This window comes from Aulonocara stuartgranti, assembly GCF_965226115.1.
Source record: "Aulonocara stuartgranti genome assembly, chromosome: 7".
Taxonomy (NCBI): domain Eukaryota; kingdom Metazoa; phylum Chordata; class Actinopteri; order Cichliformes; family Cichlidae; genus Aulonocara; species Aulonocara stuartgranti.
The window spans coordinates 30,887,551-30,959,639 of NC_138945.1; the positions used below are offsets into that span (position 1 = coordinate 30,887,551).

Below are 72,089 nucleotides of genomic sequence, written 5' to 3' on the forward strand. Positions count from 1 at the left end.
TATATCTAGTGAATAAAGGCTGCACCAACACTCCTTCTGCTACTGAGGAGCTGCAGCTGAGCCAAGCAGGGCTGGGAAAGAGATCCCTCATCTTGACTGATGATATGAGCCATACAATGGTAATGTAGTTAAACTTATATAAGAGAAATGCATTTACATAAAAAAAACATGTTCTATATCAAATCATAATGATAGACATTCAAATGATAGTTGGTTTGGGTCATATATTAGCACTGATAAAAATATTTCTTAATTGTGTAGTTTTACCAATTGTGTCCCCTTATGTACTGTTTTAGATTAATAAAATGATCACTGAAGAATATCCCAAAATGGATGGCGTGCAAGGATGATTGTTGCACAAGTCATCAGGTGCATAATTTTCCTCTTTGAAATTATTCTTTTTAGATGCTAGTGAAAGTTGAAAATTGTACAATGTTTTTTCTATCAATCTGTGTATTTAGGTGGTCAAGGTAGGAGGAAACTTGTAGCAATTCCTCCTGATGTAAATGGCTACACAGGAAGACTGATCCGCAATGTTTCCAGTGCAGGAAAGACCCTCTTGTATGTTGTTCCGCTGCAGCAGGACCTTGATCTTACTCCTCTTCCATCAGATGCAGCTGGATTTCAAACCATGCCAAAGGCTTCTTGCCAGGTGTGCAAGGAAAGTATGCCTCTGCATATCCTAGCACTCCATGTCAACAATTGTGTGAAGTCTCAGTCAACAGAAGAGGAAGATGAGGTGAATTTATGTTATATTGTGGAATATTGCCTTATCAACAGTCTATAAATATTTGGGATATTTGTGCACGTAATTATAGAAGGTTTTTTTGTGTTCTATTCTGTTTTTGTTAATGTACAATACATTGTAGTAATTACAATTGTACTTCATAGACTAATGTCCAGCTTCTGTCTGTCATGAATTCACGAAGTTTTTGTAGAGAGCCTCTTGACATGAAGCAGGTGATAATGTTCAATCCACATATTTACAAATCATTGTTTCTTTTATGTTTTAACAATATTTTTTTTCTCTAGGACATGAAAGAATGCCCAATTTGTCTTTGCTGCTTTCCAGTGAATGAGATTGCCCAGCATGCAAGCCTGTGTGGTGAAAGGTTCGTTCAAATTTATACATATTAAACACATTTTCCTATGTTTACATCGGATTCCTTTTTAAAATTTTTAAGCCATTACAGTTTTGAGCTCAGTATGTAGTTACAGTAAATACTTACTTGGTCCACATTTTAATGCTTACAGTATAATTGAAACACACAATGTAATCACCGTACCTATTAAGCTCAGGACGCAATTTAAATGCCAGTAAAATCAGTTAAAAGACATCATAAGTTACATCACATATATTTTTGCTATTGTTCATAATTTTTAGACCTGAGGACACTTCCACTCACATGACAGACGTTTATGCCAGTACTGACTCTGAGTGCAGTGTGCCAAGCAACAGAACAGATCCTTTGACTGATTTAGTCAGGTATGATTTATATTCTTTGCCCTTTCAGATTATCTGGTTTTGTTTATAATACATTTGCTTTCATTTTAAGAAACGATAATCATTTTATATATTTTTTTCTCAGTGAAGCAGATGTGCTACAGTGGCTTTCAAGTCAGGTGGATACCAGCAAAGACTTTAGGATTTGCATCACTCGCAATGATCTTGTTCAAAGAGGCTTCATTCAGTGGCAACGACAGAAGAAGGCTTCCCCTGTCAACAAACGCCACGTGATTTTTATCGGAGAAGCAGGAATTGATACTGGTGCATTAAGCAAAGAATTTTTGACTGATATAGCTATGTACATTGTACTTACAGTTCAGATATTGAATATGGCCAAATCAAATTAAGATACAGTATACCCTTTAAATTATTTTGTCTTTCTGTATCTCTATGTAGAAATGATGCATGGTATTGAGACTCGACTGAAGGCAGTGGCAAGAAGGGAAAGAGCCCTGTCATGATGTCACGAGCCCAGCGGCAGCAGCAAAGCTAGGCTAACACTAACTAGCTAGCAAGATTATAAACCTGGTGCTAAACTAAGAGAAGCCACAAAATCAGTTTGAATAAGAGTAAACATTTACTCACCAAGTCAGTGTATCAGGTAAAGATCCACAGCAATGACAATAATCTAATATTTAATATTTTTAATTAAACACAATATTACATTTTGAAATGTAATATTGTGTTTAATTAAAAATATTAAATAGGCTGAACTCAATTTTTTATCAATTTGTTATTAGAACTCGATTTAAATAAGTTACCAGTACTTTTGATGATCTCATGATGATCTCATGATGTCATCATCAGTGATTTAGAAAATAGTTTCTACAGGTTTGTCTGTTTTTATACATTTCCGAGGATTATGTAGCATATGAAGCATGTTAAATATTTCTTTGTATCTTGCAGAAGTGCAGGAGAAGTGTTTTCAGTGAGCCTTGCCCAGGGAGGTCCACCACCCTGCTTCCTGAGAAGCTGGTGTTATCAGTTTCTTGCAACAGGAAACTTCGATGTTCTTCAGCTGACCAAAGATGATGTGGATGACACTGAATATAGGTCTCTAATCGAAAAGGTGAGCTGTGTTTGTACAGACTAGTGAAAAAATGCTGATTGTTTGTGTGTGTATACAGTGTTGGGGAGTAACGTAAGACATGTACCGGCGTTGCGTATTTAAAATACAAAATATGAGTAACTGTATTCCGTTACAGTTACCATTTAAAAAGGTGGTATTTAGAATACAGTTACTTTGTTGAAATATATGAATTACACAGCGGCAGCGTTACGGTTGCTATGGTTACAGGGTGACGCGTGCTCTCTCTGCGACTGTGTGTTTCCTGGGTGAGAGAGCGCCTTTTTGTTGTTGTTGTTGTGCTAAGCTAATAGGCAGAGTGTTACAGTCATAGCCCTGAAGAATGTAGCCTCATGGGCAGTGTAGTCTGTGCTTCAGGGAGAATGGACTACCATACTCGTTATGTGTCTGTGAGAGTGAGGAGGGAGAAAAAAGGAGAGTGGAAAAGTACGAGTTATCATCAAGCAGAAATGGGAGCTGGAAGCATGTAAATATAATAATAACCACTGCAGCCAAAAAGAGTGCCTAACAAGCCCAGTTGTAAGTAAGCCATTAAGACACGACTGTACACTGTGTTCGTGTTTTCCTCCGAAACAATAAGTTCCTTTGCAGCAGCCTTTCAACGCCTCTCTCTGTCTCTCACTAGCAAATTTGACCCAGACAACAAAGTAAAGCTAGTTTTTGGCTACGAGCCCGACACGAACCCGACATATTAGCCAGAGATCCCTTTACTATGGTTCGGAGCCGCAGACCTTCAGTAATAGTAATAGTACATTCGTGTAGTTGTAAAAAGCATGATAATATATTAAGTACCGTATTTTCACGACCATAAGGCGCACTTAAAAGCCTTAGATTTTCTTCAAAAAGTGCGGCGCGCCCTATAGCGCGGTGCGCCCTATGTGTTGTAAGGAGAACGTAGTAGAGAACACCATGAGAACGTTAAAGGGTGAAGTGTGGGCGTTGATCGTATATACCGGGACAATCGCACATACCTGTATAAAAGAACAGGTATGTGCATTATGCAAGACATCGTTGTTTTAACAACCCTGAAAATGGCAAAGAGACACGCTTACAAAGCACAGTTTAAACTGAAGGCCATCAGCTACGCGGAGGAACATGGAAATCGAGCAGCGGCGAGAGAATTTAAGATTAACGAATCGATGGTTCGCAAATGGAGGAAGCTAGAAAACAAGCTCCGGCAGGTCAAGAAAACGCAGCTGAGTTTCCGCGGACATAAGGCGAGGTGGCTCGAGTTGGAGGAAAGACTCGAGCGGTGGATCATCGAGCAAAGAGCGAGCGGGAGAAGCGTTTCGACGGTCACCATTCGGCTAAAAGCAGTTTCACTTTCACTTTTTATGACACGGTGCCATTTTTCCATCCGGACCAGGACTACGGTAGCGCAGCAACTTCCAGCGGATTATAAGGAAAAGCTGGCCATCTTCCGCTCCTACTGCAGCAAACACATCGGCGACAAAAACATCCAGCCCAGCTACATCACAAACATGGACGAGGTCCCGCTCACTTTTGACATCCCGGTGAGTCACACTGTGGAGAAGAAGGGGACCAGCACGGTAGCGATACGCACAACGGGGTATGAAAAGTCTTCTTTTACTGTTGTGCTTGGCTGCCATGCTAATGGACAGAAACTGCCGCCTATGGTGATTTTTAAGCGAAAGACTTTGCCTAAAGAGAAGTTTACAGCAGGAATCATCATTAAGGCAAATGAAAAGGGATGGATGGATGAGGAAATGATGAAAGAGTGGCTGAGGGAGGTGTATGTAAGGAGACCAGGTGGTTTTTTCCACGCATCACCATCGCTGTTGATCTGTGACTCTATGCATCTCACAGCCGATGTGAAAAAACTAGTGCAACAAATGCACTGTGAGCTCGCTGTCATTCCGGGAGGCCTGACAAAGGAACTCCAACCGCTGGACATCGGTGTGAACCGCCCGTTCAAAGTAAGGCTGCGAGCGGCCTGGGAGCGATGGATGACCGGTGGAGACCACAGTTTCACTAAGAGTGGAAGGCAGCGCCGGGCGAGTTACGCCACAATTTGCCAATGGATTGTAGATGCTTGGGCTAACATGTCTGCTGGCACTGTTGTTCGAGCTTTCGCAAAAGCCGGCATCGTTTCCGAGGAGCCGCACGGCACGGAAAGTGACTCTGATGGTGAAGACAGTGAACCTGGCATGTTTGATGGAGATTTAGCGCAGCTGTTCAATTCAGACACAGAGGATGAGGATTTCCATGGGTTTGATTGATGATAAAAATGTGAGTACCAAACTCAGTTTTGCTCCTTCTTTATTTTTAAATATGCACACTTGTATGCTTGTGTGTTGTTGATGATGACGATTACCGGCAATAGAAATGTGAGTAAGGTACCGAATTCAGGTTTGCTCCCGCTTTATTTTTAAATACGCATACGGTACTTGTATGCGCCCTATGATCCAGTGCGCCTTATGTGTGTGTTAAATACAGTAATGGCACACATAACTGAGACTGCGCCTTTTAGCACAGTGCGCCTTATGGTCGTGAAAATACGGTAATCCAAAGTATTCAGAATACGTTACTCTCATTCAGTAACGTAACGGAATACGTTAAAAAATATAGTTTGGGGCATGTATTCTGTAGTGGAATACATTTTAAAAGTAACCTTCCCAATACTGTGTGTATAGTTACATAATTTCAAAAACTTGAAATTATTTATTGTTTTGTTTTTGTATGTTTTCAGGTGGAAGTGGCAGACAACCTGACAGACCTCACTGAAGACATTGTGAGCCGTGGTTACACAGGACTTGTGAAGTTGGACAAACGGGACAGTATAATAAGGTAGTATATTTTAATAGACAATATACCAACCAGAAACATTTGAAAGTAATATTTTGTAAGTTAAAACCCTGGTTTAGACCACCATACCCCATCAGTTTCACTAATGACTGTGTTTGCTTTTCTAAATAGATCAATTGTTGTGCATGCTACGGTGCGTCTGACTCCCAATGCTACAGCAAATCAGAAATGGCATGAAGATCTACAACCTTCTGGAGGTGATTGGAAGGCACGAAAGTCTCTGTTCAAACCTGTTTGTTCCCATAGATGAGAATGATGATACAGCGGTAAATATGTCTTCATTTATTTCAGTTTAGTTTTTACAACAGATTCTAAAAATACATGTGATGTAGTAATAGCCCTGTGAGGACTTTTTTGTTTCAGCCTTTATTTAGGTTGCTCAGATTAATGAGTATTGAAGAATATCTTTGTTATTGTTTATTTGAAATCACAACACGTGACACCCCCCCCCCCTCCCCCCCAAATCTCTTTAGCCGGATGCTGATTACATAATGAGCATCCTTGAGCCTGAGCTGAGTGAGAGGGGAAGTCCAAGGCATGCCAAAGAAAATGCCATCATCAACTTCTTCCAAGACTTCCTGGAGAACCTTGAAAGCTCAGGTTTGTGCCGTCGGCCAGTTACTGGTATTATCATCAAAACAACATTAACACAACAGCTGTTACAAATACAGTGTTGTAACATTTCTTTCAAATGTACTATACTCTGCAAAATTGTCATCACAAACGATAACAGTCTAGAGGAACTGAAATCTCTGTAAAGATTTGTTTATATGTTTTGATGTTTTATACAATCTACCACATGTCTAAATGACAAAATTGGTTTTGCATATTAATAAATTTTGTGGTATGACAGTTAAAGATTTAAAGTAAGTCGAATCTGCTTCTTTAGATCAGGATAAAGACAAAAAGAGCTGTGAGTATGGGATCCAAGTCCTACAGGACCAGGAAGAATACTGGATTTCCAAACACCAACCACCGAGAATGTCTGTCCCAGCGATTATGCAGTGGTTAACTGGACAAAGACACAAGCCATGCCTTCCTTCAGAAAGGGCAAATTTTAAAATACATGTAAGATTTGAGCATCAATACAAAGATACAATGCCTGAACACTACATATGTTACCCACTTGTAAGTGCCTGCACAAACACAATCATCTTTCCTGTGACACACATAAACTCATACACAGAGTTCACAGACGTTATGACAACAGCTGTCACAATGGGGAGAGATTTCAGCCGTGTGTAGTTGACACTCATAGCATGCCATCACAAGTTATGCAGTATTGCACTGTATTTCTACTATTTGTCTAACCCTTTAAACCTATTTCAGTTCTTGGAACACAGAGTAAAAAAGGAAAAAATATTTACAGTTAGATTATTTTTCCACGTTGTTTCACTTACTTTTTGTTCTTATAATGTTAAAAACTATGTTGACAAAACAGAGGAACTCAGAAGACTGCATTCATAAAAACTTCTAAAAAGTCTAAGATTCAACTTGTTCGCAAATTAAATTCTGTAAGTCTGAAGAAGTTTAACTGAATTTTGTTTAAATATATTTTCTGCATATAAAGCATGTAGTACTATTTTGTTACTGAAATGTTTTCCACTGTGAATTGTAAATTTAGTGATATCCCAACTGTTTTGCTGAAAATAAATATTCTTACACTTGATGAATTGTTTTTTTCAGTCATTAAAATGATATCATTTAATTGTTTAGAGTATTTATTGACATGACATGTTAAACAAATTTAATCAACCCAGTTACAAAATCATCAGACAGTAGGCTCATTACCTCAGTCAATGCACTCTGGACTCATAACATTTATTCTTAAAACTGGGAAAGACCCTTTAGACCCAAGTGGTTACCGCCCTATATCTTTGCTGAATTCTGACCAAAAAATCTTGGCAAAGGTCTTAGCGGGCCGATTAAAAGCAGTAAAGGCGAAAATAATTCATGCAGACCAATCTGGTTTTGTTCCAAACCGCTATGGTTCAGATAATATTAGGCGGTTGGTTAATTTGCAAAATTATGTATATGATTCAGTATATCCAACAGTGGCCCTATCGCTGGATGCTGCAAAAGCTTTTGATTGTGTTGAGAGGGATTATCTGTTTAAGACATTAGAAAAGTTCGGTTTTGGTGATAATTTTATTAGGTGGATAAAGATATTATATGATTCGCCTTCAGCGCGAGTATTGACGAATGGGTTCATATCAGACCTATTCCTTTTACAGAGATCCACAAGACAGGGTTGTCCCCTTAGGTCTCTTTGTAATTGCTATAGAGCCTCTGGCACAAAAACTGAGAAATAATGTAAATATATTTGGAATTTCGATGGGTAATAGTCAACATAAGCTTCTATTATATGCAGATGATATGTTGTTACTTATGACCCAGCCTGGGAAGTCAATTCCAGCCCTATTAGAATGTATAGAAAGCTTTACGCTGCTTTCAGGGTATCGTGTCAACTGGGATAAATCAGAGGCAATGCCTATGTCAGGACACTGCCCCCATACTTTATTTAAACAGTGGGAGTTTCGGTGGTCCGTGAATGGTTTGAGGTATTTGAGGATACAAATTACCTCGGATTACACTAAGATGGTTCAAGCAAATATGGAGCCAATGATTGAAAGAATAAAAATGGAATTTGGTAGATGGTCCAGAGTGCGTCCCACAATATGGGGTAAAATTAGTTGTATTAAGATGATGACTGCACCCATGATCTTTTATATTTTATCTAATATTCCATTACACATTCCAGATAAGTATTTCAACGATCTAGACTTTTTGATCCGGCAGTTTCTTTGGGGTAGTTCACCACATCCTTTAAGTATTAGGAAACTTCAAGCGAGTGCAAAACAAGGAGGTTTTTCATTGCCTAATTTCCAATGGTATTATTGGGTGATGAACGTGAAACAACTTAGAGCTTGGTTACCTACTGCACCAGTTAAACCCATCTGGTCCCATATAGAGACGGAAGTTAATGGCGGTATTTCTCCTTGGAGGGAGCTGTTTGATACCAGTCATAAAACTACCCATCCTATAATTGCAAACGCGAAGACATTGTGGTGTAAATTACATAGGGCAGGTCGCTGGGACTTTATTAAATCCCCTTCGGCAACCTTATGGGGGAATAAAAGAATTTTAATTGGAGGGACATCGGTTGACTGGCTACAGTGGCGTAAAGCAGGCATCCTTAATGTATCAGATTTATTTGACCGGTTGACTGGCTACAGTGGCGTAAAGCAGGCATCCTTAATGTATCAGATTTATTTGACTGTGGGACTAAATGTTTTTTAAGCTTTGATAAAATTGTGGAGTTATATAAGTTGAAGCGTAATCAATTCTGGAGATATGTCCAAATACATAGTTCATTATCGAAGTGGCTGGGAACCCCCTTGAGTTGTCCTGTGGGCAGCCCTGTGGAAGTCCTGCTCTCAAGATCACCCTTGGGTAAAGGCATTACCTCTAAGATTTATCACTTATTGCAAGAACGGTCAGCTGACCCTCTCCTTAAAGTTAAGGGCTACTGGGCCCAGGACATGGCATTGGACATATCTTCAGTTGAATGGGATTCATGTTTTCAAAGTGTTAATACTATGTATAAAGAAACAGGCAGTAGATTTATTCAACTTAAGATAATCCATAGGTGGCATCGAACACCGCAACAATTGTATAAATGGAACCTGGCCTCTACGGATGAATGTTGGAGATGTGATGGTCAAAATGCCTCGATTTTACATATCTTATGGAGCTGTTCGGCACTTCGAGATTGGTGGGAAAATATAATGGAGGTAATTTTCAGTGTTTTAAAAAGGAGATTTGGTATCTCACCAAAACTGTCCATACTTGGTATAACCACAGAACTTTCTAATGGAGATTTTTCTAGTTATACAAAAAGATGGATTATTCTGGCTCTTACTACGGCCAAACGGGTCCTACTAAGACATTGGCGGAAAAAGACCCCCCCCCATGAAGAGTGGCTAAAGACAATGGCTAAGTTGGCGTCTTATGAAAGTGACTTATGGTTTATTAGATAAATTGCATCAATATGACTGTATTTGGTCCCCCTTTACAAGCTGGCTTTCTGTAACTTGAAGAACAGAAGAGTAATGATAGAGTGGTGGTGTGGGGATTGGTGTGCGAAGAAAGAATAGGATAACTTTCCTTTGTTTTTGTTTTTTTGTTTCTGTTGTTGTGTTTTGTTGTTGTTTGTTTTTGTTTGTTTGTTTTTTAAACTATTTATTTATGTAGTTATTCTTAAGTTCTGTTATTGAAGTTTAAAATGAAATAAATAAAAATTGTTGATGACACAAAATCATCAGACATGAGATGCTTAACTGAATGTGGCTACTTTAAACATTAAGTTATAAAAGGTAAAAACAGTATTTGATGCAATTAAAAAAGATACATTCATCAAATAATCTGAAAATACATCCTAAGATTGATTGATTTGCTATTCTATCATTACAATACAAATAATGTGGTCAAATCCTATGAGAAAGGCTAACTGAGTGGGTTCTGTTGTGTTACTGAATGAACTATGATGTAGTTCAGCACTCTCTCATAAAGGTCTCTTCCGTTGTCAAAGGAGGGACTAAGAGGATGAATGGCTGCCCTCAGTCCTGCCATCTCCTCAGGCCCCAAAGGACACTGTATTGGTGGAAGAACTACACCACCACTCTCTGGTCTCGAATAGTCAAGGTCCAAAGAGAAATGTTCTTGAATGTCCTGAAAATTCACTTGCTTTTGTTATGAACAGTATAACTATAGTTTGCAGCAATTACAAAGTTATGTTAAAGTCTTTAAAAACAAAGACAGGTGCACATGTTAAATATATGCATGTCATGAATTTCAAGGTACAAAAACATAAGCGTTATAAAACATCTGTAATAGCACATTTTATAGTCGTACCTCAGTGTTTTCTGGTGCAGCCACAGGATTTTGACCCATGTATTTAGAAATAAATAAATAAATACATATTGAATTTGTGATGATTGATTTGGGTTTACAAGATATATATATATTAGGGGTGCAACGATACACAAAATTCACGGTTCGGTTCGGTTCGATACTTTGGTGTCACGGTTCGATATTTTTTCGATACAAAAAAAATGTTCATGCCTTTTTAATTTGTCATTTATTAAAATTATAAATATATATTTTAACTCAAAAGTACAGTTTTTAAATTTAACCCTAACCCTTGTGCGTGTTTTTTATTTTGACAGCGAATGCGCACCTGCGGACCACTTATGTGCAGCCCTGGTTATTTAGCTCGTCATATTGCAGCCACAGAAATTCTTTTGTCCATGAAACCATAAAGCTGCACTTTCTTTTTGCCTTATAGTCTGATTTGTCATAACTTCTCCGTTTTGTGGTAAGCTTTTCTTTGGCTGTCACTTCTTCACCCTGACCTGTCTTATTTGGCTCAGCAGAACTGAAATATATATCGTGCTGCTTTTACACACGCACTCACATAAGCTCAGCGATTCTCTGCGCGATCAACCTCTCACATGTTTAAGCTTGCTGCGGGAGATTTCACTTGTCATGTTTGCATAGTAAGCTAACGATTAATAAGACGATGTCAGAGGAATTGGTGCGCAAATTATCATCACTCACAGATCAGTGCTGTCGCTCTCTATACACAGTTCGCATGATTGCAAAGTGAAAGCAAAAAAAACAAGCGCAAATTCAAACGCGATTTCAATATGTCACATATTGACAGTGGCTCACCGATGCCAATGACATAATTACCCAGCTACATTTTTGAAAGAATGCAGAAGCATTGACATATATTTTTCCTTCCTACAATAGCCCGACGGGCAGGGAAGAGATTGATTTTGGTAGCCCGACTGAAAAAAATCGCTAGCCCCGGGACGTCGGGCTAGCGATATTGCGAGCCCTGTATCTGATTGAGGAATCACTCATCTTTGGAAAAGAGAGTTTATTACAGAGAAATGTCTCTTTCCAAAATAAAAGCTATACTATCCGCTTCTTCTGGGCTATATTCTCAGCAGCATAAGGAGAATCATGTGCTAACAGCTGTCTAAATGACTCGGCTAAAGTTAGTAGCATGCTTGTTGTTTTTGTCTTTGCACTAGGATGATGTCGGCGTAAATGTTCAGTCATATTCGTTGTGTTCCCACTAGTGCTTTCAGGTTAATCTCGTTGAAATGACCTTAACGCCACAACACGGCAAATCTCCGTTAACGAGCTACCGCCGATCGCCCCGTGCATGGGGCTAGACGGCCAACACGTTAACGAGCTAACTGCGCTAACACACTAGCTCCCACCCATGTAATTGAGCATTGCATGGCACATCCAACATACTGTTTTACTTTAGTCCATGACTCACTTACCTTCAGGGTCATACGTCACATGAAAACCAAAATAATTCCAAACGCCAGATCTGAATGAGGGTGGGGGAGGTCCATGTTGCAAGGAGAGCTTAACTTCTGTCTTGCTAGCTTGCCCTGCGCTCTTCCTTCTGACGATGCTGTCTGTGTTGAGCGCTCAGTGGATCTGCGCTCGACAGTGCAGCCTAGGCGGAGTAGTCGAACGCAGATTCACTGAGCGCTCAACACAGACAGCATCGTCAGAAGGAAAGTTGATAAAATAAATTACAAATGTTGTATTGTTCGATACATATGCGTACCGAACCGAAAGTAGTGTATCGAACGGTTCAATATCGATACGAATATCGTTGCACCCCTAATATATATATATATGCTAAGTCCTATATATAACTTACCTTTGATTGTGAACACTTTTTCCTGAAATGTAGCTTGCTCTGCCACAACCACGAACAGTAAACTGTTAGGAGGTGGTGGGTAGGTGTATTGTTGTTGTTTGGGTTTTGTTTTCCTTTTCGTTATAGGTAGGCGAGGCGGGGCTTGATGGCATTCCGACACACCTGCGACGCATCGGACGTCATCAGTGAGCGCTTTTAGGGAGCAGAGTCACGGACGTCTGGTGTCGGAGTATTTTCGCTGTCACAAGTGGTAACGAGGTAGCACAGGCTGAATCTGTTGATTCTACGCTGTGGAGCTGTATGTTTTAGGGATCCACGTTTTGACTGCTTCTCTTTTGTCTTAGCCTGTTCCATTGCCTGCCTGCCTACCTAGGATTTTGTGTTGGCTATTGTGGATCCGTGACGGAGTGCTACGTTCCATCAGGCTGCGGTCACTGCAGCAGCTGTGGTTTGTGTGTCAAGTAAGCTCTCCAACTCTCTCCGTCCACTTGTGTTTAACGCTCGGCTATCAACGGTACGCCGTAAACTCTGTTTTGTTCCTTGTTGTCAGGTAGCTCCGGTGCGTCACCTGCCTACCTGCATACCTCGGCTCCGTCTCATCTCCTCGGTGTTAATCTCCTGGCACATTTTTATCTATCACTGTATATAGCCCCTTCCCTTGTAAATATTCCCTACTCGTGTATATAAACTTGCATCACAAACTATTTGGTGTCCGTGTGTGTTTCTGCCACATAATCCATCCGTGTCAGTTTACCTAACATAAACATGCAATGAGCAATGCAAACATTTTCGACACCCTGGTCTCCTCTAACTCTGCATGACGAAATAGAATACAAACAAGTTTTCAGAAGGTTGACTAATAATATAGCATGTATCAAGGTTGTACATTACCTTAAAGGAAAGCCAAACTGTTCAACAGAGCTCACAAAGAAGCCTAATGCAGTTGATGCCTTGTTATTATTTCCAGCACCAAGGTAAATTATCTGGAAAATAATTTATGAATAAATGATTTTGTTTTGAAGAAACAAACACAATATCTAACAAACTAAGAACACCTGACAGTTATATACTTTGTTAAAGTAAAATAAAGACAACTCAACACTAATGAACGTAAATTTCTTGTCAAAGGAGTGGAAGAAGAATACGCCACTTTCTCTCTATGGGGTAGTTAATTAATTTTGAGAAAAAAAATTGTGATTGCAATGGAATATTGTTTACCTTTCGCAAATAGCGATCAATCCCAGCAAATATAACTATGCCAAAAAAACAAAAGCAAAATATGAAACACACGTCCAAGTATAACATTTGTCCACAAATCATAATTTATCAACTTGTTTGTTTCTTTGCTTACTAAACAGGATTTTTTTTTTACTTTGTAGAAATAGAAATTTACCTGGATCCTCTAACTGTTAACGTAAAATGCCTTATGCTCAAATCAGAAATGAAAATAGTTACAGTGTATCCAGAGTACTGAACATACAAACACGTACTGTATACAAACCTGATGAGTTTGTGGTTTGTATCTACATGGGCCAATGAGAGGGGACCTTTTACAGAGTACACTCTTCTTGCAACACAGCCGACAGATGCCATCCTTTCTAGGATTCCTGCAGCATCTACCCTATGCATCGATACAGACACTTGCTCCCATTTGACACGGTATCCCATGGCCTGCAGTTCCCCCATCATCATTCGATAGCCGATGTGTGGCAGTCTCATTTTAACTGATCTAACAAGGCTGTCCAGCTCATCATCTGTGACACCCAGAAGCCGATCTATACTGGGAATGGAAATTTTCATTTTGATGAGGCTTTGCAAACATTCTTCTGATATGCTAAGTTTACATTGTCCTCTCGCTGTGTATACAACATCAACAAGAGAAGAATGTGGGTGTCTCTCTCCGTCTTGAAAATTTATCAGTCTCAAAAGATTGGATAAGGCATTAAGAATATCTTGTGGTACTGCTAAATTTACCAAATGACCGTATAAGTCTCAATTCATGACTGATGACATAATGCAAATAGTCCATATCTACAGGTCTGCGTTGTAGAGCTCCATGAAGCTTTGTTAGCAATCTTTCATAGAACTGCTTCCTTATTAATGTACCTGGAACAGAAATTGATACATTTGCTAAATGTGCACTAATGACATATTAATCTATGCATATGTACATGAACACAACAGGAAGATAAACAAATTAAATCATTTACATAAACAAGTACGTCCATTTCATAAGACTTTTAATGAATTTTAGTTTGAAATACATTTATGATTTAAAAATACTTAAAAATGCAAAATATGTGAAAACTTTTTGTCCAGATTGGAGCAGAATATTCATATTTAAAATTAATTTAGTTACAAATGGCTTGGCAAAGCACCCTTTTTCCACTGACAGACAGGCAACTATTTTGTTTTAACCCTTTAAAACCGGACAGAGCGGGCACGCTCCGTTTTGCGCAAACACTTTTAAATCCCGGTAGCACTGCAACCAGGTGAGCTAGCGCAATAATTTTTTTTGCATATGAAACCTGAGGAGTTGTACTTACATCTTATGCCATCAGCTTGTCCTAGGTCACAGTTTTCTTCCACATATAGCTTTGCAAAAACTGCATAAAAAGCACTTGCAGCAACAAAAACATAATATCCCAGAAACACGCTTTGCCGATCCGATCAGCTGTTCGTAACACTTCCTACGTTGGATTAGACGTCAGCACGAACTATTGCATGTCCGCCTTGACCTGCCCGAAACCGGAAGTGATGTCATTTTCGCGGAAATGTAGTTTTTTACCATCCGGGCCTCATGAGCCTATACTGGTGTTTTTAAAAGTTAAGTTTGACTTTATGACTTTCTGTGTCATTTCTGGGATGCTTAGGACTCATATTGCACTGCTGGAAATAGTTCATTTTGATGCATATGCTGCTTTTTTGCAAATTTGCATTATAATACTTATTTTCGTTTTTCCTGCAGTGTATAAAAATTGGTGTATTTCAAAAATAAAACTATGAAGGCACTCAAAATAAATTCCCTGTGGTGGGAAACTATTTTGTGCAACTTTTTTGTATTTACAGTTTTGAGGGATAAGCCTCTTAACCCTTTACAGCCGATCGGAGCGGGCACGCTCTGTTTTGCGTAACTATTTTAAAATCCCAGTAGCACTGCAACCACGTAAGCTAGCGCAATAATTTTTTTTGCATATGAAACTGGAGAAGTTGTACTTACATCTTATGCCATTAGCTTGCCCTAGGTCACGGTTTCCTTCCACATAAAGCTTTGCAAAAACTGCATAAAAAGTGCTTGATGGAACAAAAACATAATATTCCAGAAACACGCTTTACCGATTCGATCAGCTGTTCATAACACTTCCTACGTTGGAACAGACGTCAGCGCGAACTTTTGCATTTCCGCCATTACCTGCCCGGAACCGGAAGTGACGTCATTTTCGCGGAAATGTAGTCTTTTTTTACTATCAGGGCCTCAGGGCCTATACTCGTCTTTTTAAAAGTTATCTTTGACTTTATGACTTTCTGTGTCATTTCTGGGATGCTTAGGACTCATATTGCACTGCTGGAGCGGTGCCTGAGGAAAGCGGGGAGGATCATCAAGGACTCCAGTCACCCCAGCCATAAACTGTTCAGACTGCTTCCATCAGGAAGGAGGTTCTGCAGCATCCGGTCCCGTTGGTGTATTTCAAAAATAAAACTATGAAGACACTCAAAATAAATTTCCTGTGGTGGGAAACTATTTTGTGCAACTTTTTTGTATTTACAGTTTTGAGGGATAAGCCTCTTAAATTTCTCTAACTACAAGTATATGTTAAAAAAGCAAAAACGATTTTCAATTTTTTTGTAGTTTATTGCACTTTTTTGCAATTTATGTAATTACTATGCACTTAATGAATACATATTATTAAAATCTGGGCTATAATGGTCGTATTGATGTATAGCAACTTGAAATGCTCCCAAAAATGGCTCCACAGCAGGTAAAAATATAATATAAGCTCTGGTGGACTTGGTTCTATGGTAGGTCTTAAAGGGTTAAATTTCTCTAACTAGAAATATATGTTAAAAAAACAAAAACAATTTTCAATTTTTTTGTAATTTTTTGCAATTTATGTAAGTACTATGCACTTCATGCATACATATTATTACAATTTAGGCTGTAATGGTTATATTGATGTATAGCAACTTGAAATGCTCCCAAAAATGGCACTACAACATGTAAAAATGTAATATAAGCTCTGGCGGACTTGGTTCTATGGTAGGTCTTAAAGGGTTAAAGAGTACGGCATACAAAGATGTATAAAAAAAACAGGTGACCTGCAAGACATTACTTCCAACCCTACACTTGTCTCACTGTTATGTGCCTGGAATCTGCCATTGCTTAATATGTTATCATCACCACTGGCCATCAGGAGTAAGGCTCTGGCATCCTTGTAGATACTTTTGCAGTTTGAACCTCAAAAACCTCCATTTCAAAGTTAAAGTGTTTGTTTATTCACAAAAGAGACAGGGGCATCACTGAATTTAGCAAATTTTAGCTGCCAGCTAGCTTGCTACAACGAATAGGCTAATGTTGGCATTTTACCACAACTTCACCAGATTTAGCTAATAAAAACTACACCTATGTCCAGTCGAGTGAAATAGCAAAGAAAGACGATGGAAAATGATTACTTACCTGCAGTTTAGAGGGTCCACTTGAACTTGATGCAGCCATTATTGAAAGAGGCAAAAAGAGAAAAATGGCAGCTTGGTCAGCACGAGCAAGGACTCTATAATGTATGCAAATTCGGAATCCCCGCCCCCTCAAGCGCACCTCCGGACGCCAAAACAGTCCCAGCAGATTGAAACTGAAAAATGGTTTGAAACCGTAAAATGGATTGAAACCGAAAACTGGATTGAAACCGTAAAATGGACTGAAACCGAAAACTGGATTGAAACCGAAACATGGATTGAAACTGAAAAAAAAAAAAAAGTAAGCGAAAACAAAATAATTACAGTTTCAATTAATTGTTTTTCACTGTCGTATTTTTTTCGGTTTCAATATTTTTTTTGGTTTCGTTTCAAGGTGGCTGATTCCATAGCATGCGGAGTGAAGCGGAAAAAAGTGCAAGAGAAAGGTTTTAAAAAAAAAGACAAAAAAAAACCACGGCTCGCAATAAGGAGCTGGCTCGCGTCGTTCACGTCAAAGATCCGGCCCTAAGAGCCATTTCGTTTGCGACCGACACGTCACTATAAGACATCGAGGTAAGGAAGATTCTACTGCCACAACCCTCTTTCCTCAAACAGATCCATACAAAATAAATTCTGATTCCATACATGCGAGCCCTGTGCTTCACGCTGGGATGAGGGGGGAGGGGCGGTAGTTACATTAGGGACATCAGGAAAGGTATAGTAATCATTCACAACTATATTCAGTTGCAGATGATAAAGGATTCAGAAAGTTTATTCATGCAGGCCCATAGGACAGAGAATATGCATCTTTTTTTTCATATTTTAATTTATATTTAATTGTGTTGTGGTTTGCAGTGTTTTGTGTTGTTTCACTTTATATTTGTAAAAGGGAAAAGCTGAAAATTTAAATAGTTAAAAGTTGAAATGTGAATAGTTGGTTTTTGTATTATATGATTTATTTATTACATTTTATGTGGAGTGAATAAATAAAAGTATATTTACGGTGGCCCCTAGAGACAAAGCACGTACAAACTTCAAAACACGTAAAAACTCAGAAGCACATAAAAACTCAAAACACATACAAAACACAACAGAAGTGCTCCAGGGTGCTGGGCGCAGTGTTGAGCTTTTGTTACACAGGGTTTAATATGATACTATAACGTATTGGCCATTCTTCCAGAAATGCATTTGTGAGGTCAGACATTGTTAGATGAAAAGGCCTGGCTCACAGTCTCCACTCTAACTGACCCCAATAATGTACTTTTAGGTTGAGGTCAGGACTCTATGTAGGCCAGTCAAGTTCTTTCACACCAAACTCACCAATCCATTTTGTTATGGACTTTCTGCACTGGTGAGCCAAACTGTTCCCACAAATTTGGGAGCATGAAATTGTACATAATATCTTGGTATGGTGAAGCATTAAGAGTTCCTTTCACTGAAACTAAGGGCTTAGTCCAGCTCCTCAAGATCAGGCAATACCATAATTCCCTTTCAAACAAACTTTACACTTTGAACATTGCAATCAGACAAGTACCGTTCTACTGGCAACCACCAAACACAGACTCATCTATCTGATTGCCAGATAGAGAAGCATGACTTGTCACTGCAGAGAGCATGTCTGAACTGGTCTAGAGTCCAGTGGTGGTGTGCTTTACACCACTGCTTTGCCTTGCACTTGTAAGGTTGAATACAGGTGTTCAGTCATGGAAACCCATTCCATGAAGCTCTCTATGTACTGTTCTTGAGATAATTTGAAGGTCACATGAAGTATGTGGGCATGTTTGAGGTATGTAGAGATTGACTCTGCAGAAAGTTGGTGACTCCTATCTACTATTCTTCACTCAGTGATTTTACGTGGCTTACCACTTTGTGGGTGAGTTGCTGTTGTCCCTAATCACTTCCTCTTTGTTATACGATCACTAACAGGTACAATATTTAGAGAATGTTTATATTTCATGACTGGACTTGTTGACAGGTGGTATACTATCACGTTGGAATTCAATGAACTTCTGAGGGCAAACCATTATTTCACAAATGTTTGTAGAATCAGTCTGCATGCCTAGGTTTTGATTTTATGTGACCATGAAAATGACTGCAACACCTGAATGCAATGATTTGGATGGGTGAGTCTGTGTGCTGAGAGTTAGTGGAGACAACATGGTTGCATTCTAAAATGTCTGTGTGCGTGTGACAAGCATGTGTTTCCTTATCTGCAGGTGTGTTTATCTGGCCATTAATCATTGTAGCACCAAAGCACAGGAGATATGGATGGCTACCTTCTTTAGCCAGTCCTTGCTCCGATAACATTTTAATGTAGTAATCAGTGCAATCCATTTTTTCCAGTCCATGTGACTTACATGACTGACAACACTCATTGTATTTAGACATTCCAAGCAATCCAGTTAGAAGGATCATATACATAAATACTCAGTCTCTGGTAAATTTTACCTAACTTGTTACCAGTAGTGCTCAAGGTCAAGGAGAGTGCACACACAGCTGAATCCCATTCTCTAGTTTATTTTTTATTTTAATATAGTGTGAAAGCAACAGTTATCAGTGAAAGTATACTCTCTTTGGCCAAAGTTTAGAACACAGCAAAAACAAGCAACGATTATAAGAGCAGTTACGTATTTGCGCAAAAGTCCACTAAACACACAGAACCGAGCCACAAACCCTCCCAACCCAGACTCTGGATAGTCACATTTTGGGGGATTTGATGAATTTGGACAGATTTCTAGAAATGAGAGCTGCTCCATCCAAAGTGGGATGGATGCCATCTCTCCTAACAAGACCAAGTTTCCTCCAGAAACTTTCCCAATTATCTATAAAGCCCACATTGTTTTTTTGGACACGACTCGGACAGCCAGTAATTTAAAGAGAACATGCGGCTCAAAATGTCACTAATGGTCCAATTGGGAAGGAGACCAGAGAAAACGACAGAGTCCAACTGTCAGGATTTGAAGGCGCCCTGACCGGTCGACCTGCCAGTGTGTATATTTGTGTGCGTGTGTATGTGTGTCTCTCCTATCGCCCTGTCTTCCCTTCCGGCTCCGCTGTCATGTGTTAGGAGGTAACTTAGCAACAGGCTATCTCCGACCCGGAAGTGCTGTCACCCGGAGCTACCGCACCTGCAATCAATCCACCAGCTGCTGCCAATCAACTACCATCTTCGGCAGGGCTACTTAATGGTGTGGCTGAGCGACAGACAGCGCTGGAGTATTGCACTAAGCCTGGTAGTGTTTTCGAACCGCTAGCGTTATTGAAGTATTGTCTGATCTACGTACTCATCTTGTTGTGTGTGTGTTCACCCAGGGATTGACGGAGGATTCACAGACACAAAGGAAGCACTTGGAGGAGAGACGGGCATTCACTACCACGCACGGGCTTACACAGAAGGAAGGACGCACTATCACCATTGTTGCACATTTGAACTGTTGTCACCTTGCTGCACTGTAAATAAACGCACTGTCTTCATTTCTGAGCTCCGCGGCTGAGTCCACTCATTAACAACCATGACAGAATACTCCAGCCAGCCATGGACTCAGCGGACTCAAACCCAGTTCAGCGAGAGCTCTCTGTTCAGGGCAAAGTTTTGGACCACCATGAGAGCATGATGAAACACATTATGACGGAACAAACGGCGATGCGACAGGTGCTTGCAAACATTCAAGGTATGTTACTCACTGCTCCTGGCACCTCAGCTAAGAATCCACAACCCACTCCGTCAGTAAGTGTGGCTGCAGCTTGCCCACTACCTCCTTCACCTCCACCACCTCCACCTAGGCGAGAACATACATTACCGGTTCCGGAGATGTTTGATGGAGATATAACAAAGAGTCGAGGCTTTCTGATGCAGTGTTCATTAATTTTCAGACAACAGACACAGGCTTACGGCTCAGATTGCGCGAAGATAACGCTTATGGTGGAATTAATGACTGGCCGAGTGCTGCAATGGGCACAAGTCGTTTTAAATGTTCAACCGAATATCTCCTACCAAGATTTTCTGACCAAGTTCCGATGTGTTTGATAAAGGAACAGATGCAGATGGCGCAGCTAATGGCGCAGCTAATCGTTTGTTTACCCTGAAGCAGGGATGTAAGAGTGTCGCGGATTTCTTCATTGACTTTTGGATCCTGGCTGAGGAGACGGGCTGGGTAGAAAACGCACTCCGGGGAGCCTTCCTGAACTGCCTAAACGAAGAAATCAAGCGTAAGTTAGCTACAAAAGAGCTACCTAAGTCTCTTAGCGCTTTAATTAATATGTGCATTCAACTAGATAATCATATGAAAGAGTTTGGGAGACAGGCAGGAGAAGGACGACGACCGGCAGGTGGTGCCAATATGCCTACCAGATTGCTTCCTTCTCAATGGAGAGAGGAAGAAGAAGACCCAGCGGAGGATGAGGAACAGCCGATGCAGCTGGGCCGGGCTCGGTTCGGTGCTTCCCATCGGAGGAGAAGACAGAGTGCTTCGTGTGTGGAAGAAGGGGACACTGGGCCGATAGCGAAGCGAGTAAAAGAATCCGCCCGCCAGTAGCTGTGGGAATACTGGCGGGTACTACAGCTAACTCTGTTCCCCATCTCAGTTGTCCGGCCAAGCTGATTTTTCATTCCCTAACTCACCCGTGTAGCGCGCTAATTGACTCTGGAGCTGAGCAGAGTTTGTTGGATGAATCGCTAGCTCATAAATTAGCCAAGAGCACCTGGCTGCAGCCACTGTGGAGCTCCACACTAACCGGATACACGTGACCTCCACACTAACCGGATACACGTGACCTCCACACTAACCGGAAACACGTGACCTCCACAGTAACCGGAAACACGTAACTTCAGTTAAATCGAAAACTAAATTGTTTTTTTGTTACTATTGATGCTGCTGAGAAATAAAAATGGTTTTAAGTGGGGGTTTTTAACACTCTGGGTTTGTTCAAAAAAATTCACCATCCCCTAAATTGTTCGTGGCCAAAAGTGTACAGTGGTCCCTCGCGGCGCGGCGCACCTTCCGCGACACTTGCTGTTTCGCTGATTTTTTTTTTTTTTTTACAGTACATTGTGTTGTGCGTTCTGATTGCTGTAGACCATTGTCAATCAATCTAGTCCAGTGTCTCCTGTACAGGAGTGGTCCCTAATAGGCCCACGGACCGGTACCGGTCCGTGAGTCCTTTGGTACCGTTCCGCGACAGTTGATCCTCCGGTGTGAAATGTATGGTTGTAGTTGTGTGTCTTATTTTGAAAGAACTATTTACGCGTTACCATAGCGACCAGAGAGCATTAAGAAGCAGAGAGGAGGATGTCGCTGTCATTGTTGTTGGCGCACAGCTCAAGTCACGTTTATTATTATATTTACAAAATACCACAGTTTCTTTTTTTTATTCTTTTGTTGTATTTATCCGCGACACCTTAAAGGTCATTCCCTGAAAATATTGTCTGACATTAAAGTGGTCTGTGGTGCAAAAAAGGTTGGGGACTCCTGCTGTACAGTACAGAATGCGTTTAGCTTGTCGAATTTACATAAATCTTCGATCGCTAGCAGTGTAATTCTGAAGTGCTGTACTGTATGTTTGTAAGTTTTTTCCCAAACAAACACAACAATGCCGACGAAACGTTTTGCATCCTCAAATGCACCTTTTGGTTTCATTCCATAATACTGGACTTACGTTTTCTACGAAGGTTTGAACTCGAGTGTTTAAACAAAAGAGAAAAGTGTGAAAATGTTCATGCCTGTCTGAGAAAAGTGTATAAAGCATGTAGTGAGGGGTTTTACAGTCTTAGCATCTATAATAATTGTAAAAAAAATTAAGTTGGCTACTTCATGGATTTCACCTACCGCGGGTTATTTTTAGAACGTAACACCAGCGATAAACGAGCGACTGCTGTATTATTAATAGTAGTGGGACATCTAATTGATTAACATCAACATTGATTATTATGCACTATTATTTTTGTTCAAGGAGAGCAAAAAATATAAAACTCTCTCTCAGCTTGTTTGTTGCCAAAAATGGCCACTTTTTGTGTATGTTCACAAAATGCTATAAAATATATATTTCTTAGAATCAGAATCAGAATGATTTCTGATTCTGATTCTAATGTTTTCATGAAACTTCCTTTTTTTTCCCCATCTGAGCATCGGGGAAAAGGGTGTCTTGCAATTGTTGAGGTCACTAGTGTGTGCCTCATTTCTTCCAGGATCACTCTCTTTATATGTTTTAGTGGACTCCTAGTACTGCGAAGTGGTTTCATGGTACAAAGCGATTGTATTTCAAGATCTGGGAGACTGTAGAAATGAGCAGTGATGCCCTTCCTACCATCTTTCCAGAAAAATAAGTGATCTGGAAGCTGTTAGGCTTACTTACAGCAGCAGCACTAAACTCCAGGACACATTTACTAACGGTGTTTGTTGCTGTATGTGCTGCAGCTTTGAATTTTTTAATAATATATATTTTGTTAATATTTTGGCTATGATGTCTTGTTATGAAATGTACAAGAGTAAAAGTGTTTTTAGCATGTGCTTCAAAGCTAAGTTTGACTGGGAAACTCAAAGCTCAATAGTCTGTATCAACAGAAATTCACTGCAGCCTATGTAATATTTCATGCGTCATAATTTATTCTACTCGATCTTGCAAATACATATTTGTGTGGCAATGTCATGCACAACACACACAACTATTAGATCCTTAAGATCAAACCCGTGTCATTCTTTTGGTCCACTGCAGTGCAGTAGTCAAAAAAAAGAATAAGTGAAGTGTCCACAAATGGCCAGGATAGAGCCCAGAGTGTTAATGTTTAAAATGTATAAAAATATTATTGATTACAATTCTTTACTGTTAATATCAACAATAAGCTTTTTATTTTGAAATTACAAGTTAAAAAAAAAATGCTGTTACATTTACATTTAATGCTGTTACACTGTAATCCTTTATTATAAGTATGGACATAGAATCAAGTGAACAACATTTTGAAATAAGTTTAATTGGAATTTTGTACTATGCAAAAAAACAAAACAAAAAACAACAACAACGACATATTAAACAAACAAACAAACAGCCAGTGCCTTCATTTGTCCATTACATGTCAAACATAGCACTGACCCTTAGTCCCTGCTCATCAGCACATGCTTTCAAAAAGAGCTCCATGTCCTCTGCAAACTGAAAAACAAAGAGGAACAAGTCCCTTGCTCCAGTGTCTTCTTCCTCTGACATGTCTCTTAAGACCCTCTGCTGGTCCCCTTGATTTAAGGACAGATATTTTGGCATTGTTACGTGTGCCTTATTTTGGACAACCCACTGCACAGCAGGACGCAGATCTTCAACAACTGCTGGCTCCTGTGTCAGGCAAATGGGGATAAAAACATAGTTATTTCTCTGTTGCAGAACAGTTTTTTAACAGTTATTCAAATGTCACTAAACATGTAATTACACTACTGTTTAAAGTGAATACTGACCTGACTGACTTCCTGGAACTTGCGCTTTTTCAGTCTGAAAATGGGCACGTGTTGTCCTTCAAGCACAGCTTTGGCTTCCTCTCTCCAGTGTGCAAATAGCTTGCCAGAGCTTAACAGAAAATGTTGATATTGTTAAGGTGTGTAAACTTTGACACAACATAGAACAGAAGTCAAAATATAAATACCTCCTGAGATCAAAGTTCTCCATCAACAGCAAGCACCACCATTTACGCAAGTAGGGCATGTCTGACTGTAAAATATTAATATGAAACATATTTAACAACTTTCAAAAGATTCAAGACTCCATTGCTGTGAAAGTAAATAGAATACTTACTATAGTATAGTCAAATGAAGCATCCAGTGCCACGTACAGAGCAGACTATTTGGAAGAAAAAATAAAAATGTCATTTTTTTAGAAGCTTAAATTAGCTTCTGTATGAATCTCAAGAAGAGAAGAGAAAAATTACCATCAGCATGAAGATCCCACAGTCAACTCCATAGTCTTGGCTTGGAAAACCCTGTATTACATTGAAAATAAAGGCTCGTTAATAAAATCCCTTAAAAGAAGACTAGTGTAATTCATATTATTCACCATACACTTAAACTAGCACATACCTTCAAGTCAAAGCTCTTTTTTTCTGACCACTGCCCGGGAATGATCTTCACTGCAAGATTCCTTTTTTTTTTAAAGACAGTTACATTCACAAGTTAACAGATGTCATCATGATGGGTGTGAAATGTTTATTGCTAATAGCACCAACTGTAACTACAGGCCTTAGGAACACGACCTATACAAAACAGCATAACAAAATGAAAAAGTACAGTCACATGCTCACAGTTGGTCAAAATAAAGCATTTACAGCTTTAAGTTAAGGTTGGCATATTTTATAAACTAATTTTTATGATCATAATGTGAAGATGAGCCTATCCCAGCTGTCATAGGGCGACAGACTGGACAGGTCGCCAGTCTGTCGCAGGGCCAACACACCGGGACAGATAACCATTCGCACTCACATTCATTCACACTGTTACACCTAGTAGGAATTTGGATTATCCAATTAACCTATCCCCACAAGCTGCATGTCTTTGGACGGTGGGAGGAAGCCGGAGTACCCAGAGGGAACCCACGCAAACACGGGGAGAACATGCAAACTCCACACAGAAACTTGCTGATATAGTTTATAGAAAAACCATGTGAGTGTACTGTATGTGTGAACACTCAAGATCAGCAGAACATGATCTGGGATGCACTTAACCTGGAACGCTGAACAGGTTCCTGAAAACTCCGGAACAAACCAAAAATGCTTATAAAAATGTGACCTCAAAAGTGAAACATATTGTTGGCCACCAAATCCTGCCTTGGTGTATAATGGGTCAAGAAAGAGGATTTCTCTTTTAGGTGGCTTCAGTACCTAAAAGACAGTTAGCCATGACTTCAAACCTGCAAACAATGTCATTGCAAGCGATCACAATCAAAGACTTTTGAAACTGCGTCATAAAAGCTTGAATACATGTAACCCACATAAAAATAAAAAGAACTGCGTCTATAACTAAATTGGAATCTTAAATTCCAACTGGAGCGTGTCCGTGAAGGCATCGTGCGTCATGACGCACGCCACGCCGCGAGGCTGCACATGCCTGTTGTGACCAATCACATTCGCGAGGCACCGATATATGCCTTCCGGGTTGTCGCCTCGAAACGACGCGGGGGAGAGGCGTTAGCGGATGGAAGCAACAGGTACGTGGGGCGAGCGCTTTTCGCTGTTTACTATCTTGACTTGTTTTGAATTAATTGTGGATTGCGTTCAACAGTATTTTGATACCGCCGTGGGTAGATGCGTGGGGCTCGTATGTGACATCGCACGTAGTGAATGGTGAGTGAGTCTGAATGTTTGTTTGTATTTGTAACCTGTATCAGTATGCCAGTGCTATTAGCTGATGGGATGGCTGAGGCTTACTGCATTACTACTGCTCTCACTTTATGTGGCTGTAGTTTTGTTATTTGAGATTGTCATTTGTTTTAATTCATTACAATGGTTGGATATGTATTTGTTGTATTTTCTCATGGATTTTATGTGTACACTGGAACTAAAGCTAGCTTGGGAAGTTTAGATGAATTTTGCTAATAGTGGTTTTGTGATTATAGTGCAGGCTAGTGGTGCCCTGGAGAGACCACAGCGACACCACTACTTTGGATGGCGAGCTAGGCCCAACGAGCCAGAACCCCAGCTACAACTTCCTGCGGTCTGGTAGGAGGCTGCTGCGGCCTACACTCTCCCCTCTTGGTTTAGTCCCCTAAATCTCACTTCTGAGATTTCAGCTTTGGAATCTTAGTGCTGATCATCCTACTTCAAATTTCAACCTGTCTAGACTGTCATACGCGTTGGACTTATATCACTCATGAAATAAACTTTATGGACATTGTTGCCAGAGGTTGGACGAGGTTCCTGCACTGCCGTGCAGCGGATATTTTACAAGCTTGAATTGTTTTATTTTTTCCTTGTCTGCAGATTTTGTAAATATTGGTGTTTGGTAATTGCACTTTATTTTCACTATAAATAACAATTGTAATCACAATATCTGTGGTTGTACGTTTATTGTACTTCACTCACCTCCTAGAGCCGAATCTGATATCTTCTGAATTAGCCCAACTATTCATAACCAACTTAAATTATTTTAGCTTATGTACTTGCTACATAAGACAAATTAGTGGCGAGCCAGCCAGGAGGTTGTGTCAAGTATAATATTGTTGTGTACATTCAGTCTCACTATCTCACCATATTACTATGAACATGGACTTGTTGGAGTCATTAGGTGTTAAAATACCAAACGCGGTGTTGGTCAGTGGCGTCCCCGCATATGTGGTTGAGGAGGTTGAAGATTTTCTTCTCCAGTATGGTGCTATTGAACGCTCCGTGCCAATAAACTCACCCGGCTCTGAGTTTAATAATATGCTCGTTGTTGAGTTTAAAACGGGGTCTGCTTTTGATTTATTGGGTCCGATTCTGCCGTATACATTTAAGCCCTTAAATAATGAATATCATATAAAAAGCTTGTCTAAAATCTATGCGGCTACTGTCGGGTGCACAAAGACTAAGACTTATTTAGCTGACTTAAAACAAGTAGCAAAACTGTCTGGTCAGGATTTTGCTGAAGTTCTCCAAGAACTAATGACCCAAATAAATGGAGCTGTTTCAGAACTGCGCCCAGGAAAACCAGAAGGGCTCAAGCAGGAATGCACTGCCGCATCTGAACACAAAATGGCTGCCACTCCGGATCGACAAACCCACAACATGGCTAGCCCTGTCACTTCTTCAGCTGCCCTACATCCTACAACAACAGAAGGACATTCTATCAGTATGTCTGCGGCTGAGTTGAATCCACCTGAAGTACAGAGGTATGTTGTGGAGCATATAGTAAAGAGCGAAGATGTAAACATACGCTCATCCCATAAGCTGTGCATGTTTTCTGGGAGACTACCACACCCACAGCATGAGGTGGACTATGATACATGGCGCTCTGGAGTGGATCTCATCTTAAAGGATCCAGCCATTTCAGAACTGCGAAGATCCAGACACATCCTTGATAGTCTTTTACCACCTGCAGCGGACATAATCAAGCACCTTAACCCCGACCTACCAGCAGAGACTTATATTCAACATCTTGATTCTGCTTATGGAATTGTACAGGACGGGGAAGAACTTTATGCGAAGTTCATGGACACGCTGCAGAACTCGGGTGAGAAGCCATCCGGCTACTTACAGCGACTTCAGGTGGCCCTGAGTTTAGCTGTTAAGCGGGGAGGGGTCAAGCAGGGTGAAGTGAACAGGCACCTGCTCAGCCAATTCTGTAGGGGATGTTGGGATAGTAACCTTATCTCTGAGCTCCAGCTGAAGCAGAGAAAATCCAACCCACCTTCTTTTGCAGAACTGTTACTCCTATTAAGAACTGAAGAAGACAGAGAAGCTAGCAAAACTCTGAGGATGAAGCAACATTTGGGAACACCAAGACACAGAGTTGTAGCTCAAGCTCAGTTCGCAGTAGAAGAAGAAAAGGGGGTCTGTGCTGCGTTGTCCACTCTCACCCAGCAGATGGCGGAGATACAAAAGCAACTTGCCGCCTTAACTGCCTCCCAGTCTCACCAGTCCTGTACTCCTGTTCCAAAGCAGCACCCGAAGCAAAGGACGGATACACAGGGGAATATATCACCTAACCCCAAGCCTGGTTTCTGTTTCAGGTGTGGGGAAGATGGACACATTAGACCACAGTGTGAGAACAGACCCAATCCCGCATTGGTCAATGCAAAACGCAAACAGTTCAGTGAAAAGAAACCAAAATGGCAGAAGCGGAATTCATCAACTGGACATTTAAACTAGATACAGTTTCTGTAATGGGACGTACAGGAACTGTGCAGGACCCACATTGTCCCGCAAAGGAGGAAAGGAACAAGGAGGAAATTGTTCACTGTGTAGACCTACACACTTGTCCGAAGGCAACTACAATGTTACCTCATGGGTTAGTTGGGTCAAGATGCACAACAGAGGTGACCCTAGCAGGCCATCCACAGAAATGCCTGCTTGATACAGGATCACAGGTTACTACAATACCTGTATCCTTTTACAACAATCATCTTCATGACCAACAAATTCAACCACTCCATGATCTTCTCCAGGTGGAAGGTGCTGCGGGTCAAACCATTCCATATCTTGGATACATTGAGGTTTCCGTCAAGTTCCCCAGAGATTTTGTTGGTGAAGAATATGAAGTAACAACATTGGCTCTAGTTGTTCCGGACGTACACCCTGACGTCCCCGCTACTGTGCTAATTGGGATGAACACCCTGGAACCCCTGTATGAACAGCATCTTAACCAGCATCCGAGCTATCAGCCTAGCACTCATGGGTACAGAGCGGTGTTGAAAACACTACAGCTGTCACACAAGCAGAAGGAGAATGGCAGCATTGGGAATGTGAGGCTACTAAGCAAAGCTCCAGTGCGTGTTCCGGCCGGCCGCACTATTGTCATCCAGGGCTCTGCCAAAGTTTCCACCCCGTTGTTTAGCCAGAGTGTTCTTCTACAGCATCCTGCTTCCACCTTACCTGGGGGGTTGTGTGTCAGCAGTTGTCTCATCAACTTCCCAGCTCTTTCTCCATACAAGGTTCCTGTGGTTATTACAAATGAGTCGGAGCAAGATACCTTCATTCCACCTCACAGTGTCATTGCGGATTTGGAAACCTACCACTGCATCTTGTCTGAACATCGCGTGACCCATCTTCCAGTCAGGAACACTACCACCAGCCTGAACTTTGATTTTGGTGATTCTCCACTGTCACCTGAATGGAGGACGCGAGTCATAGGCAAGCTGAATGACATCTCGGAGGTCTTTTCGCATCATGACTTGGATTTTGGATGTACATCAGCTGTCAAACATCATATTCCACTCCATGACAATACACCATTCAAGCAACGTGCCCGGCCAATCCATCCACAAGATTTCGAAGCTGTCCGCCGTCACCTGCGTGAGCTCCTGGAAGCCGGCATTATAAGGGAATCATCGTCTCCTTTTGCTTCGCCTATCGTGGTGGTCAGGAAGAAGAACGGTGAGGTCCGGCTGTGCATAGACTACCGGAAACTAAACCTTCAAACCATCAAGGATGCATACCCCTTACCTAATTTGGAGGAATCCTTTTCAGCACTCACTGGTTCTAAGTGGTTTTCAGTGCTCGACCTGAAGTCCGGTTACTACCAGATCCAGATGGAGGAGGAAGACAAGGCAAAGACTGCTTTTGTGACTCCTCTTGGGTTCTGGGAGTTTAACCAAATGCCTCAAGGTGTTACCAACGCCCCAAGCACCTTTCAGCGCTTGATGGAGCGATGCATGGGGGACCTTCACCTAAAGGAAGTGCTCGTTTTCCTGGATGATTTAATCATCTATTCGGACACTCTTGAGGAACACGAACGAAGGCTGCTGAGAGTCCTGAACCGGTTGAAGGAATATGGGCTGAAACTGGCACCGGAGAAATGTCGATTCTTCCAAAAGTCTGTAAAGTACTTGGGTCATATTGTCTCTGAGGAAGGAGTTCAAACAGATCCTGAGAAGATAGAGACCATCAAGACATGGCCGGTTCCCCAGACTCTGAAACAATTAAGATCTTTTCTGGGTTTCGCTGGTTATTACCGCCGGTTTATAAAAGACTATTCCGTCATTGCCAAACCTCTCAATGACCTGACTCGTGGATATTCTCCAGTTCAAAGATCAAAGACCCTGAAAGCTCACAAGATACCCACCTACAGGCCAAACCAACCCTTCGGGGAGAGGTGGGATACCAAATGTCAAGTTGCATTTGAAACCTTGATTGAGAAGCTTACAACTGCTCCGGTTCTTGGGTTTGCGGACCCGTCTCGTTCATACATTCTGCACACCGATGCGAGTGTGACCGGACTTGGAGCAGTGTTGTATCAAGAGCAAGAGGAGAAACTCCGGGTCATAGCTTATGCTAGCCGCGGATTGTCGCAGAGTGAGAGCCGTTATGCAGCCCACAAGCTGGAATTCCTCGCCCTTAAGTGGAGTGTGACCGAGAAATTCCAAGATTACCTGTACGGGGCAGATTTTACAGTGGTGACGGACAGTAATCCACTGACCTACGTTTTGACAACAGCTAAACTGGACGCTACTGGACACCGTTGGTTGGCTGCATTGTCAACGTACTCCTTTAAACTTCTGTACAGAGCTGGCAAACAGAATTGTGACGCTGATGCGCTTTCGCGGCGACCTTACTCCTGCTCCAGTGATGAAGTTTCTAATGACCATGAACTCATTCGTCAGTTCATTTCTCAACACACAGCTGATTCTGATGTCCTTCCAGAAGAGACTGTGAGAGCAATCTGCCAAAGTCATTTGGTCAGAGCCACACGGCCGGGTGACTGCAGTGAGGTTGGCTTCACACTTGTCGAGTCTTTGTCAGTTCAAATGGATACCATCCCTGACAGTTACTGTTCCGAGGACTGTCATCAGCTGCCTGTCGGTTCTACTCTTAACATCAAAGAGAAACAACACTCAGATCCCTGCATTCGAGAGCTTATTCACCAGCTTGAGACGGGGAACAGGGTTCCACCAACAGCTAGAGCTGAGCTCCCTGAACTTCCGTTCCTGCTCAGAGAATGGTCCAGGTTGGAGCTGGTGGATGGAGTCCTGTACAGGAGGAGACGGGACAATGGAGACCTTTTATATCAGCTTGTCCTTCCAGAGGAGTTGCGGCCATCAGTCCTGAAAAGCCTCCATGAGGATATGGGCCATATGGGGATTGAACGTACACTTGACCTTGTCCGTACGAGATTCTACTGGCCTAAAATGGCAAAGGATGTTGAGCAGAAGATTAAGACTTGTGGCCGCTGTGTGCGCCGAAAAGCCCTGCCGGAAAAAGCTGCTCCACTTGTCAGCATAAAAACATCTCGACCCCTTGAGCTTTTGTGTATGGATTTTCTTGCTCTTGAGCCTGACACTAGTGGCACTCGTGATATCTTAGTCCTGACTGACCATTTCACTAAATTCGCTGTTGCCATTCCAACACCCAATCAAAAGGCAAGAACTGTGGCGAAGTGTTTATGGGAGAATTATATCATTTATTATGGCATTCCTGAGCGAATTCATACCGACCAAGGGCAAGATTTTGAGTCAAGACTAGTAAAAGAATTGTGTGAGTTTGCAGGCATTCAGAAGAGCCGTACAACCCCTTACCATCCGAGGGGAAATCCAGTGGAGCGATTTAACAGGACGTTGCTGGCAATGTTGGGGACCTTGGAGACAAAACAAAAAACAAGGTGGAAGGAGCATGTGAAACCGCTGGTTCACGCCTATAATTGTACCAGGAACGAGGTTACAGGGTTTACTCCTTACGAACTCATGTTCGGTAGAACACCTCGTCTACCTGTGGACCTGGCGTTCAATCTGCCACTGCGGGAATCCCAGCAAAAGAGTCACTCACAGTACATTAAGTCACTCAAATCGAGATTGGAGGAAAGTTTCAGTATTGCCTCCAGTAACGCTACAAAGGCTGCCGACCGAAATAAGAAACGCTTTGACAATCGTGTGATACCATCAGCATTGGAACCAGGTGATCGTGTGCTTGTGAGGAATGTCCGCCTTCGAGGGAAGCATAAACTTTCAGATAAATGGGAGGAAGAAGTTTATGTGGTTGTCCATCGGGCTGGGGACCTCCCGGTCTACAAGGTAAAACCTGAGAACAGCGATGGACCTATGCGGACCCTTCACCGCGACCTCCTCCTTCCATGCGGCCTCCTCACGGGCAGTGAGGTTAACTTGGAATCACCAGAGCAATCGCTTCCTCACAGGCCAAGAACTCGGCAGCAGAACCCGGATTTAAATTTCTTCACAGAACCTCTGGTTGAGGATGAGGATACAGGAAGCTTGGTTTCATTATATGTTAATCCTCCAACGTTGCACTTCACTGTGGAAAAACAGAATCATTTTCCAGATTCATCTGACGGTGGGAGCCTAGGACCACTGATTTTGGATCCTTCAGTTGAAGTGGAAGTGCAAGGAGAACCAGCCTCTGTGTCCAGTGTTCTTCCTCCAGCAGTGGAGTCTGGTGGTGGGCAATCTGACTCTGATGTGGAAGACATTTTGCTTGAACTTATTGAAAGTCACCCTGAAGATAGAAATAGCTTACCTGGAAGTGGAGACATACTTGTCAACATTCCTGTCGTTGCTGTTGAAGATTCTCCTGAAGAGTCTAGTGTTATTGAACAGGACACCGACATAGGTGACGGGCTAAGACGTTCACAACGACAAAGAGCACCACCTGATCGACTTCACTATTTCACTCGTGGTAATCCTCTGGTTTCCGTTGTCCAAACGATGTTGCATAGTCTTTCCAATGCATTGGGCCATAATGCTAGCCGTCCTTCGTCTGTTCACGTTGTCTAGCGTTTAACATGCGACGGGACGTGCATGGTTAAGGCGGGGAGGATGTAACCCACATAAAAATAAAAAGAACTGCGTCTATAGCTAAATTGGAATCTTAAATTCCAACCGGAGCGTGTCCGTGAAGGCATCGTGCGTCATGACGCACGCCACGCCGCGAGGCTGCACATGCCTGTTGTGACCAATCACATTCGCGAGGCACCGATATATGCCTTCCGGGTTGTCGCCTCGAAACGACGCGGGGGAGAGGCGTTAGCGGATGGAAGCAACAGGTACGTGGGGCGAGCGCTTTTCGCTGTTTACTATCTTGACTTGTTTTGAATTAATTGTGGATTGCGTTCAACAGTATTTTGATACCGCCGTGGGTAGATGCGTGGGGCTCGTATGTGACATCGCACGTAGTGAATGGTGAGTGAGTCTGAATGTTTGTTTGTATTTGTAACCTGTATCAGTATGCCAGTGCTATTAGCTGATGGGATGGCTGAGGCTTACTGCATTACTACTGCTCTCACTTTATGTGGCTGTAGTTTTGTTATTTGAGATTGTCATTTGTTTTAATTCATTACAATGGTTGGATATGTATTTGTTGTATTTTCTCATGGATTTTATGTGTACACTGGAACTAAAGCTAGCTTGGGAAGTTTAGATGAATTTTGCTAATAGTGGTTTTGTGATTATAGTGCAGGCTAGTGGTGCCCTGGAGAGACCACAGCGACACCACTACTTTGGATGGCGAGCTAGGCCCAACGAGCCAGAACCCCAGCTACAACTTCCTGTGGTCTGGTAGGAGGCTGCTGCGGCCTACACTCTCCCCTCTTGGTTTAGTCCCCTAAATCTCACTTCTGAGATTTCAGCTTTGGAATCTTAGTGCTGATCATCCTACTTCAAATTTCAACCTGTCTAGACTGTCATACGCGTTGGACTTATATCACTCATGAAATAAACTTTATGGACATTGTTGCCAGAGGTTGGACGAGGTTCCTGCACTGCCGTGCAGCGGATATTTTACAAGCTTGAATTGTTTTATTTTTTCCTTGTCTGCAGATTTTGTAAATATTGGTGTTTGGTAATTGCACTTTATTTTCACTATAAATAACAATTGTAATCACAATATCTGTGGTTGTACGTTTATTGTACTTCACTCACCTCCTAGAGCCGAATCTGATATCTTCTGAATTAGCCCAACTATTCATAACCAACTTAAATTATTTTAGCTTATGTACTTGCTACATACATCTCAGACACATAGCAAAATTCTAATAGTTTGTATGTGTCAAAAAACAAGACTTACACACAACTGGAAATGACTAGGTGTCCAGAGAGGGAGAACTATGATGTGCATCCTCTGAGCATCAGTCTGAAACAGAATTGTATTTTTAAGTATCCTGTATATGAACTCTCACCAAAGTTATAAAAAAAATCATTTTGATTACTTGCTTGTTTCTTTAAAGGACGGTACACTTACAGGAAAGGACTGCAATGGATCACAGCCATAGGGTGCAAGCCAAGTCCGGGTGACATACAGATTTTCTATGTAAATGCTTATCCCCTAGAATGTAAAAAAAAAAAAACATTTAAAACAACAACTCTTTAAATTAAAGCTTGACAATCATCATATACAACATACAGTACCTTTGACTGAACAATTTTGGTGATAAGCTCAAAACAGCCATTTCCAATCTAAAACAGAAAAAATCATGAAAAAAAATGAATGTACACTTTATTATTTCATATTCATAGGAGAAAAAAATACTTACAGTCAATTCCATTTGTTTGTTTAAACCCAGTGTCCAAAAATCTGCCCGTGTGAGGCATCCAGAAGACGTTTCAACAATCAGCTCATCTTTGGGTCTGCTGATGTCCAGAACATAGTTGAGCTAAAAAAAAACAGATGGTGTCATAGACTGTGGATGACAAAATCAGATAAGCACTAAAAGTTGCACTTTGCGACATCTGAAAACTTTAACATACAAGCTGTTGTTGGCCAGGGTGCGGTACAAAACACCATGATGAACGGCTGGCCAAAATGTTCTCAAGCTTTGTCAGAGCTTCGCACGGTGGTCCACACAGGTCAGGAAAAGTTGCATCTGTTGACCTTCTATTGGCTTTCTTGTTGTCAACTCTTTCCTGAGGTTCTATAGGGATTTTAACAGGTTTCAGACAAAACACTACATAGAATGCATATTAAATGCATACAAATGCAAGAAAAATAAGCACTATTTATAGAAGGAAATTCATTTGAAACAGCATGTAACAAATTCATTTATGAGCCATCAACTACAACAAGATAATGAATGCAAGATTATTATTTCACCTATATATGACAATCACTATTCAAATTAAGAAATTTTACCAGTGTCACCAGACATTGAAGGTGCTGGGTTCAACACCGTTTCTGTGATTTCTCTGGGTTTATTGCACACCTGTGGGGCTAGGTACACAAAGAAAAGAATATACACACACAGATAGGAACAAATCTAACATGTAAACAATGGTAGCGTTCTGGTCATGAGACAATGCATGTACTTACCTACAACAGCTTGACCCAGTGCCGACAATGAGATATTGATCTGTGTGTTTCTCTGCCATGGAGCACGATGAAAAAACATTAAAATAAGAAGGAATGTTGTTGTAACGCAAAAAAAGTGGCAACATGATCATTGTAAGAAAACTAGACGATTCCTAGAATTATGAAATCACTAACGGCAAATTTATTTAAGAAAGACTCTGTCCCAACCTTTGCGATCAACTTGCAAGACTTCCACGGTATCCATGTGTGTTTACGGCTACTGTGGAGGTCACGTGTTTCCGGTTACTGTGGAGGTCACGTGTTTCCGGTTACTGTGGAGGTCACGTGTTTCCGGTTAGTGTGGAGGTCACGTGTATCCGGTTACTGTGGAGCTCCACAGTGGCTGCAGCCAGACCCTTCTCAAATTAGCCGTACCCGTTGTTCCTCTCCCCGAACCTCTCCAGGTTTCGGCTCTTGACGGCAGCCCACTGATTACGGTGACTCACTGCACTCGAACCATCACACTCACCCTCTCTGGCAATCACTCGGAGCAGCTCAGTTTATTTCTTTTTAAATCTCCTGATGCTCCCCTTGTGTTGGGCTATCCCTGGCTGCCACAACGTAATCCGCAGATCGACTGGGCCAAGGGCCGTATTTCAGGGTGGAGCAGTCAGTGTCACGCTTTGTGCTTACGCTCCGCTACTCTGGGTGCGACGGTCTCAGGCCTGTTGCACCTCCTCATTTGTCTGGTGTTCCGCCTGAGTATCATGACCTGGCCCAGGTTTTTAGCAAAGACAAAGCCTCCTCGCTTCCGACCCATCGCCCGTATGACTGTGGCTTTGATTTGATTCCCGGCGCTCCCTTGCCCACCAGTCGGCTTTATAACATCTCCAAGCCCGAGCGGGAGTCGATGGAACATTAATGACTCCTTGCCAGCCAGCATCATTCGACCCTCCACTTCACCTTTGGGCGCGGGTTTTTCTTTGTGGCAAAGAAAGACAAGACGCTCCAGCCGTTTATTGATTTCCGGGGTTTGAATAAAATCACGATTAAGAACAAATACCCCTTGCCCTTGCTGGCGTCCACCTTTGAGCTCCTCCAGGGCGCCACAATTTTTTCCAAATTGGACCTCGGCAATGCTTACCACCTGGTGCGAATTCGTGAAGGGGATGTATGGAAGACAGCGTTCAATACTGACCTTGGGCATTTCGAATAACTGGTGATGCCTTTTGGGCTCACCAATGCCCCTGCTGTTTTCCAGGCTATGATTAATGATGTGCTGGGTGATCTCATTAACCACTGTGTCTTTGTCTACCTAGACGACGTCCTTGTGTTTTCCCAGAGCCCGGCGGAATATGTGGAGCATGTGAGGCTCGTACTGCAGCGCCTATTGGAGAATCGCCTGTTTGTGAAGGCTGAAAAATGTGAGTTCCATGTTCCGACTTTGTCTTTCCTGGGCTTTATATTGCAACACGGGCGGCTGCGTCCACTCTATAACAACCGTGACACCAACATTGTTTTGGCAACACACTATTACACACCTATTCAATATTGATTTTAGTGACCTCCGGTTGACGTGACCTCCGGTTTTTCAAGGGTGCAAAGCTGAGTCTCCAATTCAGTGATCTGGCCTCCAGAGCCGCAAATAGGCTACATTTACTACAAGTATCATTACTGCTAAAGGAGGCTGAGAGGTAACTAAACATCTGTGTCATGGTCCTGGGTCGTGCGACCCAGTGCTTTGTGTTTAGTCTATTTTGATGTTATTGTTTGTTTAGGTTCATTAAGTTATTCCAGCTCATTTGTAATTATATCACCCTTGTATTAAGCCTCCCTTGCCCTTCATGTGTTTATGTCTGTGTGTCTTGTGTTGTCAAGTTCATGCTGTCGCTTCCCCTGTACTCCGTCTCCCTGGTTCGTGCGTCTACCTGTCATGAGTCATGTCTGCATGGTTATGTTTAGTTCATGTCATGTCTAATCTCCATGTTTCCTGTTTTACTTTGAAAGTCTGTATTCAATGTCAGTGTATTTAGTTTCACCTCTCCTGTCCTGTCGTTAGGTTCATGTGTGTCAGCTGTGCTCCCATGTGTGGCCACTTCCCCTGATCATCCCTCATGTGTATTTAGTCTCTGTGTTTCATGTAGTCTGTGTCGCGTCGTCTGTGTTCTCACCTCCATGTTTTCACGGTCAGTCTTTTCAGTGATCATCTTAGTCTCTGAGTTTTCTTAGTTTGTCACAGTATTAGTTTTCCCAGTTTAGCTATAGTCTAGTCACGCTATCCCTACTTTGTTTGTACACCTTGTCTCCAGCCATAATAAAGGCTCGCTTTCTGTTAAGTTCACTGCCGTCTACTCACTTGTGTACGCACCTGGGTCCATTACACACACCACCGCACGGCCTGTCTCTGCAGACCGTGACAATCTGACACAAAGAGAAAAAATGTGCAGCAGGGACAGATAAAGAGGTCATGCTGCTAGCGAGTCGGCTAGCTAATATAAGCTAGCGAAACCAGTGAGTGAGTACTGAGACTATAAATTAGCGAGTGAATACACAGAGATTGTGCTTCGGATGAAGCATGTGAAGATTACCCCCAGTGAAATTACAAGTTATCTAAAAGTTTTTAATTAAATTCCTATGCAGATAAGCTACACAAAAACACTGTGTTGTAACAGGGACAGGAAGTGATACTCTACCACAGAGAGAATGAACACCAAGTGACAGCGCTGATGATTTTGTGCAGAGGATCCATGCATCCTCTAATCTAATTAGTGTGCTTAACAACTCCACTTCTACTTTTCACAGTTTTTTTTCTTCGCACTGAGTTCATCTTGTACACTATCTGTCCATTGGAAAGCACTGCATCTTGATACAAGTGTGCCTTACAACAAAAGAAAGTGTAAACATAGGAGGGCTTCTCTAGTAGCACTGCTAAGAAATTTCCTAATATATCTGCCCCCATGCACTACACATTTTCACATTTTGTTGTGCATGGGTAATCATTTCCTCTTGTTATCTGTGTGGAGGGCACATTATTTGGTCTACTCTCAGTCAACCTTATGTGACTACAAATTTATCAGTTTGCAAAGTCTTGATGAAAAAAACAAATCTTTAAACTTAACTTCCCTCTTGTTGTCTCACCTTCACCCACTCCTTTGCACTCTATATCCCTCTTGTATCTCAGCTCCCCCTTCTTTCCATCTGTTTCCATTTCCTCTATCTTTTGTCCTTCTGTGTGATCTGTTGCTCCTCGGGGTGACGTTTTGGGGCAGATTGATGGTGTTCAAGCCTGACTCTGGTCAGTGAGGTCTTGCTTCATCACACATATTTTCTAATTTCTCCCTCTCTTTCTCTCTCCTTACTATAATTCCCACTCTGAACCTATTTTATCAATTTTCCTCCACCCCCTTCCCTTCCCCACAGCCCTGCAATCCAGCAGCTTGTCCTACCTTCTCTCTTCTCTATGTGGGGACCATCTCTTTTTCTTTTTGTCCCTACATTCTTTCTGCTCCTTCCATCTTTCCGGGCACTCCCCCACACCCTTCATCTGCCCTGACAGATTAATAGTTTTCCTGTCCTACAGAAAAACCTACAAAGACTTGTCTCTCCCTTGACAACACTAAACTATGACTCTTTCACTTCTTTCTTAGTCTTCTTTTCCATCTTTTTTCCTCTCCCCCTCACACCCAGTGACCTGTGCTTCCTCTGGGCACACTATACTAGACATTAATAATCCTTACTACCATTTTGTTCTGTTAAGATGCTTACTGGCCCTACTTTCTACTTTTCTTTACTTTTTTATTTCCAATAAACACTTTTTAAGTGAAGGTATGTAAAATTATCCAAGTAAGGTAAAATGACTATGTGATTTGATAGAACAGTAGTCTATGCACTGTCTTTTTTTTTATTTTTTAAATTTTTCCTATAGTACCAGTTTTACTTCCACAGATTGCTTTTCTGAGATACTGACTTTCTTCACAGATAAGTACATTTGAGAGTGTCAGTATCTTTCAGTATATACTGGTGGTTTTGGTTTTTCAAAATAATTGTTGCAAAATAATTCACAAATGATTTTGTGCAATTGTAAAATGAGTTAGACATATCTTTGGAACTTCATTTGCTTCAGTAATGTCATGTTAAAGTAGAAACAAACCATTATTTCTTTAAGATTTTAACCTTGATTTATGCCCCTTTTCGCATTTCATAGGTATAACTAAACATAGAAAGGAGAATAACAGCAAATCAATACAAACGTGTTCTTAGTACAAGTTTCATTCCATGATGAAACTTTTCTGTCCTGGTTTAAGTGACCACAATGCCCCCAGCCACACCGGATCACTGAATGACTTGACCAGTATGAAATTCTGCTAATATTAAGCTACATTTTCCATTAAAATAGTTTAAAAAAAAAAACATATAAAAAGCTAAATTCTCGACACCTGAGATAATACATAAAAGCCTACAGCATGACTAGCTTTTGCAAGATGATGATTTCACAGCCAGCATATTTTTACATTAGGTTTCTGTGTAAAATTAAATAACTGCTACAATGCCTCTTATGAGCTGTGAATCATTTAACTGACATAAAACTTCCATAGTACACTGACAATCATGCAAATCTTTGAGTACATAAAAAAAAAAAGTTTTACTGATTTTTTCCACATAGGGCTTTTTTAACAGCTCCCGAGTCTCCTAGAAAAACATACAAACTTGGCCACATTGCGCTGGAATGACTAGGGGTTGTAAAAGAAGGAGAACATCGGTTTTACATCTCAATCATGTCTGATTTATGATGGCTTCTCTCTGCAAGGGATTCTGCACCTGTGGGTAATATCCTTTAAGTGTGTCTGTCTGTGTCTGAGTGTGTGTATGTGAACACATATGAAGCCGTGTGATAACTAGTCACAGTAGGGAAAGAGTATGTGTAAAAGGAGACTAAAACAAGACTTTCCTATGTACACAGATGTGCAAAGATGCACATTTACATGCACATTTGAAGAAAAAAAAACAGTCACTGAGCAAGCAACCACAAGACATTTCCTGCCTATGAATCAGGCTGATGATGGAAAGTGTAGCTTTTCGATTGCTGAACAAGTGGCCCAGATGATGCACTTTGATTGTGCAGCATTCACTCACTGCACAGTCAATCTCAAAGCAGCGGGAAAGAAGAAATCAGCTCTCTTTTTTGAAAATAGCAATGGATCCTGACGGCCTGGAGGGTCCTTAGAGTAGAAGGACATGAATAGATCGGACAAAGAATCGATGAATAGATAGAGAATATGGAGACAAATTTAACAGATTCAAGGTTTGGGGAATGAAAAAAGGGATGAGCAAACATGCAAATGTGGGCTTACATGACTGAGAAGAATTGGTAGGAAAAAAAGTCCTAGTGATTAAAAAAAAAGATGTAATGGCTGATAAGTCTGTTGATTGATGGATGAGTGAATGGGTGTAGTGAATGTTGGGGTTTAGGGAAGGATGAATGGAGCCAGGGATGGTAGGAGACAAATAATAATGATAAAGGCAGACTGACAGTTAAATGAATTGCTCTATTTTTCTCTGGCTGTGGACAGTAAAAGCCAAATGTTTTTTAATAATAATTTGAAAGTAGAAGCATACCAAGGGAATGTTCTTTTGCTGGATGGTCTTATTGTTAGCTCTGGCCCCAGATGAGCTTCTCATAAAATGGTGGGGACAAATAAGAAGGAAAATAAATTTTTACATCCTGCAAAAATGGTAATTTTTGCCTTGCAGTCTTTTACACATGATCCATTCCAACAGAAGAAGCATGTTTGCTGACCTGGAACTCATTATGTTATATGTTATGTATTATATGGTACTGGTGAATCACAGATGTTCATCACTTTGGCTCATGTCAAGATCAGTTAAGTTACTATGCTGTCGTTGTAACCTAAACCAGAAATTGTGAGTATAATGATGAATAAACAGTTAAACAACTGTTTTTCCTTTTTACAACAGTCCATCAATAAGCAGGAACTGAGGAAACCTGTTGTTCAACCTTTGGGAGAGGAATGTTGTCCCATTTTGGCCTGATGTAGGATTCTAGCTGCTCCACAGTCCTGACTCTTCTTCATTGTGTTTTTCATTTGACAATGTACTAAATGCTTTTAATTATTGAAAAGTATGGACAAAAGGCAGGCCAATTCACTGTTAGGGTGCCTGGGTCGTCGACCCAGTGTTTTGTGTTTTTGGTTCTTTGATTTTGTTTATTTCATTATATTCTAGCTTTGCCTTATGGGTTATAGGTTTATTCTTAGTTTAGGTTTTTGGTGTGGGTTTGGTAGAGTTTTAGTGTTGTGGTTTTCTGTCTGTGATCCATAGTTGCTGTCTCCCCTGTCTCCTGTATCCCCATTCAAGTCTGTGTCTCTGTGTTATGTTTCCTGTTTTACTTTGGAAGTCCGTGTCTCATGTTAATGTGTCTGGTTTTGCTTCCTTTGTCTCGTTAGGCCTGAGTTGCCCCAGCTGTGTTTCCCTCCTGTTACTCATTCCCTGATGCTCCCTCTGTGTATTTAAGCCCTGTGTTTCTCTGTGTCTGTGTTGCGATCTACCCTCATCTTGCTGTGTGGTCTGTCTGTCTGTCTGTCTGTCTGTTTATCTGTTTATTTTGGATTCGCACTTTTGTAACTTGTTTGAGTTCAGCATTAAAGCTGTATTTAAGTTCACCTTTTGTCTCCGAGTGTCTGCACTTTGGGTCCTTCATACCACCACTCCTGCCTGCACACAGCCTGCACATGACATTCAGCACATTGAGTCTTCAACTGATAGGGATGTGCGGATCGATATTGAAATATCAATTCTTCCGATACCAGTAATTTATGTTCTAGAATCGACTCTCATATTAAAATATCGATATTTTAGTACTTTGGGGTAAATTTGTAGTTTTTCATTAACAGGAACACAGTGGAAAGAAACTACATCATTCGGATTGTCTAAATTGGAAGGAACTACTTCCTCTTACGCCTTTCATAGTCATATGCGAAACACGGCTGTATAAATGTGTCGCAGCCCCTGGCGTGCGCACTCACAACAATGGCTGAGCGTAAACGGAGTAATGTGTGGACGTATTTTACCTTCACAAACAGCCAAGACATGGTTTGTGATACATGTGGCAAGACAGTGTTGTGGCAACACCACTAGCCTCGTCAAACACCTCAGAGTAAATCATATCACAGAATATGACGAGCTTATGTTGAGGCGAACTGAAGAGGAGGAGAGGGACAGGTGCTGCTAGGGCGAGACAGACGTTTGTCAGAGTCCTTTAGTGCTGCAGGCAGCAACATGCTCAAATAACGCACAACTTCAGGTTTTTTATTTCTATATGATAATTCTGCATCGTTAAGCAGTAAGAACAAGTAGTCTGATGTCCTGTAATCATTATGAAGCTATATTATTATTACAATTACATAATGCAATTATATATTGTATTATGAAATACAATGAAACATTAATTTTTTGTACAGAGTATCGGATCAGTATCGTTGATACCACCCTGAATTTTACTTGGTATCAGATCAGAAAGCAAATCAGTGGTATTGCACATCACTATCAACTAAAGCTAATCTGTTTTAGTAGATGCAGTATGAAGTTTTAGCTTTGTTTTGCTGAAATATGCAGGAACTTCCCTGACAACCTGTTTGCCTTTCAGCATTGATTGTGCCTTTACAGATTTCTAGTTGCCTCCAAAGGTAGTGATGCATCCTCATTTTATCAGCAGGGATGGGAAATGAAAAGAATTCAGTGATTCTGACTGCATTATCAATACAATTTATCGATTTGATTTCTTATCATTTCTCTTATCAGTTCTCATTGGCTCTGCTTTGAGAGTCACCACCATGGGTGAGCTGCATATTATAGATATTTGTGCAAATTAATTGCATGATGTGTGCACATGCTTTCTTTGTTCCATTGTGAATAAAATATGAGTTTGACATTTGCCAATCATTATATTCTGGTTGTTTTTTTTTTTTTTTTTACGAAGCAACCAAACTATTGCGCAGTTGTTTTTTTAAATATTTTACTTTGAATTGAATTTAAAGGATTTTTTTTTATTTAATAAACATTTACTAAACTATCATACAAATGTTGCTACTGTGGCTAAATTCTATGACTGACAAACTGAAATTTGGCTGCAAGATGATGAGCTGGCAGATTAGTCGCTGTGCCACTTGATGCAAATGAGAGCACAGTTGGTTTGCTACAAATCTTTAATAAATCTCCATAGTTATCTTCTGCTTCTGACATCTCTGGCTATGTCAAAAAAAAGAATGTGAACATTTGTCTGTTTGGCAACCACAATTTTGATTTTAGACAGCCGTAGCTTTCTCACAGTATGTAATTATTCGTTGTTCAGTTAACAACAAATCATTGAGAGGAAATAGGGAGTTTCTATCAACCTAGTTTGGAGCCACTTGGCTGTATGCAGAAACTCAGCCTGTCACATTACATTATTTTCCACATGAAAGAATTTATCGCCCTCCAGAACGTAAAAATCAGATAACTTTGGTTTATATACTGAATCACAGAAACAACCTAAAACGAAGGTGATTTATTTTGTCTATAAAAATCATGAAACGTGAATGCTCTTGGTGAAACTGAAATCTGCATGTGGGCTGTGAGAGGAGAAAATGACAGAAGGTTGATGATCTGGTGCCACTTAATGGAAATGAAGACTGAACTGGTTTGTTTGTAAGAGATTGTCTACATCAGAGTGTGCCCATAACAATTCTTGCTGTCACTGTGTGCTAAACATTTGTCAGTTTGGCAGACTTTCTCTTGGGATGCCTCTTCCAACATGACATTGCTTTGGAGAATTATTTTTGACAGTTTTTTTTTTTATTGTGCATCTGGGAGTTTATGAGAGATGAGATATGGCAAAAGCACTTTAGGAGAAGAGTGCAAAAGTAATTAGAGATGCCATTGGTAAAATGTAATGCCTTGATGCAAGCCCAAGTGTCTTGGGGAAATTCAGTGAATTTCCTCCAGTTTCTGCTGCTCAACAACTGAGTAAATAAGTTGACTGTTGAACATTGCATGATATATATCTTGTTTATTCATTAATTAATTTTTCTCTCGCAGCGATCAAACATGGTTATGCAACATAAATCTGACAATGAATTTTTGACAGTTTATGATGTAAAAGAACCAAAAAGCTTCACTACTGAGACTGAAAAATTGATACTAAAAATTAAAATAAAAAAACAGATGTCACACAGTTTTGTGAATAGATTGGTCACTTTATTACATTTACCTGTTCAAGTGTTCATTATCCATTGACAGCTAAACAGAGGATCAGAATGGGGAGGAAATGTGATTTAAATGACTGAATGTGGCATGGTTGGTGGTCCCAGATGGGCCTGTATTTCAGAAACTCCTCAGATTTTCCCAGACAGTCACCTCTAGTGTTTGCAGACAATGGTCCAAAAAAGAGAAAATATCCAGTGAGCAGCAGTTCTGTGGTTGAAAATGCCTTTTTGATGCTAGAGGTCAGAGGAGAATGGCCAGATTTCTTGGTTGGAAGAGAGTAACTCAACCATTCCCTGTAACCAGAAAGTTGCAAGACTGTATGCAGAAGAGCATCTATGGAAGCACAACATATTGAACCTCAAAGAATATGGGCTGCAGCAGCAGAAGAGCAAACCAACAGCAAAAGACTGGAAAAATGTTGTTTGGTTTGGTGACTTTCACTTTATGCTGTGACATGAATGATAGCTTCACAAACAAACATGATAGAAGCACTGATCCATCCTTCCGTGTATCAACGATTCAGTCTGCTGGTGGTGTAATGGTGTTGGGGCTATTTCATTGATACACTTTGTGCTACAATATCAACTGTCATTTAAATGCAGCAACCTAGAGTATTGTTGCTGACCACGTGAATCCCTTTATGACTACAGTGTTCCCATCTTCTAATGGCTGCTTTCAGCACAATTATGGTGCAAAACTGAAATTGCCTGAAAACAGTTTCAAGAAACATGACAATGAGCTTTCAGTACTCAAATGACCTCAACAGTTATCAAATCTAAATTCAAATATTTAAAGTCTAAAAACATGTGGCACACTGGACTATTACAAATTTTTAAATCTATGTCCTGCATATCTCTGTTTGATTGGATAATCTAACCTGGACAGTAATGATGTTTTATAGTACTTGCTGAACTACCTTTGGGAATTATTATGAATTGTTTTCATTTTCTTTAATCTTGTATACATTTAACAAGTATTTACTATGCAACTAATTAAGCTCTCAGTAGTATGCGCACTGGGCTGTGGTGTGGTTGCTTGAAAAGGAAATAGTTGTTTGCAAATGGTATCTAGTGTCCCACCTGCTTACCACACAGGTGGTAGGTAATGGTCACAGAAGAACTGTGTCATGAATTAAATTGTTTGTGTTACAATTTGAAAATCTGTGCATCTTGATCAACTTCACATTGCCTCGTTGCCTAATGCTGTCTTGACTGTGGTCATTCTTTTCTGTCTTGTTTATTCAAAAATGTTACAAATGAACTACAACCAATTCCAAAGTATAAATCCCAATACTATGCACACCAGTTTTCAAGCCCCCAAAATCATTTTCTCTCAGGTTATGCTATATATTAATTTTAAAATCACTTTAGATAGGCCATGGTTTTGCTCTAATATGCCTTACTTGCTTGGAGTGTATGGACTATTTCAGCCTCTCAGGTCCTCCAGCAACAGTCTGCTTATACAGACAAGTACAAAGTACAGGACAAAAGCCTTGGAAGCAGCCTTTGGCTATCATGCCACAAGAAACTGGGAGCATATGCCATATGTTAAAGAGACTTTTAGAAGCACATTTTTGTGTTATTTTATTTTGTTTTAGTTGATTTTAGCTATTTGCTATTACTATTGCTGTTGCTGTTGCCACAAGCCTGAATGTTAAGAGAGTTACACATCAGAAATATTTGGACAGAGACAACCTTTTTCCAATACCACAATGAATTTTAAATGAAACAATTCAGATGCAGTTGAAATGCAGACTTTCAACTTTCATGACAGTCTGATGTCTTAAACTCATACACTTCACCAGATGCTTTCTGTCTAAAGTTTAGTCTTCAACAAGTGAAATGCACGCTCAATTGGATTAAGATCAGGGGACTGATTTGGCCATTCAAGAATATTCCACTTCTTTGCTTTAATAAACTCCTTGATGGCTTTGAGTCATTGTCCATTTGCATTATGAAACACCTCCCAATTAATTTGACTGCATTTAGCTGGACTTTAGCAGACATTATTTCTCTGAACTCCTCAGAATTCATTCGACTGCTTCTGTCCTGTGTCACATTATCAATAAACACTAGTGTCCCAGTGCCACTGGCAGCCATGCACGTCCAAGCCATGACACTGCTTCCACTGTGTTTGACTGATGATATGGTAAGCTTTGGATTATGAGCTATTACGTGCCTTCTCTTTTTCTTGCAACCATTCTGGTAGAGGTTGATCTTGGTTTGGTTTTTGGTTTTTTAGAAAAGTTGTATTCTTGAGAGTTATGAATGGCATACACCTTGCAGTGAACCCTCTTTATTAATTTTCATGAAGTCTTCTCTTTATGGTAGACTTGCATATCAATATGCCTACCTCCTGCAGAGTGTTGTTCACTCCTTTGGCTGTTGTGAAGGGGTTTCTCTTCACCATGGGAATGATTCTGAAATCATCCACCACTGTTGTCTTCCGTAGACTTTCAAGGTCTTTTGTGTTGCTGAGTTAAACAGTGCTTTCTTTTTTTCTCAAGATGTACCAAACTGTAGATTTTGCCACTCTTACTATTGTAGCAATTTCTTGGATTCATTTTTTCTGTGTTCACAGCTTATGGATGCTTGCTTCACCTGCATGGAGAGCTTGCTTGACAGCTTTTTGTCTGTTCACAGTAAAAGCTTCCAAATGCAATCATCTGAGGACCTATACATTGTGTCCATATACATTATACAATTATAATTGGAATATGTTTCAGTAAACAGCAGAAGAAGAAGAAGAAGAAGGAAAAAAAAAAAAAACTTGTGTCTGTGTCTAAATATATATGGGCCTAATTGTATTTCTCCGAAGTATAAGTTTGAGGCTTTGCATTTGTCATTGAACCTATTATATTTGAAATTACATTAAGAATACTATTATTAATTTAATATTTCCAAATATAATTAAAAGCTAGGCAGATTTATGATTCACACAAAGTGCAAGAACAGACTTATGGTAGATATGCTTAAAATATAGTATTAAGTACACTGAGTTCTTGCAGTTCAGTTAATCAAGATTTCACCTGTTAATATTGACAATACATCACAAGTCAGAAGTCTTATATTTTATACTATGGTGCATGATGGTGAACTTACATGCATGTAAGTTCTATTTTTACTGACTTCTTCCCTGTGACTATACTCTTTATGCTGTTATTCAGCAATTGTGTAGCACATACTGAAGCTTAAGGAGCTTCTGCATGTGATCAATCTGCATCCAGAGAGCCCCTCAACTACCAATAAATCAAACATACCTGGACTAAATAATTAAACATTAATTCTATTGGGAAACTATGGTTTTATACTCAAACTTCTGTTATTTCTTGATTTGAAATCAAATTGCGTCCCTGAATGTAAATGCAAACTAACATTGACTGAAGGAGTCAGTGGCAAGGCTGTAACAAGACATGGGTCTGTTGAAATCCTGAGCGAAGAAGTAGACTGAAACTAAAACGTGCTTTAAAAAGGCTTCTACTATTTCTCATGCTCTGACTCCCACGCTTTTACACAAAAGCAATAATTCAGTGGTCCAGAAAATATATTAAGAACCAAAATAAAATAAACTCTTATAAATTCCTTAAGCCTTTTTTGGTACCCAGAGAGGATGTGGGAGGCCACATGAGAGGAGTAAAGAGAGACAGGAGGAAGCAGAAAGAGTAAGGGAGTGACAGAGGTAGTGTGAATGAGAGTGTGTTTGTGTGTGTGAGAGTGTGTGAAGGTGAGAGGAGGAGGAAAAACATTTCCTGTTCTTTACTGTCCAATGACGGGAGGTAATAAACACACTTACAGGCTCAGTCTGTAGACTGTGCATGTGTGCGGGAAGTTGGCATCTGGCATCCAGCACAGGACATAAAAAATCCAAAAAAGGGAGGCATAGTCTCTCTTTTGAGAACATGCACACAAACAGTCATGAGCATGTGCACTCACCCACACAGTGCTTGAGATCAGATTTGGGACATAGAGAACAAGTGTTTTGGTACAGTATTGCTTTCTGAACTTTTGCACCAGACTCCAAAAGGAAATTACTATGTTTTGCATGTTTTATCCCATTTACTATACTTTATATATAACTGCATATGATTTATCAAAGTGTCTTGTACTTTTAGGGCTTGATAAAAGGGGTTAGCTCCTCATAATGTCTTTGTCAGAAATTGGTTGTATAATGTCTGTAACACTCTCCAAATGCTGTTCTTTAACATACGCTTTCTGGTTAGTAGTTCTATGGAGCTTGAGTCAAATTTGGTCAGTGGACCTGATCTGATATGTCAAAATGATTTCCTGATCTTTCTGGGGTTTTGTTTTGTTTTTGTTGTTGTTGTTTTTGTTTTCCCCAAATCTGAGGCTGTTTTGCATTGAACCATTCTGAAGTCCATAATTATGACTTATTTACTGTTTTTTTTTCTTCTTTTTTAGATAGTGCTATATTTCGAAGACTCTTCTATATGCATACAACATACATTGCTTCTCCCAGTGCTCTCAATAAAAATAACTGAAAAAAGTAGAAAATACTAATTATAAACATCATACATTCTAAATATACTTAGTTTTTGTTGTTAACTTATCTAGAATTTCATTGTATTTGAACACAAAAGTACATCTCATTAAAGCTGAAATCGTCCTGTTAAATGTTATATGTTGTCCCGTTATATATATATATATATATATATATATATATATATATATATATATATATATATATATATATATATATATATATATATATATATATATATATATATATATATATATATATATATATATACATACATACATACATACATATCTTCCTTCTTTCTTTTTTTTTTAATCATCATATTGGGTTGTATCAAAATGAATGAAATGCTGTTTTGGAGTCTGCTGACATTTCACAGTCCACTTTCTATGTCAAGTAAATTGCTAAAAAGATTGCCTAGGGTGTCATTGGTCCGTCTGTCTTTGGCTCTGTTCTACCACGGGCACTGTTCTCTGTTGCTGCTTTCTCTTTCAGTCGTGTCATTTTCACTCTGCTTGTTTCTCTCACTCTTGTCTCTCCTCTGGGATGTTTGTGAAGACATGTCAGTTTCTTTTTTAATCAATTTGATGTCCGTCCTTTGACTTAGGCAACAAACTGTCTTTATCTACTTGGCACAAGGAAATATCTGTTTCTATTTCATTTTTTCTATTTTAACTTTTGTCTTTCCCTATAAGTTTATTTCTCATGTTTTTGTTTTAACCCCCTAAGACCCAAACTCTTCCACAGCATGTCTTTTTAATTTTTCTTTGATATTTGGACATATTGGGGCCCAGTGAATGTAAAAACAAAGGATTACCAGATTTTTTTTTAACCCGATTTTTGTTTCTAAGAAAAATAAGAGCCACAAATGAGGATATTTGTTTAAAATTTCAATAGAACAGTAGCTGTATAATGTCCTTCTAAGTGGATATCAGGCCCTTGTAGAGCAAAATTGAGTATTTGGGTCTAAATAACCAAAAATGTGATGTCCACATATGTGGATGCAGGTCCTAAAGGTGTTTTTCTCCTATTATGTTTTTCACCATAAATTACAAATTTTGCCATAATTCTCAGTTCTCACTCAGTTCTCATGCAAATCACATATTATAATCCTGTATTTGCTGCTAACAATATGTGTCCAAAAAAGTTTGGACAAGGTGAAGTTTAAAGCTTTTTAAGCAATTAATAACCAAAAAGGTCAATTGATTTATTTTAGAGAGCTAAATGTTTCCCATACTTACTGTATCAAGAATGTTTAACAGTTGGGGGTCTAGTTTGTCATATTTTTAATTTCATATCCCATAAAAGGCTTGGATGACAAGTGATTGTGCGAAATGTGACCTTAGTAAAATAATTTTTTCCTTTTTTCAAAAATATTAAAGGATGAAACAATAGCACACCTGATGAGAGAGTAAAAACATGGTAAGTGCAGGTTTCATCCATTTGTTTCTCTTTTCAAAAACAACAGTCCTCAGGACACGAACACAGGGGGAACACATTGTTTAGCCAGAGGAGAGCTGCATTATTACAGATTATTCCATCATATAAACCTGAAATTTTTTTTTTAAGATGGCTCATTTCCACCACTTGCACAGTGCCCAGTTAGATGTGAAGTATATTTGCTGTTGATGAAAGTTTTGTTTCTGGCCACCACCAAGCAGTTTGAAGAGTTTATAGTTTTCAAACCTGTATTTAGTGTGCCAGTTAGACCAGGAGCATTGTTTACTTATTTATCACATTTTTGCACTGTCAAAATAAGGCTTTCAGTGTGGATATTTTTGGTTGTTCAAACAAACTCTTTGCTTAGTACTTGGACCACTTGTTAGATGACAACTGTTTTTTGTTGTTTTTTTGTTGTTGTTGTTTTTTATGAATTAAGTTGTAAAATTAAGTATCACTGTTTTGACACATTTCTTATATCTTGACCCATTTTACATGTTAAGAGATAAGAGATATACTAACTCTTAAAAAGAAAAACTTAGCCTGTTACTGCATTTATGGATGTAGCCTAAATAAAATGACACATTCTCGGAAAAGTTTCTGCTGTTTCATACAGACATTTTCTAGATTCTCAGACTTTTTAATGTGTAGTTTTAATTGTTTGAAAAGCCTAGAAATACCTGTTTTAATTTGCTTGTTTGTTTGCTTCTTTTTTTAAAGAGTGCCTTATACAAAATAGCAATGACATTTTTGTCTTACCAACAGAGTGAATTCATTGTAATTTTAATCTTTTTAGTAAGTTTGCATTGCCTATTACAACACCCTCTGCCTTTCTACTTCTGAAACAAAACTGGAAAAGTTAAAACAATCTGGCAGGATGCTGAGAGCTTCATATAAGCGCCTTGAGGCAACTGTTGTTGTGATTCAGTGCTTTATAAATGAAATTGAATTGAAATGAAATGAATATGAAGCTTCAAGTACAGGGTGAAGACTATCTCTTGATGTCTCTTGTTTTAATATTCAGCGTACCATCATTCTGACATCTTTATAATAAAGATTCAAATTGGAATGAAAATATGTGATGTATGAAAATAATGAAAATAATGAGCTTCAACTTGGGATTGGATTTTTTTTTCCTTGTTTTTGCTGTTTTTCACTGCATTCAATGCACTTCTACCTAACATGTCTACATACCGACATACAAACACAAACGTGTGTGTGTGTGTGTGTGTGTGTGTGTGTGTGTGTGTGTGTATGTGTGTGTGTGTGTGTGTATTACTCAAATGGATTGATCCTGACAGGCATATCTATGTCCTCTCAACTCTCCAGAAAGCTGCTAATCTTTTCAAACTATCAGCTTGCAGTGACTATTAATTAGCTGCCTCTTCAGTGTTCACTGATTATCTTGGCATTCTGCCAGTGCGGTTGGTCCACAATTGTCATTTATACTGGAATAGATGTGTCCGTGTGTGTGTGTGTGTGTGTGTGTGTGTGTGTGTGTGTGTGTGTGTGTGTGTGTGTGTGAGAGAGAGAGAGACAAAGCAAGCTTTTTACAGATTGTACATTTAATCACAAATTATCCCATGTCCCAAGCCATTGTTCCTTAATACTTGTAGGTCGTTCACAATCTAGTTAACTTGTCTCTGTTGATCTGAGCTTCTGTCGCAAGATAAATCAGTCAGTGTCCAGTCTGGGTTCATTCTGTGCCTTTTTGCATCACCTGTTTGTCAGTTTTGCCTTAATGTTTTTAATCATATCTCATATTTCCTCTCTCTTTCATTTTTTTTTCATTTTTCAAGACAGGACTGCACTTTTGAAGGTAACCCATTTTTTGTCAAAATCTCACAATGAAAACCTTTTCTAACTAGCAGTGTGTGCATTGCACATGTGATAGAAAAACACACTGTATATACATCATTTATGCTGCTGAATTAAAGATGAATCTGCTTTTAAATCACATTCATGTTCATTGCATGATTTAAAATCCACTATAGTGACAAATAAAGACAAATATACAAAAACGGTGCTGTAGTCCAAATATTTACTGGACATAACTATATTTTCACTGGTTTATATTTCCACAGCTTGTTGGCTCAACTCACAGAACTTGTGGTGACACGGCCTGGAAACAGATGAGATTCTCTACGCATGAAGAAATGCATCTATGGTATTTTTGTGATTCTGGGGCAAGATCCAGATAGATCCATGTAAATCTGTGCATTTCTGCATCTAGTCTCAGTTTCTGGATGACAACTTTTATCGTCCAATGTTGGTTGTCTACAAACAAAGTCGTTTACTGATTTTGCTTGCTAGCCTTGATCTAAACTTTCCAGCCTGATACATCCCATTTCTGTCACTTTACAATCTGGCATGACTGTTTTAAGCTCATCTAAATGTAAGAAAAGCTAAATCTATGAACACCTTGATTTGGTATCTCAGATACAGGAGTGAGGTGCTTGTGTATGATAAACCACTGATGTACATGTCCTAGAAATCTTATAGCATATCATCTCTGCACAGAGCATACTAATGTTTGCCACTCTGATTGCTTTTTTGAAGGATAGAGACAAGATGCTAAATATGACATGTATTATACACTCCCTGCACCTGGATGCTTCACAAGGAATGATGGAGGACTTCATTTCGAGTTCTAAGAAAGTAAAAATGATGAAAAGTTTTGCCTTTTCTATTTTTTTCTCTCAGGTGTTCATTAAAAGTTAAATGTTTAGCTGTGTTGGAGGAGGTGGTCTGTTCATTACCTAGGATATACACACTAGACTGGCACATACCCAGTCTGACAACCATGTGGTGATAAATGAGACATGTGGACATGTTATTAAAAGATGTCTGGGTGGCTACAGTGGGTAAACCCAAGAGTGATGGCATATTTTCCTTTTTTTTTCTAGCACTGTTTGATATCACCAGAAACTAAAATTCTAATTGTTTAAATAATAACCCTGTGTGGGTGTGTATATATATATATATATATATATATATATATGTGTGTGTGTGTGTGTGTGTGTGTGTGTGTGTGTGTATATACACACACACACATATATATATATATAGAGATAGATAGTTATTCCATTTAAAAAGTAAAGGCAATATTTCTATCAGTGAAATGTATGTATAACTTTGAAAGTAAGTCTATAGCTATAACTAAATGGAAGTCTACAGAATCATCGTTAATGCAAATATATTATTTTTAATACACACTTAGTGTGTAGAATATGGAGTATGAATTTATTTTATAGGACCTTTTTAAGCATAAAATATCACTCAGCTGAATGTAATGCAGAACGTGAGCATGTGTTCACCAATCATATAAAGCATAAACACATTAATAATTGTCTTTGCACAATACTGACATTTCATTAAATATGGCAAGAAAGCTAAGCAGCAGTCTTTTCTGCAATTGTCTGACATATTCATTATTGCAATTCAGTTGTGTCCAAGTCAGTTCCACTAAATGTTTTATTGCTTTTATGTAGAATGTATATCACTGTTATGGCTCTCTATGGGTCAGCCCGGTGAGCTCAAGAGAGCCCTGAAGCTTTGATGGTGTTTAGTATTAATACCTACCTCACTCTGAGAGCAAGAAAAACAGAGTGTGAAAAACAACAGATACACAGTAAGAAACAATGTGTATGGAGGATGAAATAATTGAAATATGAAACAAGAAAATAATTGTGGAGGCACAAACTTTGAATGACAGTGAAATATTCTATCCTTCACAATTGTGGAGAAGTTAATATGATCCACAATTGGGTTGGGACTTTTAAGAGTTACATTCTCACATGCTGTGTCTAACAGGTCACAATGGGATGTTGAAAGACCCCACTCTTATTCTATTCTAAGTGTAAATAAGCGTACTGGTAAAAAAAAAAGTACTTAACTCAGAGAGGTCATACTTGGTGTTGCAAAGATAACAAAGATGAAGTCAAAATGACTGAATAGCTTGTAGAACAACAGAAAGTCAAAGTATTTTTTTAATATGATTTTATCAGTGTTTTACATAATGTGCAGGATTTTTGGCCATTTTTTTTCTTAACAGTGTTCAATTTAGAGAGGTTTGTGGGAACTTTCTTAAAGTACCTCCACTTCATTTTTAATTGGTTGAGGTCTGGACATTAACCGGGCCATTACAACACCTTGATTCTTTCTTTGTTTTAGCCATTCTTTTGTATAATTCTTGGTGTACTTTGGATTATTGACCCAGTTTCAGCCATGTTTTAACTGTCAGTTAAATGTCCTCACATTTCACTTTTCAATCAATCTTCAATCAACTCATTAACGCCAAGGTGCCCAGGTCCTCTGGCAGCGAAACAAGCCCAATCATTCCTCCTCCACCATTGTGCCTAACAGTTGGTTTGAGGTTTCTGTGCTGGCATGCTCTGTTTGGTTTTCTGTGCTTTATGGCCAAACATTTTCACTTTGGTCCTCGTCTGTCCAAAGGACATTGTTCCAGAAGTCTCAGTGGTTTGTTCAGATACAATTTTGCAAACTTAAGCTATGCTGCTGTGTTTTGTTTTATTTTTGCTGTACGGAGAAGATGCGTTTCCTGGCAACTTTTACAAAAAACCCATACTTGTTCTGCTTTTTCCCAGTTTCTATTCTTATGAACTTTAACATGTAACACGTTAAAGATCATAAGTTCATAAGGCCTGTTGAGCCTGAGATGCAGCTCTTCAATTTTTTGTAGTTCCTCTGAGCATAGCATAATCTAACCTTGGGTTGAGTTTTCTTGGACTTACTATAAACCGCTTGGAATACTGATAACTATCTTGAATGTTCCCCACTTGAATAATGGACTTTAAAGTGTTTGGAATTGCATAACCCTTTCCAGACTGATAGGCAGCAACAATTGTTTCTAAGATCACTGCAGATGTCTTTCCTCCTTGTCAATTTGCTAAAACATCTGAATGCTCCAGTCAAGCAAACTGACAAAATGTCAGCTTTTAGAGAGATGGGCACATTTGCTGATGATCTAATTATCAAGTATATTTGATCATCAGCACCTGACTGCTACTCACCCTTTCATTTCCTATGGACGAAGTAATGGTGTACTTAATTTGTCACAGACTACTTCAGCATTTTTGCTTACTTTTAATACCTGCTGATTTTTATTATGTCCTGATATGTAAAATCTAAGAACTGAAAGACGTTTACTTTCTTCCTACTATATATGTTGTAGGAAGAAAGTACATGCTTGATGTGTATATGCTTGATATTTATAAGAAATAGCCAAACACTTCTGAATTGTCAGTTCTGAAGCTGATCCCTTCAAGTCTGTTTCTTTTTCTATTTTCTAATCTAGTCTTCTTCTATTATAGCTTAATTTACAACAGGCCATAGCTCAAAGTGACTCAAGTTAGATGACTTTTTTATGCAGTTTTCATTGAGCATGAAGTGTCAGCTTCTATGCATATGACAGGAAACCTGAGAGTACTAGCAAGTCATTCACACCAAGAATGGAGATGAAATAGCTGGAAATTCATGTCCAATAACACAACTGTGGGAACTCACAGTCTATTGCTTCACTCTTTAACAGCCTTAGCGAACTCAATAATCTGCAGAGTATGGGTTACTTAGTAGGGCAGCTAGAAAAACTCTTCCAAATACTGGTTAGGTGACAGATTACCCTTCAACACTAAATATAACATATAACCTGTTTTTATGCCGTTCATACCTACCTTAAACTTTGATTACCCTGAACCACTGTGCCACATCCAATATATGTACAGTAAATATATCAACACCAGAAAGACTACATTGGCCTTTTGTCAAAAAGTATGAGGAGAGTATGGGAACTTACTAAGAACTGCACACAGTCTCACACATAGACTATTTTCTGTTCTTTTATAAATCCATTGAACATATTTACATTTAATAATTTGGACTAAAACATACAAAACACTTGACATTTTATGCTTTTATTAGAAACATAGCTTGCAATCTTGCAGCACACACTATGTCATAGAAATTTTGTAATAGAGACACATCTGGATGTCAGCTAGCATATTACTTTGGAAACCAAGCAGGTGATGGCGATGCATTTACATATTTATCATTTCATTTCTGCTTTGAATATTTCCTCTCCCCACAAACTTTCTCTCTTACTGTCTCTTTTTTTTTCTCCTCACACAAACAAGTACACACAACACACACACACACCTACACACACAGAGCTTTAATTATGAAAAATACACACCAAATCATCATGTGTAGTCCTAAAGAAGGGGAGAAAAGACCTTTGTTGAGTTTTAGAGACAGGATTTGATGTAAAAAAAAAGAAAAAAGAAATTAAATGACAAGCAGTAAGTAGGCCAAATATTGGCTCACTTTAAACCATAGCATAAAGCATTTTCTTGGTGACCAGAAAGGGGATATGCTTAAAGGCTGCAGTAATGGAACTGCTGGCTTTAGCTGGTACCTCTTTCAGAGTCTCATATACTCATGTACTGTACATTCTGCAGTACATAGACCTTTTACTTTTAAATAATTTAAACCTTTTAAAAAATGAAACAATGTAAGCAGAAATGTCAGGAGAAAAAAAAACTCACAAATCTTCAGATAATTCAGAAGAAAGAATTACTGGTTGGCAAAAAAAAGCATGTACAAATCATTTATTATTCATTAATTATTCATTACTGGAAATTTATGTTACAAAATGAAGGTGGATTTGTAGCATCTTGCTTAATGTATTCTGTGATCCAATGTAGAGTTTACCTTCTGAGTTTAATATGTCACCTATAATAAGCTACAATTCTATAAAAGTAATTTAGCTTCAGTGATTTTCTGTTGTGATGGAGCAACAGTTCAGTGCCCATACTGGAAATTAAAAAATGAGCTTCAGTTAGAGCTGGGACTATAAACAGTTGTGCATAATCAGATACTTCCTCTTGGGCTTTTAGCTGATTAGGCATTGTAAAACACTGTCTGTTTTCAGCTTTTAGAACCTCCATCTGTTATAATAGTAAACTGACACTCTCTTAGTTTTGACAGAAGATCTATCACAGTTTTCTACCTGGGAAGAGCTGCAGGTGTGGGTACGTGTTTCCCTCTCTCATTCCCTATCTCTCTTGCTCATCTCGCTCTCTCCTGAACTTGGCAGGAGATCGATTTCCTTCCTGAGGCGAAGTGTTCAGATGACTGATGCTCAGAACAGCGGAGAGCACGGCACACCCATCAGTTCTAACACCAAAGCACTGTTGACAGGATCCTAAGATCTGCAGCCTCAGAACTGATGAGGCAGCAGAAAGCAGAACAGGCAAGTACTACACTATCAAGAGCAGACAGGTAGAGCAGAAAAGGAAAAAAACAAAACAAACATATTTAAAACAGGCGGCACCATTCTGCACCAAAGTTTTGGGACTATATTAACATTGTGTGGTAGTGTACATCCTAATTTATTAAATTTAAGTACATAAACAAGGAATCACTGAAATCCAAAAAGTCTCTAAGGGGTCTCTTTCCTAGTTTCTCTTGTTTTTGTCATGGTCCCCGTGCCTGCCCAGCCGGCCTCACAAGGCTACACTTGTGTTTTTTTTCCTCTTTCTCCCCCTATCTCTCTGCCTGGGCGGAGCTCACAGCTGGCTCCCGCCCTTGGCTCTCACAGCTGTTGGCGATCAGCTGATTATCCGTCTTCTATTTGAGGCTGGGTCACAGATCCTCTCATCGCGGGATGATTGCGCTACTGACGTTAGTCTACCTTTCCAGCTCCCGTGGTCTTACACCTTTATGCCTTCGTGATTTGTGAGTGATTTCTCCCTTTCCCTGTTCCAGCTTATCTTCCCGGACCTGTGACCTCCCCGCGGTACGAACGTGTGTGAGGACGTGAGCGAGCGTGAGAGAGAGAGTGCCTTCCCCTAATCCCCTGGAACCCTGAATTTCCCGTCACTGTATATATTATTGCACGGGTGTGTAAATAAATCGTGTCTGAGACATCAACCTGCTCTGCGCTTGAGTCCCTGCTTTCAGCTCGTGACAGAATCATCCCGCCAGGAAATGGACTCAGCAGACTCGGCGGCCTCCACTCCCACTCTCGCCACCCTGGCCGCAATGCTGGAGCGACACGAACAGATGTTTGTTCATCTCCGTGGCGAGCTCGCTGCTCTCACGCAGGCTGTGGCCCAACGAACACCCCTGCCGGCAATTCCACCTGCCGCCGCTCCTCTCCAGGAAGCCTCGGCCTCAGCAGTAAGTGCCACACCTCCTGCTTCTTCACTTACCCAAGCTAACAGATTTCTACCCACACCGAAAGCTTTCTCCGGAGAAATTGATAAATGTGCTGGCTTCCTCACTCAATGTGCCCTTCAGTTTCGTCAGCAACCGCAAGCTTTTGCTAACGATGGTGCTAAGATTGCATATATAGTTCAACTACTCCAGGATCGGGCTCTGATTTGGGCTCAAGCTGTGCTTCACGCCAACCCTGACATAACGTATTCTGACTTTTTGGATAAGTTCAAAGGCGTCTTCGATAGAAAATCCACCACGCTCACAGCCGGCCAGCGCCTGCTCGCGCTCAAACAAGGCAAGCGGAGTTTGGCTGATTTCTCTATTGACTTCTTCACCTTAGCTGAACAGACAGAGTGGGGGGAGGAGGCTTTAAAGAGTACTTTGCTTTCTAATGTTAACGAAGACATAAAGAAAGAACTGATGCTTCGTGAACTGCCTTCTTCCCTAGACGCGCTTATGACCCTGTGCGTTCGGCTGGATGACAGAGTACGTGCACACCGGAGCGCGCACACACGGACGGGACAGGAATCACTGGATTATCACGGGGCCTCTCCAGCCGGCCGCGGGCCGCGCGACTCTGACGCCGGTGATGAGGAGGAGCCCATGCAGCTTGGACACTCGCGGCTAACGCCTGCAGAGCGCCAGCGCCGTCTGGCCGCCGGTGAGTGCGTCTATTGTGGCCGTAAGGGTCACTCTGTCTCCTCGTGCCCGACGCTGGCAAAAGGGCGCGCTCGCCAGTGATTGAGAGGGTGCTGGTGGGCGATCTGTCTAGTAAAAACCCTCTCCCCAGACTTCTCTTACCGGCCAAACTTCAAGTACAATCTGTTTTTCACTCGCTTTCAGTACTCATTGACTCTGGGGATGAGCAGAACTTTATTGACACCTCGCTCGCCGCCAAGCTGAACATCGCTTTGGAGCCCTTGTCATGCCCTCTCCGCGTGCACGCGCTCTCTGGTCACCGCCTGCCCGATATCACTCATGTCTCGGAATTCCTTTCGTTGTCTCTCTCGGGCAATCACACGGAGAGGATTTGTTTTTTTGCATTCACGGCTCCACTCACTCCGCTGGTTCTCGGTCACCCCTGGCTTGTGCTCCATAACCCGCACATTGACTGGGAGAAGGGTGACGTCCTGGGTTGGAGTGTTAATTGTCACATGTCCTGCCTTCGGGCGGCCACGGCGCCCATTCCGCTTCTGCCCTCTGGTTCGCCGTCCGACCCCCCAGATCTTTCGGCGGTTCCACGGGTCTATCATGACTTGCGTGGCGTGTTCTGCAAGGATCGGGCGCGGTCCCTTCCCCCCCACCGCCCGTATGACTGCGCTATCGATCTCCTTCCGGGGGCTCCGTTGCCGTCTAGCCGCCTGTACAGCCTCTCCCAGCCGGAGCGGGTCGCTATGGAGCGTTACATCTCTGAGTCGCTCGCTACGGGCTTGATCCGTCCCTCCTCCTCCCCGGTTGCGGCTGGGTTCTTCTTCGTGGACAAGAAGGACGGTTCGTTGCGCCCGTGTATCGACTTTCGGGGCCTTAACCTGATCACTGTCAAGAACAAGTATCCTTTGCCGCTGCTTTCCTCTGCTTTTGAGCTGCTCCAGGGCATGACTGTTTTTACTAAGCTGGACCTGCGCAACGCCTACCACCTGGTTCGCATCCCGGAGGTGGATGAGTGGAAGACGGCCTTCAATACTCACCAGGGGCACTTTGAGTACCTTGTTATGCCCTTCGGCCTCACCAACGCTCCCGCTGTTTTTCAGACCATGGTGAACGAGGTGCTTCGTGACTTTGTTAATCGCTGTGTCTTTGTGTACTTGGATGATATTCTCATTTTTTCTAAGTCACTCGCGGAGCATCAGGTGCATGTGAGACAGGTCCTGCAACGCCTCTTGGAGAACCGGCTGTTTGTGAAGGGGGAGAAGTGTGTGTTCCACGCGCCTGCGGTGGCTTTCCTGGGCTATATAGTTGAGAACGGAAATCTACGTACCGACCCTGAGAAGGTGCGTGCGGTGGTTGAATGGCCAGTCCCTCCTAATCGCCGCCAACTGCAACGTTTTCTGGGATTCGCTAATTTCTACAGGAGATTCATTCGCGATTTCAGTAAGATCTCTCTCCCTCTCACTAGACTCACCTCTCCGAAGGTTCCTTTTCTGTGGGACCCTGCCGCTCAGCGAGCCTTCGTCCAGCTCAAGGAGAGGTTTTCCTCAGCGCCCATCCTCCGGCAGCCGGACCTCACAAGGCAGTTCGTGGTGGAGGTTGACGCTTCTGACTCCGGGGTGGGGGCGGTTCTCTCACAACAGGAGGACGGTAAGCTTCACCCGTGTGCTTTCTTCTCTCGCCGTCTCTCACCCGCAGAAAGCAATTACAACGTCGGGGATCGGGAACTCTTGGCCATAAAACTCGCCTTGGAGGAATGGAGACATTGGCTGGAGGGGGCTGCTCACCCATTCATTGTTTGGACGGATCACAAGAACCTGGAGTACATCCGTTCGGCCAGACGCCTCAGTTCTCGGCAAGCCAGGTGGGCATTGTTCTTCGCTCGCTTTGATTTCACCATCACTTACAGGCCCGGATCTCGCAACGTGAAACCGGATGCCCTGTCCCGGCAGTTTTCCACCACGGAGGAGGAGTCGGTACCCGAACCAGTTCTGCCGGCGGCCTGGGTGGTTGGAGCCGTTTCCTGGGAGATTGAATCCCTCATTCAGGAGGCACAAGAGACTGAACCGGATCCTGGGACCGGCCCTACGGGCCGCCTCTTCGTCCCCTCGGCGGTCCGCTCCCAGGTACTCCAGTGGGCTCACACTGCCCGTTTCTCATGCCACCCCGGGGTCTTCCGTACCCTGTCCTTCCTTCGACGCTACTTCTGGTGGCCCACCATGGCGAGGGACGCCAGGGAGTTTGTGACCGCCTGCCCCGCCTGCGCCCAGAACAAGCGGTCAAACCAACCTCCGTCGGGCCATCTTCTACCTCTCCCTACGCCGGCTCGACCATGGTCACACATCGCGCTGGACTTCATCACTGGACTGCCTCCTTCTGCAGGTTACACCGCCATACTAACTATCATCAACCGTTTCTCTAAGGCCGCACACTTTGTCGCCCTTCCTAAACTCCCTACGGCTCTGGAGACGGCTCGGCTCCTCGCCTCACATGTGTTCAGGCTCCACGGGATCCCCGAGGACATCGTCTCGGACAGGGGACCACAGTTCACTTCCCGAGTTTGGAAGGAGTTTTGCACCGCATTGGGGGCCAAGGTCAGCCTCTCTTCCGGTTTCCACCCACAGAGCAACGGACAGTCCGAACGGGCTAACCAGGAGTTGGAAGCTGCCCTCCGGTGTGTTGCCTCCCACAATCAATCAACCTGGAGTGAACAGCTGCCATGGATCGAGTACGCCCACAACAGCCACGCCTCCGCCGCCACGGGCAGGTCACCCTTTGAGGCATCCCTGGGCTACCAACCACCCCTGCTCCCAGCTGTCGAAGGTGCGCACTCTGTCCCCTCTGTTCAGGCTCACCTCCGCAGGTGCCGCCGGGCCTGGCGTGCTACTCGGGCCGCTCTACTCCGCACTAAGGAGCGCAACAAAGCCCTCGCTGACCGTCACCGGACACCGGCCCCTGAATACTCCATCGGTCAACAGGTATGGCTGTCTACCCGTTTTGTGCCGTTGCGGACGGAGTCTAAGAAGCTGTCACCTCAGTTCATTGGCCCCTTTCCCATAGACTCCATTGTCAACCCTGTGTCCGTTCGCCTCAAGCTGCCTCGTACCATGCGGATTCACAATGTTTTCCATGTGTCCCAGGTCAAGCCGGTGCTCTCCAGCCCGCTGTGTCCTCCTGCCAGGCCCCCGCCGCCCCCCCGGCTTGTGGGTGGTCAGCTGGTCTATGACATCTCCCGCATCATGGACTCCCGGCGCCGGGGCAGGGGTTTTCAGTACCTGGTGGATTGGGAGGGCTACGGGCTAGAGGAACGTTCCTGGGTGCCTCGGGCGGCTATTCTGGACAGGAATATGCTTCGGGACTTCCATCGCAGGCATCCAGGTAAGCCTGGTGGGTCGCCGGGAGGCTCCCGTTGAGGGGGGGGTACTGTCATGGTCCCCGTGCCTGCCCAGCCAGCCTCACAAGGCTACACTTGTGTTTTTTTTTCTCTTTCTCCCCCTATCTCTCTGCCTGGGCGGAGCTCACAGCTGGCTCCCGCCCTTGGCTCTCACAGCTGTTGGCGATCAGCTGATTATCCGTCTTCTATTTGAGGCTGGGTCACAGATCCTCTCATCGCGGGATGATTGCGCTACTGACGTTAGTCTACCTTTCCAGCTCCCGTGGTCTTACACCTTTATGCCTTCGTGATTTGTGAGTGATTTCTCCCTTTCCCTGTTCCAGCTTATCTTCCCGGACCTGTGACCTCCCCGCGGTACGAACGTGTGTGAGGACGTGAGCGAGCGTGAGAGAGAGAGTGCCTTCCCCTAATCCCCTGGAACCCTGAATTTCCCGTCACTGTATATATTATTGCACGGGTGTGTAAATAAATCGTGTCTGAGACATCAACCTGCTCTGCGCTTGAGTCCCTGCTTTCAGCTCGTGACAGTTTTTAATAATTACCAAGCAACGTAATGGTCTCATTTATTCCTGGTATTAACAACCCCTAAGTACAATGCATTATCAAAAAGTTGTGGAAATGGGTCGAAAAAAATCTAAATCCTCACCTCAGTGAAATTTTGCCAATCTTCCATTCAAGATAATCTTTTTGTGCACCTCACTTGGAGTCTCAGTGTTCTATCCTTTTGAACTCAAGGTTCCAGTGTGCTTTTCATTTTTAAGAAGTGGCGAAGTTAGATGAATGCATCTGCAAAGTAGGGCTGGTAGAGTGCAAAGATTTTGATAGTGTGGCCAAACAAAATCTTGCATTTCTTTCTTTTTTTATGCACTGGTATGGTGGAAGTTACTACACTGACAAAACTCCTATCTTGAGGAGAAATTCACAGTGCATAACCTGGTGACAACCAACACCGTGGTCTGGCTGCTCACCTGGTCAGTGTTTTTAGGCTTGAAAACTGTGGGTTCCTCACCTGAAACCTTTTGAAAAAGCCCTGGTCATAGATGGAGCCCCAGGTCTCATTACTCCCATTACATTACTCATTATATAATTCTTCATAGGTAACGCTGAATTTATTTGACAAAAGCTCTCTCAAATTAATAGTCTGCATATGAGCCTTTTACCAGAGCTTTTTGACATTTTCAACACCTAATGTTGTATTTATTATATAATTTATGGGACCTTTGTGCACACCCATTGTTAACATATGCTCTGATTTTCTTGTGCTGTTTCCTCTGAGTTATACATTTGTTTTAAAACAGAATTCTTCCTCAAGCAAAAAAGAAAAGTTCTCAAAGATTATGGATTCTGCTAGATAAAGAATATCACATTAATTAATGGATAGATACACATAATATCTTGATATAAAATCTGAAAAACAAAAACAGTGTTTTACTGAGTATGTTACACTAAGTACAAACAATAGAAACTGCATGCATATGGAAGCAAAAGTATAATACAGCAAGGAATCAAAATGCATTCCTGATTTTGCAAAAGCCCTGTTATCAGCAGACAGGCAACACTGGAGATATAAAGCCACAACAGTGGAAACCTCAGTTACACCCAGCCTGGTGGTTCATTATGGGAAATGTGTTCCAACCAGAATGTGCTACATAAGCAAAACATATCTAATCTGACTGTAAAAAGTCAACTCTAAAACTTTGGTCATAACAGCATCAGTTAGGGTTAAAGTAATTAATGATTAAATAAATGATGACACTTGTGACCCCAGAACTATGAATAACTGTGAATACTATGTTCATTTTAATATAGTATCATATGACTAATAAGATATATTATTGACAGATATGCAAGCTGATGGATGGATAGATGGATAGATAGATACTTACTACTGGTAAAAAAAAAAAAGTTTTAGGCCTTTTTCAGGGAACACAAAATGGGTTGACAATTTAAAGTTTGCAAAAATGGAGGTTGATCAAGCCTTGAAAGCTGGTGCTACAAATTCCTACAGGTGTTCCAACTTTTCTGGATTACTTACAAGCCCCTCTGTCTGCATAAAAACAGTGTTGGAACACGCTGTGGTACCATACCCTCGTGAGCATCAGTTAAACAGTACTGTACTGCAGAAAGAAGTGTGTTACTACAAAAATGGTGAGAAAAAGGAAATTAACAATGGAAGAGAGACAGACCATCATAACACTTAAAATGTTGGTCTTTCCTACAGAGAAATTGCAAAGAAAGTCAAGGTGTCAGTGAGTACAGTTTCCTTCACTATCAAAAGGCACTCCGAAATTGGGACAAACTCTGACAGGAAGAGGTTTGAATTAGAGGGCAAGTTTCTGAGAGTTAACGGCTTGCGTGCACAGTAGGCAAGTGTCAGTTTCAACTGTGAGGAGAAGACTTTGAGCTGCAGGTTTGACAGGGCGAGTTGCAGCAAGAAAGCCATTGCTAAGACGTCAGAACAAGACAAAGAGGCTTGCCTGGGCCATAAAACACTGCTGTTGGATTACTGAAGACTAGGCGAAGGTATTATGGACTGATGAATCAAAATTTTACATCTTTGGTTAATCAAGCAGAATCTTAGTACTCCATCGAGTGGGTGAAAGGATGGTTCCACAGTGTGTGGCATCAACTGTCAAACATGGGAGAGGAAGTGTGATGGCTGTTTTGATGGATCCAGGGTCGGGGACTTGTACAGAGTGAGAGGTGCCCTGAACCAAAACGTCTACCACAGCATTCTGCAGCACCATGCAATACCCTCTGGTATGTGACTAGTTCATCAGGGGTTCATCCTACAGCAAGATAATGACCCAAAACATAAGTACAAGCTTTGCCAGAACCACCTCAGGAAAAAAGAACAAGATAGTAAGCTTGAACACATGGAGTGGCCAGCACAGACCCCATTAAGTTGGTTTGGGATGAACTGGACAGAAGAGTCAAAGCAAAGCAACTGACAAGTGCCACACATTTATAGCCTGTTTCAGTTTAAGCATTTCTTTTCGATAAATTGCATGCTCAAAAAATGTTTTGTCTCACTCCCATTTCTCTTTGTTGCATGTTGAAGGTGTACTTGGAACCTTCTTAAGATCCAACCATGCAAAATATGTTTTGCCTTTTTTCAAGTGGTCTACTTTTGATCGGGACTGTATTTAGTTTTTATATTTAATTTGAGATAGAATAAAATATTAGCAACCTCCAAATCTGATAAGTGGCTAGTAAGTCCATTTTAATATACCTGTTCAGCTTCAGTCTGAGCATTGGATCCTTCAGTGTTGGTTATGTAAAAAGGATCATTACCCATGAGAGTGGGAGACTAAATTGTCCAATATTTATGCAATAGTCTTGCAAGTGCAAATTAAATGATTAACAGTTGCAAAAATTCTTTACTTGCATCCTCTTCCATAAACATCATTTTTGCCATTTATACTTGACACTAGTTACACATTTGGCTTCAGACATGTTATTTGATGAAATCGATGTAGTGTCTTTCAGACAATATACACAGTACTGTTTGATACTTGGAGAACAATTTACAATAAGCAGGAATTGTAATTATTTCAATATATGCTATGCTACTAAACCATGTGTAGAGTGGAACCAACTACACGCAGTTGCCAAGTTTGTGATCTAAGCATGTAAATATCTAGTGGAGCATCAAGCAATTTTAAAGTGTAAATCTTATTTAAATAAAATTAAATAATGCACTCTCCATTGATGGCATTGCTGACCTCTTTATGGCAGAGATTTTTTTTTCTGTGGTGACATGCATATAAAAACATATTTAAGAGCAGGGATGTATAGAAATTTCTTCTGCATGCAAACATATATGCCAAACCTCATTGTGTAAATTCTCTGTATGTGTGTCGTGTGCAAATGTGACTTTGTGTGCATGGTGTTCATTGAAAAGTGTGACTGAGGAGAGTCTTTAGTGAGTGTGCCCACCTCTCACCAGCCATCCTTCACTCACACAGCTAGACTATTTATGCCTTCCATTCATGAGTCATGAGAAAATACAATCAAGTATGTTTTTTTTTTCTATTTTTAAGTATCTTAAAAAGCTGGGGAGGGTTTATAATGTGAATCAGTGTAAGTTTAATGCAGCACCTGCTTATTAAACGTAATGTCTTTAAATGTTAAAATCTTTTATGTTAAAAAACATTGCGAACCAGAAGTATCAGTCGTCTAATATGCTGTCAATGGCGGATTTATGTATAGAGTGTCAGTCTGTATAGTTAAAATGTGTTTAGTGTGTTTAGAATTTCCAATAAGCACTCAGTGCTGGTATGGGCTCAGAATCATTAGAATTGCATTTACATCCAGTCATTTTATCTTGTCAAATGTTGAGCTACTGTGCACATACTTGTAATGTAGAATGCTCAAAAATAAAAGTCTAGATTTTAGATAGTGAACTATAACATTCTGAACTTCATATCATACCTGGGCCATACAACATATTCTCACTCTCCACTTCCCATTATGTAACACTTGATCCATGAAGGTGCCCCTTGGGTGATATTGGTATTTGGTGTGTTGCAGCATTCAACCTATGTCAATTAATTTTTATAAATGAAATGTGAACACAGTGACTACAATGCTATAACTATGGTATGTTTGTGTTTCATTTACTCAGCCGTCCTGTTTTTTGTCATCACAGGTCAAAATTGACATTGTTTTGTGAAATATTTGCAAGTAATATATTCTACACAGCATTAATAATTTCTTTACTTCCACATTTTCTTAGTCCTTCCAATCTAAAGACGCTCTCCTTCCTAGTTTTAACAGATGAAACTTTGAACACCATCATTTTATTCATCTCTGAATGCAGTTCATTTTTCCTTCTAGAATGGATTTCACATCATTATGTCTTTCTTCCAGTAGGCAGTACCATGAGCCAAAAGAAAACTCTGTTTCACAGCCTCATTTTGTCTTGCTCTTGATTTGCTCTTTCCATGCTGAAAACTTTAACTTTCAACTAACTCTTCTCTTCATTTCTCCCCAACGCCCTCTTGCTATTAAAGTATTGCTGACTATTTTATACCCACTGCATACTATTTATATAGCTTTTCTTTTCTTCAGACATGCTGAATAATGAGTCTTTCTGTGTTCACATAGTCAATGGTATTTTAGCGTACCTTTCTCTTTCTCTCGTTTGGTGTAGTCTGGCAGGGTTTTGATCAAGAAGTATTTTTTTCTTCCCTAACATCACTAAGCTTAAGTGTGGATAATGGAAAATGCCAATAGAGGGTTTACACGGCCGTGCTCTGGTTAGTCCCATTGCCTAACAGTAAGAAAATCTGGAGTTCAAATCCACAAGCCTGAGGGTTTTTTCTTCTCTCCATGTCTGCAAGAGCTGCTCTCACACTCCAAAGACATGCATGTTAGGTTGTAAGTTTGAATGTGAGTGTGAATTGATTCCGTTCTCTCTGTGTTATCCCGGAAACAGATTGGTGACATGTCCAAGTTTCCCAATGAGAGCTAGGGTTGGCTTCAGCCCGAGCATGATAATGATCTGCAAATGCAAAAGAATATGGATTGATAGATGTATGGATGGATGAAAACTGACAAAAGCCCCCCAAAAATGAAGTACTTATCTAATAATAATCAAAGTGTTTTTATTGAGTTTTCAGAAAGCATATCATTCATACAGAAAAGCTCAAACTCAAGTGTAAGACAAAACTATACCCAGACAGAGAAAAAAGAAAAAAAAAAGGGGGGGGGGGGAGTTGCCAGTTATGGAGTAGACGGAAACTCATCTTCAAAATAGGAAATGAAAGGCTGCCAGACCTTAAAGAATTTCTTGGTGTTGCCCTGTATAGTAAATCTGAGATGTTCTAATTTGAGGTGTGCCATCACCTCCTCCACCCAGCGTTTATGGGATGGCGGTGTTGCCTTTATCCAGTTAAATAGAATCAATCTCCTAGCCAACAATGAGGTGAATGCTATTGCCTTCCTCTTTGAGGCTGTTAGTTGAGTTTCCCTCTGTGCCACACCAAAGATGGCTGTCAGAGGCATTGGTTCCATATATTTATTATAAATGAATGAGAATGTTCTAAAGATGTTAGCCCAAAAGTCTTTCAGCCTGGAACAAGACCAGAACATGTGGCATAAGTTGGCAGGCACCTGTTTACGAAGTACTTATCTAGAGCTGTAAATATATTTTATATTGTTCATATCTAAAATAATATTAGTCTATTGGACACTGTGTTTAGACTTCAGACTGTAAGCTCTTTACCCTACCCCACAAGTTTTCCCACCGAACATGATTTTTCCTTAAATTGTCTAATTTCACCTTGAAATATATACGTATGTCCTTAGTTTTAGTGTTGGATTTAGTTTAGCTTTGTTACGATACAAACATACATTATATATACATTATATATATATATATATATATATATATATATATATATATATGTATGTATGTATGTGTGTGTGTGTGTGTGTGTGTGTGTGTGTGTGTGTGTGTGTGTGTGTGTGTGAGAGTGTGTGTGTGCGTGTGTGTGTGTGTGTGTATGTATGTGTGTGTTTCTATGACTGTTTGTCATAGAAATGGAATATATTAAAAAATAAATAAAATATTCAGTGGTGTTAAAATGCCAGAAAAATACTGAAATAGAGCACTTTGATTTTGCCAAAATGGGAGAGAAAGAGAATCACTTTTGTTTGATACGGCTTTCTTTTGATGTAGAGGATCCATTTAGCAATGGATTTTCTTGTCTTTTGTCCGGGAAGGCAAACATGTTCTGTCACTTTTCATTCTGTCCTATTTTATTTCTGTGAAGGAGGCTTTTCCAGTGTGGCTGTTTTGCACATCGTCGAGTTACTTTTTTTTTTCCTTTCCTGAAAGAAAATGAGTGAATATTGCTTAGTATAACAGTCTTTATGGATGAGCAGGCATGCTTTTAGTAGTGGTAAGATCACAATTCCCATTGTGCCTGATTGTAATAATATGGAACCCTTTTAATATTTTTCCAGATACGAATTGAAAATACAGTAAACTGGTTTGGAAAGTAGATTTTGAACATTACTTGAATTATCTATTTTTTGTGTGCTCCATCCGTACTTTACTGTTTCTCTAAGTGTGGATTACTGAAACGGTAAAATAAGCAGAGCTCTCCACATCCATCCTCTCACCTGAGGCATCTAAGAGCAGTGTTGGGGAGTAACGCAATACATGTACCGCCGTTACGTATTTAAAATACAAAATATAAGTACTGTATTCTGTTACACTTACCTTTTAAAGAGGTGGTATTCAGAATACAGTTACTTTGTTGAAATAAAGGGATTACACGGCGGCCATTTCCTGTTTCATATGTTAGGCTATGCCCTCTATATTTTTGGTAATTCCACGCTGGTGGAAACCCAAACAGCACACGCATTAAGAGGCTCAAATGCCTGTGTCTTAATCTCACGTCTCATAATGACGTGAAGAAATATTTTTTTAAAAGATTTAATATGAAGGCAAAGAATGTAGCCTCATGGGCAGTGTAGTCCGTGCCGCCGGGAGAATGGACTGCCATACCCGTTATGTGTCTGTGAGCACCAGGGAGGGAGAAAAAGGAGAGTGGAAAAGTAAGAGTTGTCACCGAGCAGAAACGGGAGCTGGAAGCATGTAAATATAATAATAACCACTGCAGCCAAGAAGAGTGCCTGACGAGCCCAGTTGTAAGTAAGCTATTAAGACTCGACTGTACACCGTGTTCGTGTTTTCCTCCGAAACAATAAGTTCCGTTGGAGCAGCCTTTCAACGCCGCTCTCTGTCTCTTGCTAGCAAAGTTGACCCAGACAACAAAGTAAAGCTAGTTTTCAGCTACGACATATTAGCCAAAGGTCCCTTTACGGTTTTATGCCTTTACGGTTCGGAGCTGCGGACCTGTTTTTTATTCGGGCAGAATAGTTTTCTATATGAGATCGCTGCAAAAAGTGCAGCCTTGCCTAATGTCCACCCTACTGTTACTTATTTTATATTAAGATTTAAACATCTAGTTGGTATTGGTATGGCGAGTAACCTTCAGTAATAGTAATAAATCAATAAATCACACAGCAATAGTACATTCATGTAGTTGTAAAAAAGCATGATAATATATTGTAGCTTGTTGGGGGAGTAAGCCAATATCCAATATTAAGTAATCCAAAGTACTCAGAATACATTACTCTCATTGAATAACGCAACACGTTGCAAAATACATTTTGAGGCATCTATTCTGTAATCTGCAGTGGAATACATTTTAAAAGTAACCTTCCCAACAGTCCCAAGACATATTCTGAGCATGTTTAAAGGAGCTTCATCTCTTATCTCTAAGGTTGACCCCAAAATTTACCCGGACAAAGTTCATTCCTGATGCTGGTATCCACTATTTTATTATTTTGGTCACTAACCACAGCTTTTGGTCATAGGTTGGGAAAGGTGAAATATAATACCAAAAGCTTTTCCTTTATGACCTCTCTCTTGACCGTGTCAAACTGATAAAGCATTGGCAATAAAGGGAAATACTCAGTCTCATGCTCCAATATCCAATGCCTCAAAAATAATTCTCATCTTAGTAAACACAGTATTTCTCATCTTAGCCACTTTGTGCTAAGCTGTAAATGGTCCCATGTGAGTTGGAGTTTCATTTCTTGATGTAGCCAACATGACCACATTCTCCCCTAAAAAACAGAGAAAAAAAAGTCCACCCTACACCTATTTGGTTCCAAAAACGTGTTACCAGTTGGACAATGCCGAGAGGGAGTAGGTCTGGTCTTGCTGCTGGGCATGTAAACCAACCTTTTACTGTACAGAGAGTGCATAGCCAATGGGCACAAAACTACATACTCTCTAACAACCATCCACAAGGCAGCCCAAAGAATGTGTATACCATCTCTAGGTTCATAAATGGC

The 72,089-nt window shown here is 40.8% G+C and overlaps 4 protein-coding genes across 13 annotated transcripts in view; 3 read left to right on the forward strand and 1 right to left on the reverse strand.

Annotated features, from left to right (window-relative positions):
- The window catches only part of LOC309709923 (uncharacterized protein), a 7,539-nt gene extending 4,645 nt beyond the window's left edge, over positions 1-2,894 (forward strand). For 2 of the 8 annotated variants that reach the window (XM_082538908.1, XM_082538911.1), the window contains exons 2-5: positions 1-739; positions 1,033-1,112; positions 1,385-1,486; positions 1,590-1,893. The exon at positions 1-739 is cut by the window's left edge. In XM_082538908.1, coding sequence (XP_082395034.1) covers positions 632-739; positions 1,033-1,112; positions 1,385-1,486; positions 1,590-1,854 — 555 coding nt within the window. In that variant the 5' untranslated portion in view covers positions 1-631 and the 3' untranslated portion in view covers positions 1,855-1,893. The other 6 variants (XM_082538914.1, XM_082538910.1, XM_082538912.1 and 3 more) reach the window with 6 other exon arrangements.
- Positions 2,895-15,888: 12,994 nt separating this feature from the next.
- On the forward strand, positions 15,889-58,158 carry LOC309712041 (uncharacterized protein; the record flags this gene model as incomplete). Its single annotated transcript, XM_082542624.1, has 6 exons — positions 15,889-20,075; positions 20,155-20,513; positions 37,054-37,158; positions 52,732-52,751; positions 53,017-53,099; positions 58,047-58,158. Exons 2-6 carry the CDS (start codon positions 20,378-20,380, stop codon positions 58,156-58,158), a joined length of 456 nt encoding a protein of 151 aa, XP_082398750.1. The 5' UTR covers positions 15,889-20,075; positions 20,155-20,377.
- Positions 23,723-36,031, reverse strand: LOC309709918 (uncharacterized protein). Its single transcript, XM_082538901.1, has 15 exons — positions 35,963-36,031; positions 35,756-35,807; positions 35,579-35,656; positions 35,197-35,360; positions 34,983-35,102; positions 34,858-34,905; positions 34,691-34,774; positions 34,517-34,582; positions 25,602-25,693; positions 24,897-24,957; positions 24,749-24,799; positions 24,616-24,660; positions 24,467-24,531; positions 24,282-24,390; positions 23,723-24,162 (listed from the first exon to the last, which is right to left on the reverse strand). Exons 3-15 carry the CDS (start codon positions 35,592-35,594, stop codon positions 23,905-23,907), a joined length of 1,179 nt encoding a protein of 392 aa, XP_082395027.1. The 5' UTR covers positions 35,595-35,656; positions 35,756-35,807; positions 35,963-36,031; the 3' UTR covers positions 23,723-23,904.
- Positions 32,121-34,461, forward strand: LOC309709910 (uncharacterized protein). 3 transcript variants are annotated; one of them, XM_082538889.1, is made up of 3 exons: positions 32,121-33,497; positions 33,572-33,633; positions 33,906-34,461. In XM_082538889.1, the coding sequence occupies exon 1, from the start codon at positions 32,185-32,187 to the stop codon at positions 33,226-33,228; it is 1,044 nt and encodes a 347-aa protein (XP_082395015.1). In that variant the 5' UTR covers positions 32,121-32,184; the 3' UTR covers positions 33,229-33,497; positions 33,572-33,633; positions 33,906-34,461. The 3 variants fall into 3 exon arrangements, with proteins under 3 accessions (XP_082395015.1, XP_082395014.1, XP_082395016.1); XM_082538888.1 differs by having other exon boundaries at positions 32,121-33,633; XM_082538890.1 differs by lacking the exon at positions 33,572-33,633.
- Positions 58,159-72,089: the final 13,931 nt, after the last annotated feature.

Bases quoted from the DNA above. Each gene is read 5' to 3' on its own strand.
- LOC309709910 (XM_082538888.1), top strand. From the start codon at position 32,185: ATGTTCGGTAGAACACCTCGTCTACCTGTGGACCTGGCGTTCAATCTG.
- LOC309709918 (XM_082538901.1), bottom strand. The intron at 34,906-34,982 runs GTAAGTATTTTT...TTTCTGTTTTAG, and splicing joins ACAAACAAATGGAATTGACT to ATTGGAAATGGCTGTTTTGA. The intron at 25,694-34,516 runs GTAAGTCTTGTT...ACTGTCTTTTAG, and splicing joins CTAGTCATTTCCAGTTGTGT to GTACTGAAGCCACCTAAAAG.